The sequence below is a fragment of the Pleurodeles waltl genome, chromosome 7 (assembly GCF_031143425.1).
Source record: "Pleurodeles waltl isolate 20211129_DDA chromosome 7, aPleWal1.hap1.20221129, whole genome shotgun sequence".
Lineage (NCBI taxonomy): Eukaryota > Metazoa > Chordata > Amphibia > Caudata > Salamandridae > Pleurodeles > Pleurodeles waltl.
Window position 1 is genome coordinate 457,967,668 of NC_090446.1, and position 72,089 is coordinate 458,039,756.

The following is a 72,089-nucleotide window of genomic DNA, read 5'->3' on the forward strand; positions in this document are numbered from 1 at the left end:
CGTGTTCGAGGCCCTCCACCACCCGCAGGCATCCGCCTGCGCGTCATCCCTGGTGTCTAGTGGGCTTGGTAAGCGTCGCTAGACTTGTGTATTGTGCCGTTTCGTTATTGTGACATGTTTTTCTGTGCCTTGATTTATTGTGCTGCTTATTCATCTGTTTTCCTTTTGTGCCTTTTTCCTGTTTTTTCTGCCTGCTTTTGCCCCTTGTGCACTCCCCTTGCCGGCTCTCCCTGAGCCGATTTCCCCGCTGCTGCGTCCCTGCGGCCGTCCCCCACCCCCCTCACGCCCCCTTCGCTGCTCCCTCCCGCCTCCCAGCTGCTTCTCCCTCCCCCCTCCCTTCTTAATGGCGGTCGCTGGGCGTCGAGGGTGAGTGACCTCTGACCTGCCTTTGGTCAAGAGATCGTTCCCCCACGTGCGCAGCGCCACCAAGCTGTCCCCTTGTCCTTGACCCCACACAAGCAGCTGATCCCGTGTTCGAGGCCCTCCACCACCTGCAGGTATCCGCCTGCGCCTCATCCCTGGCTAGTGGGCTCTGGTAAGCGTAACTAGACTTGTGCATTTGTGCCTTTTTAACTTTTGACTCGTTTTTCTGTTCTTCTGTACCTTTTTAACTAAGTGATTCGTTTTCTGTGCCTTGAATTGATGTGCCGCTATAGTGACTGCTTTTCTGTGCTTTTGTGCCTTTTTTAACCTTATGACTCGTTTTCTGTGCCTTGAATTACTGTGCCGTTCTTTTTTCAGTTTCTTTCTGTGCCTTTTTTGCTGCTTTTGCCCCTTGTGCACTCCCCTTGCCGGCTCTCCCTGAGCTGCTTTCCCCCGCCGCTGCCTCCCTGTGGCCCGCCCCTCTCATGCCCCCATTCGCTGCTCCCTCCCGCCTCCCAGCTGCTCCTCCGTCCCCCCTCCCTTCTTAATGGCGGTCGCTGCGCGTCGAGGGTGAGTGACCTCTGACCTGATTTTGGTCAGGACATCGCTCCCCGCACGTCCGCAGCACCACCTAGCTGTGCCAGTGTCCTTGACACCCGCCCACGCGGCTGTTCGCGTGTTAGAGGCCCTCCTCCACTCGCAGGCATCCGCCTGCGCCTCATCCCTGTTGTCTAGTGGGCTTGGTAAGCGTCGCTAGACTTGTGCATTGTGCCGTTTCATTATTGTGACTTGTTTTTCTGTGCCTTGATTTATTGTGCCACTTATTCATCCGTTTTCCTTTTGTGCCTTTTTCCTGGTTTTTCTGCCTGCTTTTGCCCCTTGTGCGCTCCCCTTGCCGGCTCTCTCTGAGCCGCTTACCCGCCGCTGCCTCCCTGCGGCCCACCCCCTCGCGCCTCCATTAGCCGCTCCCTCCCGCCTCCCAGCTGCTCCTCCTTCCCCCCTGCCTTCTTAATGGCCGTCCCTGCGCGTCGAGGGTGAGTGACCTCTGACCTACCTTTGGTCAAGAGATCGCTCCCCCACGTCCGCAGCTCCACCAAGCTGTCCCCTTGTCCTTGACCCCACACACGCAGCCGATCGCGTGTTTGAGACCCTCCACCACCCGCAGGTATCCGCCTGTGACTCATCCCTGCTCTGGTAAGCGTCACTAGACTTGTGCTTTTGTGCCTTTCTAACTTGTAACTCGTTTTTCTGTGCTTCTGTACCTTTTTAACTTTGTGACTCGTTTTCTGTGCCTTGAATTATTGTGCCGCTATTGTGACTCCTTTTCTGTGCTTTTGTGCCTTTTTTAACCTTGTGACTCGTCTTCTGTGTCTTGAATTACTGTGCAGTTCTTTTTTCAGTTTCTTTCCGTGCCTTTTTTGCCGCTTTTGCCCCTTGTGCGCTCCCCTTGCCGGCTCTCCCTGAGTTGCTTCCCCCGCCCCCCTCACGCCCCCATTCGCCGCTCCCTCCTGCCTCCCAGCTGCTTCTCCCTCCCCCCTCCCCCTCCCTTCTTAATGGCGGTCGCTGTTCGTCGAGGGTGAGCGACATGTGACTTGATTTTGGTCAGGAGATCGCTCCTCCACGTCTGCAGCACCACCAAGCTGTCCCCTTGTCCTTGCCCCACACACGCAGCCGATAGCGTGTTCGAGGCCCTCCACCACCCGCAGGCATCCACCTGCGCCTCATCCCTGGTGTCTACTGGGCTCTGGTAAGCGTCACTAGACTTGTGCTTTTGTGCCTTTTTAACTTGTGACTCGTTTTCCTGTGCTTCTGTACCTTTTTAACTTTGTGACTCGTTTTTCAGTGCCTTGAATTATTGTGCCGCTATTGTGACTCGTTTTCTGTGCTTTTGTGCCTTTTTTAACCTTGTGACTCGTTTTCTGTGTCTTGAATTACTGTGCCGTTCTTTTTTCAGTTTCTTTCTGTGCCTTTTTTGCCACTTTTGCCCCTTGTGTGCTCCACTTGCCGGCTCTCCCTGAGCCGCTTTCCCCTGCCGTTGCCTCCCTGTGGCCCGCCCCTCTCATGCCCCCATTCGCTGCTCCCTCCCAGCTGCTCCTCCCTCCCCCCTCCCTTCTTAATGGCGGTCGCTGCGCGTCAAGGGTGAGTGACCTCTGACCTGCCTCTGGTCAAGAGATCGCTCCCCCACGTCCACAGCACCACCAAGCTGTCCCCTTGTCCTTCACCCCACACACGCAGCCGATCGCGTGTTCGAGGCCCTCCACCACCTGCAGGCATCCGCCTGCGCCTCATCCCTGGCTAGTGGGCTCTGGTAAGCGTCACTAGGCTTGTGCTTTTGTACCTTTTTAACTTGTGACTCGTTTTCTGTTCCTTGAATTATTGTGCCGCTATTTTGACTCGTTTTTTGTGCTTTTGTGCCTTTTTTAACCTTGTGACTCGTTTTCTGTGTCTTGAATTACTGTGCCGTTCTTTTTTCAGTTTGTTTCCGTGCCTTTTTTGCCGCTTTTGCCCCTTGTGCGCTCCCCTTGCCGGCTCTCCCTGAGCCGCTTTCCCTGCCCCCCTTACGCCCCCATTCGCCGCTCCCTCCCGCCTCCCAGCTGCTCCTCCCTCCCCCCTCCCTTCTTAATGGCGGTCGCTGCGCGTCGAGGGTGAGTGACGTCTGACCTGCCTTTGGTCAAGAGATCGCTCCCCCACGTCCGCAGCACCACCTAGCTGTGCCCTTGTCCTTGACCCCCGCCCACGCTGCTGTTCGCGTGTTTGAGGCCCTCCTCCACCTGCAGGCATCCGCTTGCGCCTCATCCCTGGTGTTTTGTGGGCTTGGTAAGCGTCGCTAGACTTGTGCATTGTGCCGTTTTGTTACTGTGACTTGTTTTTCTGTGCCTTGATTTATTGTGCCGCTTATTCATCCGTTTTCCTTTTGTGCCTTTTTCCTGGTTTTTCTGCCTGCTTTTGCCCCTTGTGCGCTCCCCTTGCCGGCTCTCCCTGAGCCGCTTTCCCCGCCGCTGCCTCCCTGTGGCCCTGCCCCTCTCACGCCCCCCCTTCGCCTCTCCCTCCCGCCTCCCAGTTGCTCCTCCCTCCCCCCTCCCTTCTTAATGGCGGTCGCTGAGCGTCGAGGGTGAGTGACCTCTGACCTGCCTTTGGTCAAGAGATCGTTCCCCCACGTCCGCAGCGCCACCAAGCTGTCCCCTTGTCCTTGACCCCACACATGCAGCGATCGCATTTTCGAGGCCCTCCACCACCCGCAGGCATCCGCCTGCGCCAAATCCCTGGCTAGTGGGCTCTGGTAAGCGTCACTGGACTTGTGCTTTTGTGCCTTTTTAACTTGTGACTCGTTTTTCTGTGCTTCTGTACCTTTTTAACTAAGTGACTCGTTTTCTGTGCCTTGAATTATTGTGCCGCTATACTGACTCCTTTTCTGTGCTTTTGTGCGTTTTTAAAACTTATGACTCGTTTTCTGTGCCTTGAATTACTGTGCCGTTCTTTTTTCAGTTTCTTTCTGTGCCTTTTTTGCCGCTGTTTCCCCTTGTGCGCTCCCCTTGCCGGCTCTCCTTGATCCGCTTTCCCTACCGCTGCCTCCCTGTGGCCCCCCCTCTCATGCCCCCATTCGCTGCTCCCTCCCGCCTCCCAGCTGCTCCTCCCTCCCCCCTCCCTTCTTAATGGCGGTCGCTGCGCGTCGATGGTGAGTGATCTCTGACCTGCCTCTGGTCAAGAGATCGCTCCCCCACGTCCACAGCACCACCAAGCTGTCCCCTTGTCCTTCACCCCACACACGCAGCCGATCGCGTGTTCGAGGCCCTCCACCACCTGCAGGCATCCGCCTGCGCCTCATCCCTGGCTAGTGGGCTCTGGTAAGCGTCACTAGACTTGTGCTTTTGTACCTTTTTAACTTGTGACTCGTTTTTCTGTGCTTCTGTACCTTTTTAAATTTGTGACTCGTTTTCTGTGCCTTGAATTATTGTGCCGTTATTTTGACTCGTTTTCTGTGCTTTTGTGCCTTTTTTAACCTTGTGACTCGTTTTCTGTGTCTTGAATTACTGTGCCGTTCTTTTTTCAGTTTCTTTCCGTGCCTTTTTTGCCGCTTTTGCCCCTTGTGCGCTCCCCTTGCTGGCTCTCCCTGAGCCGCTTTCCCCGCCCCCCTTACGCCCCCATTCGCCGCTCCCTCCCGCCTCCCAGCTGCTCCCCCCTCCCTTCTTAATGGCGGTCGCTGTGCGTTGAGGGTGAGCAACCTCTGACCTGATTTTGGTCAGGAGATCGCTCCCCCACATCCGCAGCACCACCAAGCTGTCCCCTTATCCTTGACCCCACACACGCAGCCGATCGCGTGTTCGAGGCCCTCCACCACCCGCAAGCATCCGCCTGCGCCTCATCCCTGGTGTCTACTGGGCTCTGGTAAGCGTCACTAGACTTGTGCTTTTGTGCCTTTTTAACTTGTTACTCGTTTCTCTGTGCTTCTGCACCTTTTTAACTTTGTGACTCGTTTTCTGTGCCTTGAATTATTGTGCCGCTATTGTCATTCGTTTTCTGTGCTTTTGTGCCTTTTTTAACCTTGTGACTCGTTTTCTGTCTTGAATTACTGTGCCGTTCTTTTTTCAGTTTCCTTCCATGCCTTTTTTTGCTGCTTTTGCCCCTTGTGCGCTCCCCTCGCACCCCCTTCGCCGCTTCCTCCCGCCTCCCAGCTGCTCCTCCCTCCCCCCTCCCTTCTTAATGGCGGTCGCTGCTCGTCGAGGGTGAGCGACCTCTGACCTGATTTTCGTCAGGACATCGCTCCTCCACGTCCGCAGCACCACCAAGCTATCCCATTGTCCTTGACCCCACACATGCAGCAGATAGCGTGTTCGAGGCCCTCCACCACCCACAGGCATCCACCTGCGCCTCATTCCTGGCTAGTGGGCTCCGGTAAGTGTCACTAGACTTGTGGTATTGTGCCTTTTTAACTTGTGACTCGTTTTTCTGTGCTTCTGTACCTTTTCAACTTTGTGACTCGTTTTCTGTGCCTTGAATTACTGTGCTGTTCCTTTTTCAGTTTCTTTCTGTGCTTTTTTTACTGCTTTTGCCCCTTGTGTGCTCCCCTTGCCGGCTCTCCCTGAGCCGCTTTCCCCACCCCCCTCGTGCCCCCATTCGCCGCTTCCTCCTGCCTCCCAGCTGCTCCTCCCTCCCCCCTCCCTTCTTAATGGCGGTCGCTGCGCGTCGAGGGTGAGTGACGTCTGACCTGCCTTTGGTCAAGAGATCGCTCCCCCACGTCCGCAGCACCACCTAGCTGTGCCCTTGTCCTTGCCCCCGCCCACGCTGCTGTTCGCGTGTTTGAGGCCCTCCTCCACCTGCAGGCATCCGCTTGCGCCTCATCCCTGGTGTTTAGTGGGCTTAGTAAGCGTCGCTAGACTTGTGCATTGTGCCGTTTCGTTACTGTGACTTGTTTTTCTGTGCCTTGATTTATTGTGCCGCTTATTCATCCGTTTTCCTTTTGTGCCTTTTTCCTGGTTTTTCTGCCTGCTTTTGCCCCTTGTGCGCTCCCCTTGCCGGCTCTCCCTGAGCCGCTTTCCCCGCCGCTGCCTCTATGCGGCCCGCCCCCCTCACGCCCCCATTCGCCTCTCCCTCCCGCCTCCCAGCTGCTCCTCCCTCCCCCCTCCCTTCTTAATGGCGGTCGCTGCGCGTCGAGGGTGAGTGACGTCTGACCTGCCTTTGGTCAAGAGATCGCTCCCCCACGTCCGCAGCACCACCTAGCTGTGCCCTTGTCCTTGCCCCCGCCCACGCTGCTGTTCGCGTGTTTGAGGCCCTCCTCCACCGGCAGGCATCCGCTTGCGCCTCATCCCTGGTGTCTAGTGGGCTTGGTAAGCGTCGCTAGACTTGTGCATTGTGCCGTTTCGTTATTGTGACATGTTTTTATGTGTCTTGATTTATTGTACTGCTTATTCATCCGTTTTCCTTTTGTGCCTTTTTCCTGGTTTTTCTGCCTACTTTTGCCCCTTGTGTGCTCCCCTTGCTGGCTCTCCCTGAGCCGCTTTCCTCGCCGTTGCGTCCCTGCAGGCCCGCCCGCCACCCTCGCGCCCCATTTCGCCGCTCCCTCCCGCCTCCCAGCTGCTCCTCCCTCCCCCCTCCCTTCTTAATGGCGGTCGCTGTGCGTTGAGGGTGAGCGACCTCTGACCTGATTTTGGTCAGGCGATCGCTCCTCCACGTCCGCAGCACCACCAAGCTGTCCCCTTGTCCTTGACCCCACACATGCAGCCGATCGCGTGTTCGAGGCCCTCCACCACCCGCAGGCATCCACCTGCGCCTCATCCCTGGTGTCTACTGGGTCTGGTAAGCGTCACTAGACTTGTGCTTTTGTGCCTTTTTAACTTGTGACTCGTTTTTCTGTGCTTCTGTACCTTTTCAACTTTGTGACTCGTTTTCTGTGCCTTGAATTATTGTGCCGCTATAGTGACTTGTTTTCTGTGCTTTTGTGCCTTTTTTAACCTTGTGACTCGTTTTCTGTGCCTTGAATTACTGTGCCGTTCTTTTTTCAGTTTCTTAATATGCCTTTTTTGCTGCTTTTGCCCCTTGTTCGCTCCCCTTGCCGGCTCTCCCTGAGCCGCTTTCCCCGACCCCCTCGCGCCCCCATTCGCCGCTCTCTTCCGCCTCCCAGCTGCTCCTCCCTCCCCCTCCCTACATAATGATGGTCCCTGCGCGTCGAGGGTGAGTGAACTCTGACCTGCCTTTGGTCAAGAGATCGCTCCCCCACGTCCACAGCACCTCCTAGCTGTGCCCTTGTCCTTTACCCCCGTCCACGCGGCTGTTCGCATGTTCGAGGCCCTCCTCCACCCGCAGGCATTCGCCTGCGCCTCATTCCTGGTGTCTAGTGGGCTTGGTAAGCGTCGCTAGACTTGTGCATTGTGCCGTTTCGTTATTGTGACTTGTTTTTCTGTGCCTTGATTTAGTGTGCCGCTTATTCATCCGTTTTCCTTTTGTGCCTTTTTCCTGGTTTTTCTGCCTGCTTTTGCCCCTTGTGCGCTCCCCTTGCCGGCTCTCTCTGAGCCGCTTCCCCGTCGCTGCCTCCCTGCGGCCCCGCCCCCCTCGCGCCCCCATTCGCCGCTCCCTCCCGCCTCCCAGCTGCTCCTCCCTCCCCCCTCCCTTCTTAATGGCCGTCGCTGCACGTTGAGGGTGAGTGACCTCTGACCTGCCTTTGGTCAATAGATCGCTACCCCACGTCTGCAGCACCACCAAGCTGTCCCCTTGTCCTTGACCCCACACATGCAGCCGATAGCGTGTTCGAGGCCCTCCACCACCCGCAGGCATCTGCCTGCGCCTCAATCCCGGTGTCAAGTGGACTCTGGTAAGCGTCACTAGACTTGTGCTTTTGTGCCTTTTTAACTTGTGACTCGTTTTTCTGTGCTTCTGTACCTTTTTAACTTTGTGACTCGTTTTCTGTGCCTTGAATTGATGTGCCGCTATAGTGACTCGTTTTCTGTGCTTTTGTGCCTTTTTTTAACCTTGTGACTCGTTTTCTGTGCCTTGAATTACTCTGCCGTTCTTTTTTCAGTTTCTTTCTGTGCCTTTTTTGCCAGTTTTGCCCCTTGTGCGCTCCCCTTGCCGGCTCTCCCTGAGCCACTTTTCCCGCCGCTACGTCCCTGTGGCCCCATACCCCTCACGCCCCCATTCGCCACTCCCTCCAGCCTCCCAGCTGCTCCTCCCTCCCTTCTTAATGGCCGTCGCTCCGCGTCGAGGGTGAGAGACCTCTGACCTGATTTTGGTCAGGAGATCGCTCCTCCATGTCTGCAGCACCACCAAGCTGTCCCCTTGTCCTTGACCCCAAACACGCAGCTGATCGCGTGTTCGAGGCCCTCCACCACCCGCAGACATCCACCTTCGCCTCGTCCCTGGTGTCTAGTGGGTCTGGTAAGCGTCACTAGACTTGTGCGCCTTTTTAACTTGTGACTCGTTTTTCTGTGCTTCTGTACCTTTTCAACTTTGTGACTCGTTTTCATTGCCTTGAATTATTGTGCCGCTATTGTGACTCGTTTTCTGTGCTTTTGTGCCTTTTTTAACCTTGTGACTCGTTTTCTGTGCCTTGAATCACTGTGCCGTTCCTTTTTCAGTTTCTTTCTGTGCCTTTTTTGCTGCTTTTGCCCCTTGTGCCCTCCCCTTGCCGGCTCTCCCTGCGCCGCTTTCCCCGCCGCTGCCTCCCTGCGGCCCCACCCCCTCACGCCCCCATTTGCCGCTCCCTCCCGCCTCCCAGCTGCTCCTCCCTCCCCTTCCCTACATAATGATGGTCGCTGCGCGTCGAGGGTGAGTGAACTCTGACCTGCCTTTGGTCAAGAGATCGCTCCCCCACGTCCACAGCACCTCCTAGCTGTGCCCTTGTCCTTAACCCCCGCCCACACGGCTGTTCGCGTGTTAGCGGCCCTCCTCCACACGCAGGCATCCGCCTGCGCCTCATCCCTGGTGTCTAGTGGGCTTGGTAAGCATCACTAGACTTGTGCATTGTGCCGTTTCGTTATTGTGACTTGTTTTTCTGTGCCTTGATTTATTGTGCCGCTTATTTATCTGTGTACGTTTTGTGCCTTTTTCCTGGTTTTTCTGCCTGCTTTTGCCCCTTGTGCGCTCCCCTTGCCGGCTCTCTCTGAGCCGCTTTCCCCGCTGCTGCGTCCCTGCGGCCCCGCCCCCCTCGCGCTCCCATTCGCCGCTCCCTCCCGCCTCCCAGCTGCTCCTCCCTCCCCCCTCCCTTCTTAATGGCGGTCGCTGCGCGTCGAGGGTGAGTGACCTCTGACCTGCCTTTGGTCAAGAGATCGTTCCCCCACGTCCGCAGCGCCACAAAGCTGTCCCCTTGTCCTTGACCCCGCCCACGCAGCCGATTGCGTGTTCGAGGCCCTCCACCACCCGCAGGCATCCGCCTGCGCCTCATCCCTGGCTAGTGGGCTCTGGTAAGCGTCACTAGACTTGTGCTTTTGTGCCTTTTTAACTTGTGACATGTTTTTCTGTGCTTCTGTACCTTTTTAACTTTGTGATTCGTTTTCTGTGCCTTGAATTATTGTGCCGCTATTGTGACTCGTTTTCTGTGCTTTTGTGCCTTTTTTAACCTTGTGACTCGTTTTCTGTGCCTTGAATTACTGTGCTGTTCTTTTTTCAGTTTATTTCTGTGCCTTTTTTACCGCTTTTGCCCCTTGTGCGCTCCCCTTGCCGGCTCTCCCTGAGCCGCTTTCCCCGCCGCTGCCTCCCTGCATCCCCGCCCCCCTTGCGCCCCCATTCGCCGCTCCCTCCCCCCTCCCAGCTGCTCCTCCCTCCCCCTCCCTACTTAATGGTGGTTGCTGCGCGACCGCACCGCTGGCGTGCCAGAGGTAAGCCTGTCTGCGCCTGGCCGCGCCCAGCGCCACTGTAGTGTGGTTAGTTTTACGTATCCTTTGCGCATTAGCTTCAGGCTTTAGGCCTTTGTGCACTTTGCCCTGGATGTATTTTATTCATTTGCTTGCAGCTTAGAGCTCTGTGCACATTGCTCCAAATGCTTTTATTAGGCTTCGTACTGTTATTTTTCAAATAGCCAGATCTACGGTCTTGTTTTATATTCATATCACACTGTTTAGCCTGCTTCAGCACTGGAGTTCTCCATAACACATTCCTGTTCACTCTGTGCTGCAGTCAAGGATACAGTCTGGTACTTTGCCGATAGACGTGGTAGGAGTTTAGTCTTTGGCATTCCTGCGTAGGGACATTTTGTGATCACGCTGACATGTTAGTTATAAAATCGCTTCCTTGTCCCAATACACGCAAGAGGGAGATTCCGACGAGGGAACCACAACTAGACGCTGAATGCCTCGTTGCAGATGCTGAACAAGATCACATGCCTTTGCTCAGGTATGAGGGCTGATGTCTCCCCAGTGTTTCAGAAAGGCAAGTTAGAAGCTTAACATGCTGTGCTCGAAATAGAATAAGCAGAGGGAGAGTAGAAACTATTAGACACCCTGATAGCTTTGTTCTTATGTTTTACTCTCCTGGTGACTATTTCAATCCTACTGTGTTGTATGGTTCTGGTTATTGCGGCTCACGCCTTATTATCTAAAATGCAGTCGTTTTATTAAAACATTATATAAAACTTATACTGCCTTTGTCATTTGTATATGAGATCATACTGTAAATGAGAGAGTTGGTTTGGATCTGAATGACCACGACTTCCCTGAGAAGTTCCAAAGATGTCATGCGCTCGGCTGCCCAATCATCTCTTCCCCGTGTGAGAAATGAGGCACTGCTAGCTAGCCAGAGCAAAAAACGGATTTAGGGTGACAGAGTTCTTTACACGTGGGTCAGACTCAGTCCCCCACACTGTTATCGATCCTGCTGCCTAGAACTCCAGTAGTCTCATTTAGGATAATGAGAGCCCACGCAACACCACCCCCCTGGTCTGCAGGACCCCCGCACCTCCAGACGCTGCTACTCGGCCGACCAGCTCAACGCCCTCAATCCTGGCCCCATCACAGCATGCTTCCAGTCCTCACCGAGGAACACCAACGGACCCTTCTCCTGCCGCGCCTGCATATTCACCTGCGACAGAACAAGGAAACCTACAAAGACCGGAACAAACCACCTCCACTGCATACTCCTCAACACCCACTCCGCACGCAAGCACGTCATCGAGCTCTGGGACCTACTCGACTCCACCGCCCCAGTAGCCTTCCTGACCGAGACCTGGTGGAACGACTCCTCAGCGCCCGACATCGCAATAGCCATCCCAGACGGCTACAAGATCATCCAAAGGGACCACACCAACTGAATCCGAGGAGGAATAGCCATTGCCCACAAATCCACCCTCAAGGTCCACACCCACACTGACGACACACTCAAGACCGCCGAACACCTACACTTCCGCATCCACACTGACCCTAACACCACTCTCAGAGGAACGCTGATCTACACACCTCCCGGACCACGAGCACCCTTCAGCGAATCCATCGCCGACCTCACCAGTGCCCACGCACTCAATTCAACGGATTACAACCTTCTCGGGGACCTAAATTTCCACCTGGAGAACAACGACGACACCAACTCCACTACTCTGATCGACAACCTCACAAACCACGGACTCAGACAATTCGTAAACACACCAACCCACATCGCTGGCCACACGCTTGATCCCATCTTCTCCTCAAGCGCCCACGTCACCTTCAACCACACCACCGTACTCCACTGGCCCGACCACCCCTGCATCCACTTCACCTACAAGAAACATACCGAGCACCATCGCACCCAACAACCACCCCGCCAATGCTGGAGCAAAATTACGGAAGACCAGCTTACCAACACCCTCACCCGGAATCCACCCTCCGATCCCACCGACCCAGACACCGCCACCCACAACCTCTCTCTGTGGATCAACGAATGCGCCAACATCCTCGCGCCACTCAAGAAACCCACCAACAACCAAGCCAGAAGAAAAACCGCCTGGTTCACTGACGAGCTCCTAAACTCCAAGCGCGACTGTCGAAAACTAAAAAAGGAATGGCAACTCAAACGCACACCTGACAGCCTCACAGCCCACAAGGACGCCACCCCCAGACACCACCAACTCAGACAAGCCAAACGATCCCACTTCAAAGACCGCCTGGACAACAACGCACATGGCAGAAAAGAGCTCTTCAGCATCGTAAAAGAACTCTCCAACCCCAGCGCCAACGTCAACGACATCCCTCCATCCCAAGAACTCTGCAACGCACTGCCCATCTTCTTCCACCGAAAGATCACCGACATCCACAACAGCTTCAATGCCACTCCGACGCCAGACCCCACCCCCGAAAGCTCCACCTGTGCAAACCGCCTGACCTCCTGGACCAACATCAATGACACAGAGACACGCAAGATCATGAACTCCATCCACTCAGGATCTCCGTCAGACCCCTTCCCCCACCACGTATACAAGGCCGACTCCACCATCGCCCCCCCAACTACGGAAGGTCATCAACATCTCCTTCGAAACAGCGACCTTTCCGGAAAGTTGGAAGCACGCCGAAATCCGCGCCCTCCTCAAGTAGCCCAAAGCAGACCCCAACGACCTGAAGAACTTCCGACCAATCTCCCTACTCCCCTTCCCAGCGAAGGTGATTGAAAAAATAGTCAACAAACAACTAACCAGTCACCTCGAAGACAGCAACATCCTGGCCCTTCTCGCAGCCACAGACAACATCAGACGTCAAATGGACAACGGCGAAACATCAGCCCTCATCCTCCTGGACCTATCTGCCGCCTTCCACAGTCTGCCACCGCACCCTAAAAACACGCCTCCACGAAATCGGAATCCAAGGAAAAGCCCTCAACTGGATCATCTCATTTCTCTCAGGCAGAACCCAGAGAGTCCGCCTCCCCCCCCTTCCACTCGGAAGCCACCGACATCATATGCGGCGTCCCCCAAGGCTCATCCCTCAGCCCGACGCTGTTCAACATCTACATGCCCCCCTTGCACAAGTAGCCCATCAACACAACCTCAACATTCTCACCTACGCCGACGACACCCAGCTCATCGTCTCGCTCACCAAAGACCCACTGTAGGAAGTTGGCTTTGTATGTACTCTTTCAAAGTAAGAAATAGCATGCACAGAGTCCAAGGGTTCCCCTTAGAGGTAAGATAGTGGCAAAAAGAGATAATTCTAATGCTCTATTTTGTGGTAGTGTGGTCGAGCAGTAGGCTTATCAGAGGGTAGTGTGAAGCATTTGTTGTACGCACACAGGCAATAAATGAGGAACACACACTCAGACAATTCCAGGCCAATAAGTTTTTATATAGAAAAATATATTTTCTTAGTTTATTTTAAGAACCACAGGTTCAAGATTTACAAACAATACTTTAAATGAAACGTATTTCACTTAGGAACTTTGAATTATCAAAATAGCATATACAGTTTTCACACAAAATGGCAAATAGCTATTTTAAAACTAGACACAGTGCAATTTTCAACAGTTCCTGGGGGATGTAAGTGTTTGTTAGTTTTGCAGATAAGTAAACCACCTACAGAGTTCAAAGTAGGGTCCAAGGTAGCCCACCATTGGGGGTTCAGAGCAACCCCAAAGTTACCACACCAACAGCTCTGGGCCGGTCAGGTGCAGAGGTAATAGTGGTGCCCAAAACGATAGGCTTCAATGGAGAAGGGGGTGCCCCGGTTCAAGTCTGCCAGCTGGTAAGTACCTGCGTCTTTGGAGGGCAGACCAGGGGGGGTTTGTAGGGCACCGGGGGGGACACAAGTCAGCACAGAAAATACACCCTCAGCGGCACGGGGGCAGCCGGGTGCAGTGTGCAAACAGGCGTCGGGTTCCCAATAGGATTCAATGGGAGACCAAGGGGTCTCTTCAGCGATGTAGGCAGGCAAGGGGGGGGCTCCTCGGGGTAGCCACCACCTGGGCAAGGGAGAGGGCCATCTGGGGGTCGCTCCTGCACTGGAGGTCAGATCCTTCAGGTCCTGGGGGCTGCGGGTGCAGTGTCTTTACCAGGCGTCGGGTCTTTGAAGCAGGCAGTCGCGGTCAGGGGGAGCCTCGGGATTCCCTCTGCAGGCGTCGCTGTGGGGGCTCAGGGGGGTCAACTCTGGCTACTCACGGTCTCGTAGTTGCCGGGGAGTCCTCCCTGTTGTGTTTGTTCTCCACAAGTCGAGCCGGGGGCATCGGGTGCAGAGTGCAAAGTCTCACGCTTCTGGCGGGAAACGTGTGTTCTTTCAAAGTTGCTTCTTTGTTGCATAGTTGCAGTCTTTGTGGAGCAGGGCCGCTGTCCTCAGGAGATCTTGGTCCTTTTAGATGCAGGGTAGTCCTCTGAGGCTTCAGAGGTCGCTGGACCCTGTGGAACGCGTTGCTGGAGCAGTTCTTCAGAAGTGGGGAGACAGGCCGGTAGAGCTGGGGCCAAAGCAGTTGGTGTCTCCGTCTTCTCTGCAGGTTTTTCAGCTCAGCAGTCCTTCTTCGTCTTAGGTTGCAGGAATCTAGTTTCCTAGGTTCTGGGGAGCCCCTAAATACTGAATTTAGGGGTGTGTTTAGGTCTGGGGGGTTAGTAGCCAATGTCTACTAGCCCTGAGGGTGGCTACACCCTCTTTGTGCCTCCTCCCTGAGGGGAGGGGGCACATTCCTATCTCTATAGTGGGAATTCTCCATCTACAAGATGGAGGATTTCTAAAGGCAGGGGTCACCTCATCTCAGGACACCTTAGGGGCTGTCCTGACTGGCCAGTGACTCCTCCTTGTTTTCCTCATTATCTCCTCCGCCCTTGCCGCCAAAAGTGGGGCCGTGGCCCAACACACGCAGCCGATTGCGTGTTCGAGGAACTCCACCACCCGCAGGCATCCACCTGCGCCTCATCCCTGGTGTCTAGTGGGTCTGGTAAGCGTCACTAGACTTGTGCTTTTGTGCCTTTTTAACTTGTGACTCGTTTTTCTGTGCTTCTGTACCTTTTCAACTTTGTGACTCGTTTTCTGTGCCTTGAATTATTGTACCGCTATTGTGACTCGTTTTCTGTGCTTTTGTGCCTTTTTTAACCTTGTGACTCGTTTTCTGTGCCTTGAATTACTGTGCCGTTCTTTTTTCAGTTTCTTTCCGTGCCTTTTTTGCCGCTTTTGCCCCTTGTTCGCTCCCCTTGCTGGCTCTCCCTGAGCCGCTTTCCCCGACCCCCTTGCGCCCCCATTCGCCGCTCTCTTCCGCCTCCCAGCTGCTCCTCCCTCCCCCCTCCCTTCTTAATGGCGGTCGTTGCGCGTCGAGGGTGAGCGACCTCTGACCTGATTTTGGTCAGGAGATCGCTCCCCCCACGTCCGCAGCACCACCTAGCTGTGCCCTTGTCCTTTACCCCCGTCCACGCGGCTGTTCGCGTGTTCGAGGCCCTCCTCCACCGGCAGGCATTCGCCTGCGACTCATTCCTGGTGTCTAGTGGGCTTGGTAAGCGTCGCTAGACTTGTGCATTGTGCCGTTTCGTTATTGTGACTTGTTTTTCTGTGCCTTGATTTAGTGTGCCGCTTATTCATCCGTTTTCCTTTTGTGCCTTTTTCCTGTTTTTTCTGCCTGCTTTTGCCCCTTGTGCGCTCCCCTTGCCGGCTCTCTCTGAGCCGCTTCCCCGTCGCTGCCTCCCTGCGGCCCCGCCCCCCTCGCGCCCCCGTTCGCCGCTCCCTCCCGCCTCCCAGCTGCTCCTCCCTCCCCCTTCCCTTCTTAATGGCCGTCGCTGCACGTCGAGGGTGAGTGACCTCTGACCTGCCTTTGGTCAATAGATCGCTACCCCACGTCTGCAGAACCACCAAGCTGTCTCCTTGTCCTTGACCCCACACATGCAGCCGATAGCGTGTTCGAGGCCCTCCACCACCCGCAGGCATCTGCCTGCGCCTCAATCCCGGTGTCAAGTGGACTCTGGTAAGCGTCACTAGACTTGTGCTTTTGTGCCTTTTTAACTTGTGACTCGTTTTTCTGTGCTTCTGTACCTTTTTAACTTTGTGACTCGTTTTCTGTGTCTTGAATTGATGTGCCGCTATAGTGACTCGTTTTCTGTGCTTTTGTGCCTTTTTTTAACCTTGTGACTCGTTTTCTGTGCCTTGAATTACTCTGCCGTTCTTTTTTCAGTTTCTTTCTGTGCCTTTTTTGCCAGTTTTGCCCCTTGTGCGCTCCCCTTGCCGGCTCTCCCTGAGCCACTTTTCCCGCCGCTACATCCCTGTGGCCCCATCCCCCTCACGCCCCCATTCGCCGCTCCCTCCAGCCTCCCAGCTGCTCCTCCCTCCCTTCTTAATGGCCGTCGCTCCGCGTCGAGGGTGAGAGACCTCTGACCTGATTTTGGTCAGGAGATCGCTCCTCCACGTCTGCAGCACCACCAAGCTGTCCCCTTGTCCTTGACCCCAAACACGCAGCTGATAGCGTGTTCGAGGCCCTCCACCACCCGCAGACATCCACCTTCGCCTCGTCCCTGGTGTCTAGTGGGTCTGGTAAGCGTCACTAGACTTGTGCTTTTGTGCCTTTTTAACTTGTGACTCGTTTTCTGTGCTTTTGTGCCTTTTTTAACCTTGTGACTCGTTTTCTGTGCCTTGAATCACTGTGCCGTTACTTTTTCAGTTTCTTTCCGTGCCTTTTTTGCTGCTTTTGCCCCTTGTGCCCTCCCCTTGCCGGCTCTCCCTGCGCCGCTTTCCCCGCCGCTGCCTCCCTGCGGCCCCACCCCCTCACGCCCCCATTTGCCGCTCCCTCCCGCCTCCCAGCTGCTCCTCCCTCCCCCCTCCCTACATAATGATGGTCGCTGCGCGTCGAGGGAGAGTGAACTCTGACCTGCCTTTGGTCAAGAGATCGCTCCCCCACGTCCACAGCACCTCCTAGCTGTGCCCTTGTCCTTAACCCCCGCCCACACGGCTGTTCGCGTGTTAGCGGCCCTCCTCCACACGCAGGCATCCGCCTGCGCCTCATCCCTGGTGTCTAGTGGGCTTGGTAAGCATCGCTAGACTTGTGCATTGTGGCGTTTCGTTATTGTGACTTGTTTTTCTGTGCCTTGATTTATTGTGCCGCTTATTTATCTGTGTACGTTTTGTGCCTTTTTCCTGGTTTTTCTGCCTGCTTTTGCCCCTTGTGCGCTCCCCTTGCCGGCTCTCTCTGAGCCGCTTTCCCCGCTGCTGCGTCCCTGCGGCCCCGCCCCCCTCGCGCTCCCATTCGCCGCTCCCTCCCGCCTCCCAGCTGCTCCTCCCTCCCTTCTTAATGGCAGTCGCTGCGCGTCGAGGGTGAGTGACCTCTGACCTGCCTTTGGTCAAGAGATCGTTCCCCCACGTCCGCAGCGCCACAAAGCTGTCCCCTTGTCCTTGACCCCGCCCACGCAGCCGATTGCATGTTCGAGGCTCTCCACCACCCGCAGGCATCCGCCTGCGCCTCATCCCTGGCTAGTGGGCTCTGGTAAGCGTCACTAGACTTGTGCTTTTGTGCCTTTTTAACTTGTGACATGTTTTTCTGTGCTTCTGTACCTTTTTAACTTTGTGATTCGTTTTCTGTGCCTTGAATTATTGTGCCGCTATTGTGACTCGTTTTCTGTGCTTTTGTGCCTTTTTTAACCTTGTGACTCGTTTTCTGTGCCTTGAATTACTGTGCTGTTCTTTTTTCAGTTTATTTCTGTGGCTTTTTTACCGCTTTTGCCCCTTGTGCGCTCCCCTTGCCGGCTCTCCCTGAGCCGCTTTCCCCGCCGCTGCCTCCCTGCATCCCCGCCCCCCTTGCGCCCCCATTCGCCGCTCCCTCCCCCCTCCCAGCTGCTCCTCCCTCCCACCTCCCTACTTAATGGTGGTTGCTGCGCGACCGCACCGCTGGCGTGTCAGAGGTAAGCCTGTCTGCGCCTGGCCGCGCCTGGGCCGCGCCCAGCGCCACTGTAGTGTGGTTAGTTTTACGTATCCTTTGCGCATTAGCTTCAGGCTTTAGGCCTTTGTGCACTTTGCCCTGGATGTATTTTATTCATTTGCTTGCAGCTTAGAGCTCTGTGCACATTGCTCCAAATGCTTTTATTAGGCTTCGTAATGTTATTTTTCAAATAGCCAGATCTACGGTCTTGTTTTATATTCATATCACACTGTTTAGCCTGCTTCAGCACTGGAGTTCTCCATAACACATTCCTGTTCACTCTGTGCTTCAGTCAAGGATACAGTCTGGTACTTTGCCGATAGACGTGGTAGGAGTTTAGTCTTTGGCATTCCTGCGTAGGGACATTTTGTGATCACGCTGACATGTTAGTTATAAAATCGCTTCCTTGTCCCAATACACGCAAGAGGGAGATTCCGACCAGGGAACCACAACTAGACGCTGAATGCCTCGTTGCAGATGCTGAACAAGATCACATGCCTTTGCTCAGGTATGAGGGCTGATGTCTCCCCAGTGTTTCAGAAAGGCAAGTTAGAAGCTTAACATGCTGTGCTCGAAATAGAATAAGCAGAGGGAGAGTAGAAACTATTAGACACCCTGATAGCTTTGTTCTTATGTTTTACTCTCCTGGTGACTATTTCAATCCTACTGTGTTGTATGGTTCTGGTTATTGCGGCTCACACCTTATTATCTAAAATGCAGTCGTTTTATTAAAACATTATATAAAACTTATACTGCCTTTGTCATTTGTATATGAGATCATACTGTAAATGAGAGAGTTGGTTTGGATCTGAATGACCACGACTTCCCTGAGAAGTTCCAAAGATGTCATGCGCTCGGCTGCCCAATCATCTCTTCCCCGTGTGAGAAATGAGGCACTGCTAGTTAGCCGGAGCAAAAAACTGATTTAGGGTGACAGAGTTCTTTACACGTGGGTCAGACTCAGTCCCCCACACCGTTATCGATCCTGCTGCCTAGAACTCCAGTAGTCTCATTTAGGATAATGAGAGCCCACGCGACACCACCCCCCTGGTCTGCAGGACCCCCGCACCTCCAGACGCTGCTACACGGCCGACCAGCTCAACGCCCTCAATCCTGGCCCCATCCCAGCATGCTTCCAGTCCTCACCGAGGAACACCAACGGACCCTTCTCCTGCCGCGCCTGCAAATTCACCTGCGACAGAACAAGGAAACCTACAAAGACCGGAACAAACCACCTCCACTGCATACTCCTCAACACCCACTCCGCACGCAAGCACGTCATCGAGCTCTGGGACCTACTCGACTCCACCGCCCCAGTAGCCTTCCTGACCGAGACCTGGTGGAACGACTCCTCGGCGCCCGACATCGCAATAGCCATCCCAGACGGCTACAAGATCATCCAAAGGGACCACACCAACTGAATCCGAGGAGGAATAGCCATTGCCCACAAATCCACCCTCAAGGTCCACACCCACACTGACGACACACTCAAGACCGCCGAACACCTACACTTCCGCATCCACACCGACCCTAACACCACTCTCAGAGGAACGCTGATCTACACACCTCCCGGACCACGAGCACCCTTCAGCGAATCCATCGCCGACCTCACCAGTGCCCACGCACTCAATTCAACGGATTACAACCTTCTCGGGGACCTAAATTTCCACCTGGAGAACAACGACGACACCAACTCCACTACTCTGATCGACAACCTCACAAACCACGGACTCAGACAATTCGTAAACACACCAACCCACATCGCTGGCCACACGCTTGATCCCATCTTCTCCTCAAGCGCCCACGTCACCTTCAACCACACCACCGTACTCCACTGGCCCGACCACCACTGCATCCACTTCACCTACAAGAAACATACCGAGCACCATCGCACCCAACAACCACCCCGCCAATGCTGGAGCAAAATTACGGAAGACCAGCTTACAAACACCCTCACCCGGAATCCACCCTCCGATCCCACCGACCCAGACACCGCCACCCACAACCTCTCTCTGTGGATCAATGAATGCGCCAACATCCTCGTGCCACTCAAGAAACCCACCAACAACCAAGCCAGAAGAAAAACCGCCTGGTTCACTGACGAGCTCCTAAACTCCAAGCGCGACTGTCGAAAACTAAAAAAGGAATGGCAACTCAAACGCACACCTGACAGCCTCACAGCCCACAAGGACGCCACCCCCAGACACCACCAACTCAGACAAGCCAAACGATCCCACTTCAAAGACCGCCTGGACAACAACGCACATGGCAGAAAAGAGCTCTTCAGCATCGTAAAAGAACTCTCCAACCCCAGCGCCAACATCAACGACATCCCTCCATCCCAAGAACTCTGCAACGCACTGTCCATCTTCTTCCACCGAAAGATCACCGACATCCACAACAGCTTCAATGCCACTCCGACGCCAGACCCCACCCCCGAAAGCTCCACCTGTGCAAACCGCCTGACCTCCTGGACCAACATCAATGACACAGAGACACGCAAGATCATGAACTCCATCCACTCAGGATCTCCGTCAGACCCCTTCCCCCACCACGTATACAAGGCCGACTCCACCATCGCCCCCCCAACTACGGAAGGTCATCAACATCTCCTTCGAAACAGCGACCTTTCCGGAAAGTTGGAAGCACGCCGAAATCCGCGCCCTCCTCAAGTAGCCCAAAGCAGACCCCAACGACCTGAAGAACTTCCGACCAATCACCCTACTCCCCTTCCCAGCGAAGGTGATTGAAAAAATAGTCAACAAACAACTAACCAGTCACCTCGAAGACAGCAACATCCTGGCCCTTCTCGCAGCCACAGACAACATCAGACGTCAAATGGACAACAGCGAAACATCAGCCCTCATCCTCCTGGACCTATCTGCCGCCTTCCACAGTCTGCCACCGCACCCTAAAAACACGCCTCCGCGAAATCGGAATCCAAGGAAAAGCCCTCAACTGGATCATCTCATTTCTCTCAGGCAGAACCCAGAGAGTCCGCCTCCCCCCCCGTCGCTCCTGCACTGGAGGTCAGATCCTTCAGGTCCTGGGGGCTGCGGGTGCAGTGTCTTTACCAGGCGTCGGGTCTTTGAAGCAGGCAGTCGCGGTCAGGGGGAGCCTCGGGATTCCCTCTGCAGGCGTCGCTGTGGGGGCTCAGGGGGGTCAACTCTGGCTACTCACGGTCTCGTAGTTGCCGGGGAGTCCTCCCTGTAGTGTTTGTTCTCCACAAGTCGAGCCGGGGGCGTCGGGTGCAGAGTGCAAAGTCTCACGCTTCTGGCGGGAAACGTGTGTTCTTTCAAAGTTGCTTCTTTGTTGCATAGTTGCAGTCTTTGTGGAGCAGGGCCGCTGTCCTCGGGAGATCTTGGTCCTTTTAGATGCAGGGTAGTCCTCTGAGGCTTCAGAGGTCGCTGGACCCTGTGGAACGCGTTGCTGGAGCAGTTCTTCAGAAGTGGGGAGACAGGCCGGTAGAGCTGGGGCCAAAGCAGTTGGTGTCTCCGTCTTCTCTGCAGGTTTTTCAGCTCAGCAGTCCTTCTTCGTCTTAGGTTGCAGGAATCTAGTTTCCTAGGTTCTGGGGAGCCCCTAAATACTGAATTTAGGGGTGTGTTTAGGTCTGGGGGGTTAGTAGCCAATGTCTACTAGCCCTGAGGCCTGAGGGTGGCTACACCCTCTTTGTGCCTCCTCCCTGAGGGGAGGGGGCACATTCCTATCCCTATAGTGGGAATTCTCCATCTACAAGATGGAGGATTTCTAAAGGCAGGGGTCACCTCAGCTCAGGACACCTTAGGGGCTGTCCTGACTGGCCAGTGACTCCTCCTTGTTTTCCTCATTGTCTCCTCCGCCCTTGCCGCCAAAAGTGGGGCCGTGGCTGGAGGGGGCGGGCAACTCCACTAGCTGGAGTGCCCTGGGGTGCTGTAACAAAGGGGGGTGAGCCTTTGAGGCTCACTGCCAGGTGTTACAGTTCCTGCAGGGGGAGGTGAGAAGCACCTCTACCCAGTACAGGCTTTGTTACTAGCCACAGAGTGACGAAGGCACTCTCCCCATGTGGCCAGCAATATGTCTGGTGTGTGGCAGGCTACTAAAACTAGTCAGCCTGCACGGGTAGTCGGTTAAGGTTTCAGGGGGCACCTCTAAGGTGCCCTCTGGGGTGTATGTTACAATAAAATGTACACTGGCATCAGTGTGCATTTGTTGTGCTGAGAAGTTTGATACCAAACTTCACAGTTTTCAGTGTAGCCATTATGGTGCTGTGGAGTTCGTGCATGACAGACTCCCAGGCCATATACTGTTATGGCTACCCTGCACTTACAATGTCTAAGGTTTTGCTTAGACACTGTAGGGGCACAGTGCTCATGCACTTATGCCCTCACCTATAGTACAGTGCACCCTGCCTTAGGGCTGTAAGGCCTGCTAGAGGGGTGACTTATCTATACCTATAGGCAGTGTGAGGTTGGCATGGCACCCTGAGGGGAGTGCCATGTCGACTTTGTCATTTTCTCCCCACCAGTACACACAAACTGGCAAGCAGTGTGTCTGTGCTGAGTGAGGGGTCTCCAGGGTAGCATAAGACATTCTGCAGCCCTTAGAGACCTTCCCTGGCATCATGGCCCTTGGTACCAGTTACAAGGGACTTACCTGGATGCCAGGGTGTGCCAATTGTGGAAACAAAGGTACAGGTTAGGGAAAGAACACTGGTGCTGGGGCCTGGTTAACAGGCCTCAGCACACTTTCAAATCATAACTTGGCATCATCAAAGGCAAAAAGTCAGGGGGTAACCATGCCAAGGAGGCATTTCCTTACAATAGTGAAATACTGCTAAATTCGTTTTTCACTATTGCAAGGCCTATCTCTCCAATAGAGTAACATGGGGATTGCCCTGAAATATCTTTTAAGTGTAATTTTCTACTGGGAGCAGATAGAGATAGAGGTTGTAGGAATCTAGTGTCCTAGGTTCTGGGGAGCCCCTAAATACTGAATTTAGGGGTGTGTTTAGGTTTGGGAGGGCAGTAGCCAATGGCTACTATCCTTGAGGGTGGGTACACCCTCTTTGTGCCTCCTCCCTGAGGGGAGGGGGGCACATCCCTATTCCTATTGGGGGAATCCTCCAAAATCAAGATGGAGCATTTCTAAAGGCATGGGTCACCTCAGCTCAGGACACCTTAGGGGCTGTCCTGACTGGTGGGTGACTCCTCCTTGTTTTTCTTATTATCTCCCCTGAACTTGCCGCCAAAAGTGTGGGCTGTGTCCAGGGGTCGGGCATCTCCACTAGCTGGAGTGCCCTGGGGCATTGTAACACGAAGCCTGAGCCTTTGAGGCTCACTGCTGGGTGTTACAGTTCCTGCAGGGGGGAGGTGTGAAGAACCTCCACCCAGAGCAGGCTTTTATTTCTGTCCTCAGAGAGCACAAAGGTCCTCACCACATGGGGTCAGAAACTCGTCTCTCAGCAGCAGGCTGGCCCAGACCAGTCAGTCCTGCACTGAACAATTGGGTAAAATACAGGGGGCATCTCTCAGATGCCCTCTATGTGCATTTTTTATTAAATCCAACACTGGCACCAGTGTAGGTTTATTATTCTGAGAAGTTTGATACCAAACTTCCCAGTATTCAGTGTAGCCATTATGGAGCTGTGGAGTTCGTTTTTGACAAACGCCCAGACCATATACTTAATATGGCCACAACTGTACTTACAATGTCTAAGAATAGACTTAGACACTGTAGGGGCAATATGCCCCTACAGTGTCTATGCCCTCACCTGTGATATAGTGCACCCTGCCTTAGGGCTGTAAGGCCTGCTAGAGGGGTGATTTACCGATGCCACAGGCAGCATTTTGTATGCATGGCATCTTGAGGGGGATGCCATGTTGACTTTGTCTTTTTCTCTCCACCAACACACACAATCTGCAATGGCAGTGTGCATGTGTTAGGTGAGGGGTCCCTTAGGGTGGCACAACATATGCTGCAGCCCTTAGGGACCCTCCCTGGTCACAGGGCCCTTGGTGCCACTGGTATCTTTTACAAGGGACTTATCTGTGTGCCAGGGGTGTGCCAATTGTGGAAAGAATGGTACTTTTTAAGTGAAAGAACACTGGTGCTGGGGCCTGGTTAGCAGGGTCCCAGCACACTTCTCAGTCAAGTCAGCATCAGTATCAGGCAAAACGTGGGGGGTAACTGCAACAGGGAGCCATTTCCTTACAGTTACCCATCCGAATGAGTCAGCAAACAGCGTCAGTCTTTGTCCTCAGGACATCAGTCGATTCGCCATCAGCCAGGATAGAACAGGTAAGTCTCAGTAGGGCATAGCAAGAAAAGACTCTTCCCTCATAAGGAGGAGAAGTGCATATCGGACAAGGGAGTAGGATGAGGATGGTTTAAATATAAGAAAACTAAAGACAAAGTCTCTCAGAATGGCAAGAGATGATGAAGACTGGCTCAATAATGGCGAGGTAGAATGGCTGATTTCTCTTCGGGTCATGCCGTTATATCAAAACTGTCGAACAAGTCTCTAATTTCCCATTGAGCAATATTTGGTGCATCGTTATCTCTGTCCAATAATCCGTCACACACCTTACTAGAATTTCCACCTAAGACAGTTCTCATGCAGTTGATTGGCTCCTGTGATTGCCGTCCTCAATGGGTGGAATGTCAGGTAAGAAAAGTTACACTTGTCGCTCCAGTCAGTAGTTCCATTGTCTTCTCCTAGTCCAGGCGACCTTGCACCTGTTGCGAATTACACTGTTGCATTCAGCAAGAATGCCTCCTTGAGCAAGTCGGGTCCCATGAGAAAGAATTTACTATGGCTACACACATATCTCTAGCTTCTGGAAAAGTACAGCTTCATGTCCTTCAGGAAAACAGCACATTGCATGTTAGAAAAACACAATTAATATGAGACCAGGCAGCCAGCCCCAGGCCCTTGCTAACTAAGGCCTAGTGATTAATTTAGCATAACCCTAATACATAATCCTTAATGCTAATACAAAATCATACATTAGTATATTAATTCATTATTAGTCAGTTTCATTAATCATCGTATACATTGGTGGCCACTCCCCGTGGGCACATTTCAAACGCGTTCAATATTTCTCTAGGTTAACATATCTTCTATGCGGCTTCCTTACACATTATATTCCAAACTTTTCATGTTAATATTAATTCTAAAAGTCACACTCCAACACATCCCATTAATGAATATGGTGCCCTCTGTTGTAAGAAAAACGGTCAAGTCCGGGAAAGAATTGCTAACATAAGAACAATAATTCTAACTCTTGTAAATTTTAAAGTTGTTCCATATTTCACTAGTCAACAATTAAATGCTGCATTTACTAGTACCTCTAGCAGGAGGCTTGCAAAACCGGTCACCTCTGCCCAAGCAACCCTTCTGCTCCACGGGGCAGTCCTTATCACTCTTACAGAAGCTATAATTGAATCCGTCTGGAGCATGGACTCTCTGTGGTGGACACACACACCAGGCTTCTCTATCAGAACATAGCAGAAACAACATACATGCATAAGTACATTCATTGTTCACATGTGGTTCCATCTACTCTTGCAGAAAGTGTTAGGCTGTTAGGCAGTATAAGGGAATGGCAGACTGTGTGGTTTCCCACCTTCATGCCTCTCATTCTTGTACCTTTCAATGGAGGTACACATTCAGTTGCACTCTCAAAGTGGCAACACTTTTCGTCATTTGAACACCTGCTGTCATTGGCACAAGTCAGGCATCCAACAATCAAGCAATGCATTGGATAAGGTTGGAAGTAGCCTTATTTCTCTGACAAATAGAAAATGGGGTCAATGATAATAGGGATCACATGTTGTAACAACCACCTGCAAAGCCAATAGATCTTGCCTTTGTATTCCTAGTGCTGATTTATTACCTTTGGCAGTGTTTGTCTGTAAATTATTGGTAAGAAGGTAAAACAAAAAAACGGTTCACAATGCTGCAGGAAAAGTAAACTGAACAATGAATTCACTATATTCAATTTTTATTAAATTATTATCTATTTTTCAATTGTCATGTAGGAAAAACTGAACAGAAAGCCTTTTACACATGAGCCCATCTTAGAAATGAAACCCAGGACTAGCTTCAAGTACTTAAATGACATAACAGCTATGTTACAACTGTTGTCATTTACTTTCCATACTACTACGAACTGGAATGAATGCTCCCGACTTCTGGTGCTTTAAGCCAGACAGACAAACATATTTATGGGCTTTTTGGAGAAGAGATGGATTTCCAGTCAGTGGTCTGTATAAAGCACAGACTGGGTGAGTGCAGCAGACTGTCTCTCCCCCATAATTGATGCTTTTGTGTGCCAAGGCTTGGGTTTTTGTGCAACACGTGGAAAGCAAGAGATAACAGAACACCAGTGTTCGACTTTTCATCCTTGACGTGGTCTCCCTTAACTATTTGCCTCTGTTTCCCAGGATGTTGATGTGTGCTGGACTCTGATTTTGCTGTTTTTGTTACTCTGGGCACTTTACGACTGCTAACCAGTGCTGAAGTGCAAGTGCTCCTTTACAAAATGTGTATGTCATTGGTTTATCCATGATTGGCATATTTGATTTATTAGTACGTCCCTGGTCGTGCACTAGAGGTGCCCAGAACCTGTAAATCAAATGATACTAGTGGCCCGCGGCACTGGTTGTGCCACCCACATAAGTAGCTCTGTAATGATGTCTCAGACCTGCCATTGCAGTGTCTCTGTGTGCAGTTTTAGCTGTAAATTCAACTTGGCAAGGGTACCCACTTGCCTGGCCTAAACCTTCTGTTTTTCTTACATGTAAGACACCCCTAAGGTAGGCCCTAGGTAGCCCCAAGGGCAGGGTGTGGTGTATAGTTAAGGTAGGCCATATAGTAATGTGTTTTGTATGTCCTGACAGTGAAATATTGCTAAATTCGCTTTTCACTGTTGCAAGGCCTGTCCCTCTCAAAGGTTAACATGGGGGCTACCTTTAAATCTGATTAAAGTGTAGATTCCCTTTGGGAGCGGATGGACGTGGAGTTTAGGGTCTCTGAGCTCACAATTTAAAAATGCATCTTTTAGTAAAGTTGATTTTAAGATTGTGTGTTTAAAAATGCCACTTTTAGAAAGTGAGCATTTTCTTGCTTATATCATTTCTGTGACTCTGCCTGTTTGTGGATTCCCTGTCTGGGTCAGTTTGACAGTTGGGCTGGTTGCACCTCACACTAGACAGTGACACAAAGTGAGCCGGGGTGTAGCCTGCATTTCCTGATGAGCCATCTGTGCTCGGAGGGAGGGGAGGAGTAGTCACTCACACCTGAAAGGGCTGTGCCTGCCCTCACTCATTGCAGTCTCCAAGCCCCTGTTGAGTGCCTGGGGCCTGGCCTGGGCAAGGCAGGATTTCACATTCAAAAGTAGGCCTACTTCAAAGGAGAAATTGGGTATAAGAAGGGCACCCAAAACCACAGACTTTAGAACACTTCTGGAAACCAAGAGGAACCTCTGCCTAGAGAACAGCTGACGAGCTGAGGAAGAAGAGCTGCCCTGCCTGTGACTATCCTGTAGTTGTTGCTTCTGCCACAGTAAGAGGGCAAAGACTGGACTTTGTGTGCCTTCCATTTTGTGAAGATCTCCAAGGGCTTGATCTAGAGCTTGCCTCCATTTGTTTGAAGTCTCAGGGACAGCAAAGACTTCTCTCTGCCAGCACCTGGAGTCTCTGGAGAGACTCCTACTCCGCCCTGTAGTGCCCATCCAGTTCCTGGGACCCTGAAAGGAGAAGCTGGCAGCCTAAGAGGAAGAAATCCACACACAGAACACTGTGCAGGGAAAAGATCAACGCAACTCCGATCTGCTGCTGGAAAATCGACATGCCGCCGGCTTCGTGGCTGAATATCGACGCTCGTCTGCAACGTGGCTGAAGGATCGACGCACGGAGCTGGAGAAATTACACGCAGCATCGCTGATGGAGGCTGGTGAGATTGCAACCCGTGCTGCGTGGTTTTCCGATCATCGTGCAGCTGGATTTCTGACACAACCACTGCTGGGCGTGTAAAAACAACGCAAGGCCTGCCTGGACCTGAGAGTGCTGACCGTATAGACCCATCGCTCTCCTGTGGAGAGAAGAAACGACGCACCCCGATCTGACAAAAGGAGAAACAACGCAAGGTCTTGCTCGTGAGTGAAATCGCTGCATCTCATGCCCTTTTTAAAGCACACTCACCCGTGCAGGGTTATTTTTGACGCACCCAAGGTACATTTTCATGCTAACAGTGTTAGTGTGTGTTTAAAACTACATGAAGACTCTTTTTGCTTTTTAATTGATAACTTGAGTTGTGTATTGTGGATTTTTGTCATTTTGGTCTTGTTTTGTGTTAGATAGATATTTTCTATTCTTCTAAACCTGTGTTGTGTAATTTTGTAGTGCTTTCATTGAGTTACTCTGTGTGTTGATACAAATATTTTACACCTAGCACTCTGAAGTTAAGCCTACTGCTTGTGCCAAGCTACCAAGGGGGTAAGCAGGGGTTAGCTGAGGGTGATTCTCTTTTACCCTGACTAGAGTGAGGGTCCTTGCTTGGACAGGGCGTAACCTGACTGCCAACCAAAGACCCCATTTCTAACAACCAGTCTGCTTGAATCTGCTCTTTATTCAAACCTAGCAGCATTCTTGTTGCTGTGCTTTTTACAGATTAGATTAGAAGCGTTGGGCACAACACATAGAATGCAGGGGTCAGAAATCAGTGGGGGAAGCATAGTAATGGGGGGAGAGCAAGAAAATACATGTGGTCACATGGAGTGCTCACAGAAAAAGGAAAAAGTAGGTTCCTGATGTGCGCTGTGCAACGATGCTAGTCATCCAATCAGAAGAAAGGTATGCTCCCGGGGAAGGACCACACACAAAAGGAAAGAGAGTCATCGATTAAAAAGCAAGCAAATGAGATTGACAAGAAAGTTAACAAATGATAAGCAATCATCTAATGCAAATCACACTATGCCCATATTTATAATTTTTTAGCGCTGCATTTGCATCGTTTTTTGACGCAAAATCGGTGCAAACTTACAAAATACAATTGTATTTTGTAAGTTTGTGCTGCTTTTGTGTAAAAAAAATGACACAAATGCGGCGCTAAAAAAGTATAAATATAGGCCTATAAATAATAGTATTGTATGCAGTGTCTCCACCAACAAACAGCTAACCACTGTCTGTAGAAGAAACCTAAAAAGGAGTACGAATCACAAGTCCTGAAATGGACAAGCTGGTCCTATGTAGTATATGTGTGACTCTGACGTATAAACCTTAGAGTTTCCTTGACAGGCTAGTGTTCTTCTGAAGGGTTGGAAAAAGATGTGACCATATAGATAGGCACACCAGAGAGTCCTCAGGAGCTACATGTTAAGTAGGGTGCCAAAGTAGTGCACAAAAATTAACATTCAAACTCAATCACTCCTTGTGATGACGGGATCCCTACTCCAAACAGCCCTGTCCGCTTTACACCACTCGTTCCAGATCCCTGTAACACTGTCTATAGGACCACTCAAACAATCAGATTCCTCTCTGATTGTTTGAGTGCTTATCGGCTGAATATGAGCCTAAGGAAAACACTCTTACTAAACGAGCATTGACAAAGTCAATAGGCCTAATCTTTTTATATACCTATCTTACATCTGTTACTCTAAACTTTAATAATGATGATCAAGTGGGTAGTGAGCCCACTGACAGCATATCGGCACCTTTTCTCCAATCTCATTCTGGTAGAGGGAGTTCATAGTGTTCCAATTAGTCACAAGTAGAAACGTGTTTGCCACCAGTATGGCTACAAGTAGAGCTTTCATTCTTTGACACGTTTCTGGGCACTTGCCCACCTTCAGCAAAAACTAGCAGGTATTTTTTAGAGCATATCAAGTAAAGTATCACTCAAAAACATATAGTTACCGCTCATAGCTTGTCAACAAAAATAATCTAGGAAGGAGAGCATATGCTGTCAGCAAGTCAACACCAGCTCTCCTATTGCATCATGGCAAATTCAGTGAATAATGTTTTTTAATTATTCATGAGTAGAAACATGTTTGTGACCAGTGTGGGCACAGCCACTGCTTACATTTTCGACATGGGCTTCTCTGTTTTACCCATCTTCAGAAGAAAGCAAGAGGTAGGCTTACAGGTGCTTGAAGTCATTTGGTTGAAGAGATGGAATCCATCTCCATGGTTTGAAGTACTTTACCTAATATACTGCAAAGCAGCATTTCAGCAACCCTGAATCCTGCCTGCTAATTTCCACTAAGAATTCAAAAACAGTAAACTGCATCATCTAGAATACAATGATGGGGCATGGCCAAGACGGCTAAGAAGGCGGACGAGTCTCTCTAATGCTCCATCTTCCTGTCTGCTAACTGTCATCTATCAGGGCCACAAGCCATCGGGGCTAGCAATCCAATGCCTCCATTCCTCTTCTAACATACCTGCTCGTTGTCTGTGAGTTCTCCCCCCCCCCACTGCCCCCATGGGGGCACTATCCTAACGCACCACCAGCTCCCGGACCTGCAGGCCCCTCTTCAACACCAGCAGGGGAGGTGGCTCACATCCTTGCTCTTCCCTGCTGGGTGCCAGGAACGGTGTTCTCAAGATAAGCAGGTAGACACTCCCTAGACTACCCGCCGGCTGGCCAGTGCCTGCTGCCCACACAGCATCCTCTCATTTCAGCATCAAGGCCGGGTGCGTGGAGGTTGCAGGCTCTCCTATGCATCTCTGGGTGACCCCAGAGCAGCAACTGCCGCGGGCCGAACACCTGCGACCCAGACCACACAGCTCTGACACCCCTCACTGGCATGCACTCACCTCAGGTGGCTCGGATCCCACGCAATCGCACCAGAGTGCGATCCTAACAGCCCAGGTGGGGTTGAGGGGGCCCATCAAGATGAGCAAGGCGTAGCCTCCTGCCCACATCCTGAAACCGGGGATGATATCCAGGGGGTTCTCTTCTCTCCAGCCACCCCCCTGGGCATTTCCCCAGAGGAAGGAATCCATGTGCTCCCCACCTCGGCTCTCAGATCGGGCAAGGGGTTAGAGTGACGGGATGCGATGAGACACCAGAGGCAGTGGCGGAGGGAACAGCCAGGGCCAAATGGAGCACGGGTGCTTCAGCCCCCTCCTGAGAGTGACAGGTGAGAGCCATTACTTTCGGCAGGCCTCCCCCACCCAGATGTGTCCCTTCTCTCTCTCTGGTGTTGCTTGTTGGATCCTCCACCCGGACTGTGCCCCAGAAAGCCCTGAATGAGGTACTTAGGTGTGTGGATGGAGAACACCACACTGTGACACCCGCACTGGCGCCACAATTGAGGCATGTGGCAGTGGACGAAGTGGCTGCACCTATCACATCAAGTTCAGACCATCAGAGCACGCCCCTCACCTTCGGCTGCCTGGACCAGCTCAACCAATCACTCCACTCTCCACCATTTCCAGCTGTAACGCACTGGCTTGAGGAGAACCCACGAAGGACCGTCCTGCCCTAAATCACCTGGACACCACATCCGACAAACCTTAAACATCACCCACCAGTTGTTGCCACCTGGCGGGCTTGGCGGATACTCGGCTCAATTCCTAATTGAAAATCACTGGTTACCCTGGTTGGATTATGCACAGTCAACAATGGGAAGGTTGCACTCTGATTCCACCCCACGGCCTACACCAGCAACGGGGCAGGCGTTAAAGGGCTCAAACAATCTCCCCCTCTCACACAGCACATCCCACCTGTCCACCTCTGACAAACTAGCAAGGTGCTAGAGGCCATTAAACAATCCTGATCCTCTATGGAGGCCAGATTTGTCTCACTGACAACGGAGCTAGACTTTTGCGGGACAATAACTGCAAACTAGCAAAGTAATGACCAGCGAAAAGACACTTGCCACTCTGCAGCCCCTGACAGCAGACCACCAGGTGGCAATCACTACCTAGAAGGCAGAGTTAAACAACTAGAGGATAGAACCGAAGACCTGGAAGGTCGGTCTCGCAGGAGCAACATATGCAACCTGAGGCTTACAGAAGGGACAGAGGGCACAGACCTACTCGTATACTTTGAAGCCTTGTTCAAATCTTCCATCACAATCACGGAACTCTTACTTTTACTCCTCGGAGCGGGCACACAGAGTGCTGACTCTATGTCCTCCACCTGGGGCATCCCCCCATCCAATGTTAGCCATACTCTCGCAGTTCAAGGACAGGAATGCCATTCTTTGACGGGCCAGACAGGTGGGATCTCTACGTGTGGACAGTGCAACCATCATGCTTTTCCCAGATTATACAGGCATGGTACAGCACCAGCGCTCCTCCTTTCTAGAAGTAAAAAAGCAACTGCACCAGCTGGGTGTGCAGTATTCCTTATTGTACCCAGCCAGACTCAAAATAATAAAATAAGGAATGTCTACCTTCTTTTCCAGCCCCCCTGAAGCTTAAGACTGGACAGAACTCCACCAGAACGCAATGCGGCCTAAACCCTCTCAGCCCTCCTCTGCCTGGTCCACTTCCAATGGGCGAAGCCAGGGAAAACCAAAGCCGCAACCCTCAGCTCACTCATCAATGGCCTCATCACCCAATCTCAAGCAGATTACAGACCGCAGAAGAGCCCTACAGGTGGAAGCTAATCTTGGATCTCTGCCGGACACCACTGATGATGATAAAGAGACGCAGATTTTCTCTTCAGATGAAGCACCGTACAGTCACAGGATTCCTTCAGGGCTTTATAATTCCCTCCCCTGGTGGCACCGCAAACAGCAGACACCATAATCTAGGTCCACCCTCTTAACAGGCATGCATTCCTGTTTATGTTTGCATTTTAACAGGCCATCACCTCCTTCTTTTACTCAGGGGACACTAGTGACACAATAAAGCACATCAATTACATTGCACGGCACAGACCAAACATGCATCTGCAGAGGCCTTCCCTCACCCTTCTCTTCTACTTTTCTCTTCCTCCTTCCTCCTGACACCTCATCTCTTTGCATCTGCTTTGCCCCCCACAACATCATCTATCTCCACCTTACCTCCTCTTCTCTTGGGCCTCTACTCCCATAGATCCGCCAGGTGGAATCCGAGGGGAAGACACTGGAGATCCCACCATTGCTGCCCTGGAGGCCTCAGCCAATCAATATAACATGAGATATAGGCAACTCAACGACAACCCAAAGCTTGCCCTTGGACACCCCCTCAGAACACTACGTAAATGCACACTTTTAGTTTGGACATGCCACCTGTTGTGGCAGATCCCCGAGTTGAGTTTGTTTCCCCCCCTGTTTGGTTGTTACTCCTTAACTTCTCCATAAATGTAGCCATGAGCTCAATCAAGCATATCTGCAGAGCAACTTAAATGGCTGCAACCTGGTGAACCCTATTTGTTGCATTTAGATGATACCGCTCAGCAGCCTCCACCCTTCCCCTTGGTGGAGCGTACCACCCCACGCGTGCCTCACACCTCCAGAACAGCAGATGTCTCATGTTAAACATCCGAGGGTTGCACACTGCCAGGAGGAGATATATGGTCTATTTCTACATCAAAAGGCAGCAAGCTCAAATAATCCTACTGTAAGAAATACACATAATGCACTTAGAGGAGGAGCGCTTGCGAAAACGATGGTGGGGAAGATCTATGCCACAATTTATTCTGCATATGCTAGAGGCATCATGATATGGGTCAGTCCTGGTGTCCCGTTTCAAGAACTAAGCTCTACCATTGATAAAGAAGGCCACTACATCTTATTGGATGACCGTCTAGACGGCCAACCTCTACTCATAGCTATCGTGTACACTCCCAACACCAACCAGGGCCCCTTCTGGGACTTACTCTCCACTGATGAACCCGCTCACAAAACCCATCTACCTTGGGTACTGGAAAGTGAGTTTAATTGTGTGCCACACCTTGCCTTGGATAGATAGCTCACCTCTGTATCCCAATCCCTCCTGCAAGCACAGAGACACCTTTCCCGTGCAAGGACGCAGCACTGTGTTGTGAGAGACATGTGGCGCATGCTGAACCCCACATATTGCCTCTATTCTTTCCACTCAGCAATGCATAATCTCTATGTGTGACTGGACAGGTTCCTCTGCTCCCGACATTCTTGCCTTGCCTCGCCTCCTGCTCTCCGACTACCTTGGACATGTCATATCCGATCACAATGCCCACATCCTAGACGTCCACTGTACTGCTCCACCCCCACTAGTCACCATGTGGAGGCTTCCCAGAGACTGCTGGAAGTCCCTGTCTTTCAGCAAGAACAAAAAAAGCACATTCAACATTACATTACAGAGAACTCGGGCACTACTTCTTCTAGGGCGCTCAGATGGGATGTTTTCAAGGCAGTAATCAGAGGGTTCTTTGTCCAAAAGGTAGTGGGAGTCTGCCCCGTTTTGGAACAAGACATAGGAAAAACAAAGCACAAAATAGCCGAACTTAGTAAAGAGGCGGACACACATCCAAAGCTTGCTCTCTGACTCACGGAGATAAAGATTGCCTATGCGACACTCATAGAAGACCTATGCCATTATAACTTCAAGCCCTATGCCTCTGGAGTACACAGGAAGGCTGATAAAAGAGGCAGACTTCTGGCTTGGCTAGCTCACAGGAATCTGCAGCCTCCCCCAATCGCCAAGATAGCGAACCCCAATGGTGTTATAGCACACACTAGAACAGACATCTTGCAGGTCTTAGCGGACTATTACTCTGCCCTAGATAAACCACCTACCACCCCCGCCTTACTACCAGCGGCATTTCTCACACATGTCTGTTTCCCAACTATTCAAGCCCCTAACAGAATCTCCATCAACGAGGCCAATACAGCAACGGATGTCTCGCAGGCGATTCGGGAACAAGGCACCGGGCAAGGACGACATACCAATACAGTACTACAGCACTTTCTCATCTTTATTTGCACCCGCCTTGTGAACTTATAGGAGGAGGCACAGTGAACTGGGAAGCTACAACAAGAATCCCTGCTGTTTTCAATCTCAAAAACAGATAGAAATCCCACCAGTTTGGCCTCGTACAGGCCTATAGCTATCCCTGGCTCTGATTATAAAATACTTGGCAAAATCCTAGCGGACTGGTACTCCCAAATCCTCCCAGGTCTTATCCAAGCAGTCCAAAATGGATTTGTACCAGGCGCAAAACCTCCCACAACATTCGCCACCTATTCCATATACAGGACATGGTCCAGGATCACTTAGATCTGGAAAAGGCCTTCGACACTTTGACATGGCCATATCTATTCGAGGTTCTGTACCACATAGGAGTCAGACCCAAGCTATTGGCATACACAAGACTCCTATATACCAACCCAACTGCCCAAGTTTGTCTGGGCTGCCTCAACTCAGCACCATTTCCTGTTGGCCAGGGCACTAGGCAGGGGTGCCCACTTTTCCAACTGTTATTTGTGCTCTATGTGGAGCCTTTGGCTCTAAGACTTTGTGCAAGTGGAGAGGACTGGGGCATATCACTGGCAGTTGGTGTCCACGCGGTGTCACCTCTATGCAGATGATTTACTTTTATACATCACAATGGACCTCATCCCGATACGAAGTATCCTGGAGGACTTTGCCTCCACCTCTGGACTTTGAGTCAACTGGGCGAAGTCAGCAGTCTACCCTCAATGTCCAGGCATTCACGAAACATTGTGGCAAGAATGTGCATCCTGGTGCATGGCTGGCATTATTCAGGCATAGGCAACAGTATGCTAAGAGTATTGATCATAGTACCGATGCAAGCATCAGACCAAAGGTGGGTATGATTACGACAAGAATATTATATACTACTATAATTCCTTTAATCGTTGTTTTGTGGTGTATTACTCATTTTATGAGGGATCTGATGTCAGTACTGGAAAGGTTCTCCCAGAGACTTAAACACAAGGATGACTTAAGCAAAGGGATGATATAAACACAGAGGTAAAAGCCAGCAAACACAGTGACCCTCATCATCATCAGCAGGTTTTTTATAAAGCGCATGTCTGTCCTTAGGCATCCCAGTGTTAAAGTATGCTGGCAGCACCCGTCAGAAAGGAGGCAAACCACTCTTTAAAGGATCATAGCAGAATGAACAACCAGGTTTTTAGTTGCTTACAGAACTGAAGTTCTGTATTCGGGGCACTTAAAGATGGGGGCAAGGAGTTCCACAACTTGGCTACATTAAACTGAAAAAAACGGCCTCCACTCCTAGCTCTTTGATGCGAGGGGCAACAGCCAGAGAGGCCTTTGATGACTGCAAAGACCTGCTTGGCACATAAGAAGTCAAAAAGAGAATTACACTAAATTGGTCCGCTATTTGTAAAAGCCCTGCAGGCGATACAGAGAGATTTACATTTAACCCTCCATAAGGAGGAATGAAGAGATTTAAGGGCAGACTGAGCAGACAAATGTTTGGGAACATTTTGGGAACATTACAGAGTAAATGGGCAGCGGTGTGCTGTACTACTTGGAGTTTCATCATTGTGGATATGGGGGCTCCTAGATAAAGAGAGCTTTCATAATCCAGTTGAGATAACACAAGCGTCTGGACGGCTATTCTTTTAGATGGAAAAGGAAGTAGATGGAGAACTTCCTCAATGATAACCCATAACATGTTGCTGTTAATTTTGTAACTTGAAGATCCATGGTGAGGGCCTTGCCCATCCAGAAGCCTAAACCTTTTACAGAGGGCTTGGGGACAGGTGGAACACCCAAGATCTTGGGCCATGCCAGGTTGAGCTGAGGTGGTGGAGGATTGCCAACGAGCAAAAGCTCAGTCTTTTTCCCGTTCAGTGTTAGAGAAGATAGTTTCATACAATTGGTCACGATGTATGACATGGTCCTAGTGTTAATGAGCAGGGGACCTGGGTGTGACCAAGCGGTAAAACCAATTGGGTGTCATCAGCATACGAAATCATCGAAATGCCGTAGGCTGTCACCACGTCTGCTAGCAGTACCATGTACAAATTAAACAGTGTAGGTCTTAAGGAAGATCCTTGTGGCACACCACAGTTCACCTGGAAAGATCCAGGATGTGCAGTTACCCTCAAACACCTGGAAGGATCTGTTACTCAGAAAAGACTGAAACAAGGATAGAGCTTGGCCAGAAACACCAACCTATGAATGTCTATCCAGGAGGATTCTGTGGCTAATGGTGTCAAAGGCTAAGCTAAGGTCAAGGAGGAAGACCCCAACTGTAACTCCTTGATCAAGTCGCCTTTTAGCCTCCTTCACTGCCACCAGTAGAGCAGTCTCCGTACTATGCTGGGTTCTGAAACCCATCTGCATTGGATGGAGGATATTATGTTTCTCAAAAAATTCAGACAGCTGGTTATTTTCCATGGTTTTCAAGTATTTTGTTTTTGCCGGCAACAAGGTGTAGGAAGTTGGCTCTGTATGTACTATTTCAAAGTAAGAAATAGCATGCACAGAGTCCAAGGGTTCCCCTTAGAGGTAAGATAGTGGCAAAAAGAGATCATTCTGATGCTCTATTTTGTGGTAGTGTGGTCGAGCAGTAGGCTTATCAGAGGGTAGTGTTAAGCATTTGTTGTGCACACACAGGCATTAAATGAGGAACACACACTCAAAGACAATTCCAGGCCAATAGGTTATAGGTCTGTATTGAAAAATATATTTTCTTAGTTTATTTTAAGAACCACAGGGTCAAGATTTACAAGTAATACTTTAAATGAAAGGTATTTTACTTAGGAACTTTGAATTAGCAAAATAGCATATACAGTTTTCACACAAATGGCAATAAGCTATTTTAAAACTGGACACAGTGCAATTTTCAACAGTTCCTGGGGGAGGTAAGTGTTTGTTAGTTTTGCAGGTAAGTAAACCACCTACAGGGTTCAAAGTTGGGTCCAAGGTAGCCCACCGTTGGGGGTTCAGGGCAAACCCAAAGTTACCACACCAGCAGCTCGGGGCCGGTCAGGTGCAGAGGTCAAAGTGGTGCCCAAAACGCATAGGCTTCAATGGAGAAGGGGGGGACCCTGGTTCCAGTCTGCCAGCAGGTAAGTACCTACGTCTTCGGAGGGCAGACCAGGGGGTTTTGTAGGGCACCGGGGGGGACACAAGTCAGCACAAAAAGTACACCCTCAGTGACACATGGGTGGCCGGGTGCAGTGTGCAAACAGGCGTCGGGTTTGCAATAGGTTTCAATGGGAGACCCAGGGGTCTCTTCAGCGGAGCAGGCAGGCAAGTGGGGGGCTCTTCGGGGTAGCCACCACCTGGGCAAGGGAGAGGGCCACCTGGGGGTCGCTTCTGCACAAAAGGTCGGATCCTTCAGGTCCTGGGGGCTGCGGGTGCAGTGTCTTTACCAGGCGTCGGGTTCTTTGAAGCAGGCAGTCGCGGTCATGGGAGCCTCTGGATTCCCTCTGCAGGCGTCTCTGTGGGGGCTCACGGGGGTCAACTCTGGCTACTCACAGGGTCGCAGTCGCCGGGGAGTCCTTCCTGTAGTGTTGTTTCTCCGCAGGTCGAGCCAGGGGCGTCGGGTGCAGAGTGCAAAGTCTCACGCTTCCAGTGGGAAACGTGTGTTCTTTAAAAGTTGCTTCTTTGTTGCAAAGATGTTTCTTCTTTTGAGCAGAGCTGCTGTCCTCAGGAGTTCTTGGTCCTTTTAGATGCAGGGTAGTCCTCTGAGGCTTCAGAGGTCGCTGGACCCTGTGGAACGCGTTGCTGGAGCAGTTCTTCAGAAGTGGGGAGACAGGCCGGTAGAGCTGGGGCCAAAGCAGTTGGTGTCTCCGTCTTCTCTGCAGGTTTTTCAGCTCAGCAGTCCTTCTTCGTCTTAGGTTGCAGGAATCCATCTTGCTATGTTCTGGAGCCCCTAAATACTCAATTTAGGGGTGTGTTTAGGTCTGGGGGGTTAGTAGCCAATGGCTACTAGCCCTGAGGGTGACTACACCCTCTTTGTGCCTCCTCCCTGAGGGGAAGAGGGCACATTCCTAATCCTATTGGGGGACTCCTCCATCTGCAAGATGGAGGATTTCTAAAAGTCAGAGTCGCCTCAGCTCAGGAAACCTTAGGGGCTGTCTTGACTGGCCAGTGACTCCTCTTTGTTTTTCTCATTATCTCCTCTGGCCTTGCCGCCAAAAGTGGGGCCGTGGCCGGAGGGGGCCAGCAACTCCACTAGCTGGAGTGCCCTGGGGTGCTGTAACAAAGCTGAGGCTCACCACCAGGTGTTACAGTGCCTGCAGGGGGAGGTGAGAGGCACCTCCACCCAGTACAGGCTTTGTTACTAGCCACAGAGTGACAAAGGCACTCTCCCCATGTGGCCAGCAACATGTCTGGTGTGTGGCAGGTTGCTAAAACTAGTCAGCCCACACTGGGTATGGTTTCAGGGGGCATCTCTAAGATGCCCTCTGGGGTGTTTTTACAATAGAATGTACACTGGCATCAGTGTGCATTTATTGTGCTGAGAAGTTTGATACCAAACTTCCCAGTTTTCAGTGTGGCCATTATTGTGCTGTGGAGTTCGTGTATGACAGACTCCCAGACCATATACTCTTATGGCTACCCTGCACTTACAATGTCTAAGGTTTTGCTTAGACACTGTAGGGGCATAGTGCTCATGCACTTACGCCCTCACCTATGGTATAGTGCACCCTGCCTTAGGGCTGTAAGGCCTGCTAGAGGGGTGACTTATCTATGCCATTGGCAGTGTGAGGTTGGCATGGCACCCTTAGGGGAGTGCCATGTCGACTTAGTCATTTTCTCCCCACCAGCACACACCACAGCCGGTAGGGCTGGGGCCAAAGCAGTTGGTGTCTCCATCTTCTCTGCAGGGCTTTCAGGTCAGCAGTCCTTCTTCGTCTTCAGGTTGTAGGAATCTGTTTTCCTAGGTTCTGGGAGACCCTAAATCCTCAATTTAGGGGTGTGTTTAGGTCTGGGGGGTTAGTAGCCAATGGCTACTAGCCCTGAGGGTGGCTACACCCTCTTTGTGCCGCCTCCCTGAGTGGAGGGGGGCACATCCCTAATCCTATTGGGGGAATCCTCCATCTGCAAGATGGAGGATTTCTAAAAGTCAGAGTCACCTCAGCTCAGGACACCTTAGGGTTTGTCCTGACTGGCCAGTGACTCCTCCTTGTTTTTCTCATTATCTCCTCTGGCCTTGCCGCCAAAAGTGGGGCCGTGGCCGGAGGGGGCGGGCATCTCCACTAGCTGGAGTGCCCTTTGGCGCTGTAACAAAGGGGGTGAGCCTTTGAGGCTCACTGCCAGGTGTTACAGTTCCTGCAGGGGGAGGTGAGAAGCACCTCCACCCAGTACAGGCTTTGTTACTAGCCACAGAGTGACAAAGGCACTCTCCCCATGTGGCCAGCAACATGTCTGGTGTGTGGCAGGCTGGCAAAACTAGTCAGCCCACACTGGAAGTCGGGTATGTTTTCAATGTTTTTAGGGGGCATCTCTAAGATGCCCTCTGGGGTGTATTTCACAATAAAATGTACACTGGCATCAGTGTGCATTTATTGTGCTGAGAAGTTTGATACCAAACTTCCCAGTTTTCAATGTAGCCATTATGGTGCTGTGGAATTCGTGTTTGACAGACTCCCAGACCATATACTCTTATGGCTACCCTGCACTTACAATGTCTAAGGTTTTGCTTAGACACTGTAGGGGCATAGTGCTCATGCACCTATGCCCTCACCTATGGTATAGTGCACCCTGCCTTATGGCTGTAAGGCCTGCTAGAGGGGTGACTTATCTATGCCATAGATAGTGTGAGGTTGGCATGGCACCCTAAGGGGAGTGCCATGTCGACTTAGTCGTTTTATCCCCACCAGCACACACAAGCTGGCAAGCAGTGTGTCTGTGCTGAGTGAGGGGTCCCCAGGGTGGCATAAGACATGCTGCAGCCCTTAGAGACCTTCCCTGGCATCAGGGCCCTTGGTACCAGAGGTACCAATTCCAAGGGACTTACCTGGATGCCAGGGTGTGCCAATTGTGGAAACAAAAGTACAGGTTTAGGGAAAGAACACTGGTGCTGGGGCCTGGTTAGCAGGCCTCAGCACACTTTCAAATCATAACTTGGCATCAGCAAAGGCAAAAAGTCAGGGGGTAACCATGCCAAGGAGGCATTTCCTTACACAAGGACATAGTCCTATAATTTCCTGGGTGTGCAGGTTTTGTTTTTTCAGGCGTGTTTTTGCCTTTGCGTTCTTCCAAGGTGTAGTAACCACTCATTGAGTCAAAGAAAGGTTAAAAATCTTAAAGAGATCTGGACCAATCTGTTCTTGAACTTTGGCTAAAATGAACAGAGGGGCAGGATCAAGTGGAGAACCTGGTCTAAGTTAATTTAAATACTTAAAAAAGCCTTGTATGTGATCTTAGAAAGTTTGTGAGATCAGCGTTAAAGCATAGGTGTAGAGAGTTCCAGGTTTATGACTGCGGATCAAGATTAATAGGATGAAAGGAGAGATAAATGTCTTTGATTTTTTTCATGAAAGCCTTCGGCATGTCATTGCAATGGATTGATGATGGTTGAGAAAATAGAATAACTAGAGATGGGATTTAAAGGTGTTTTAGCAATCTGAAATATCTCTCTCAAGGTATTAGATGCAGTTTTCATTTCATAGAAATTCCTTTTCGCAGTTTTGATTTTTAAATGATATTTCCTAATATTCTTCCTATTATTAGCTTTGAATATTCGGAGAATAGTCTTTTCTCCTAAGTCTTTCTGCCTTCTTGCATTGTTCTTTTAGCAGTCTGAGCTCAGGTGTGTACCGGGGGTGATTTTAATACCCCGTTTTCTGGTCTACTTCGTCATGGGGGCAAGTGAGTCAAGAGATTTATTCATCCAATATGCGAATTTGCTGTAAGCCGAAGTAGGGTCTTGCTGAGACTCTGGTCTTGAGTCTACAAGCAACTGTTTGAAAGTATCAATGTTACGTTTCAATCATCTGCGCTCTCTGCATAAGGGCAGGTGAGAGAGTCGAGACATATAAAGGGACTCTATAATAAAAGAGATAATAAATTGATTGGACTAGGTCACAGGGGGTGGATCCTGGGTTTTTAACTGACTCACTAGCGAAAGTAGTGTCAAGTTAGTGTTCTTTCTCATGAGTGGGGCCAGATGCTAATTGGGTCAGACCTACTACAGAAAGATCCTGCATGAGCATGCTGCTTGCGAGTCTGTAGGATCCTCAAAGTTAAGATTGAGATCACCCAAAAGAGTGAAGCTGCTTTAGAAAGGGTCAAATTTGCTATTGTGTCAGGAAGAGAGTGTAAGAGGTCCTTACAAAAAATGAGTGGGCGATCCACTAAAATTCCGACAAAAGTATATATGGTAGTAAATGGAATAGCAAAGATCATGCTTTCACTTTCAGAAATCTGGAAAGGGTTGATCTGGCAGTGAAACACTGTCTTAAGTATAATAGCAATCCCTCCTCTCTTCCTGGTAACACAATCTAGTTTATAGATATAGTATCCCAGCTGTAAAGCATGGGCCAGGTCTGGACCAGAGTATTCCTGTAACCATGCTCCCATTAGGAAGCCTGCATCAAGAGTTTATCTCTTGAAAACCAGAAGATACCTAATTTATGGGCAGGGAGGTACCTGCAGTTAATTAAAAACTGTTTAAAAGTGGGTGATCTCTTGAGGGTGAGGTTATCTTTGGGTCCTAAGGTAAAATCATGACAATTTATGTACATTTAACATGCCCTTTCCCTGGATCAATTGAGATCAAACTTCTATCATCATAATACCCCCTCAGGTTAAGAAACTTTGGGGCTGAATATATTTGCCTACCTGTCATTAACCAGCAGGTGCGTCCCCAGCCCTGTTCGGGCATATCCGAGAGCAGACGGGCTTGCCTTATGCGCACTGTTAAACCTGGCATCCTTGCCGTAGTTTCCCCTGTCTTTTTGCCTCTGCTTCCTGTATTTATGACTGTGTCTTGGACCTTATTTTCTGCTGGTTTTTGGTACACTTGGCACTTTACCACTGCTGACCAGTGCTAAAGTGTAAGTGCTCCTTGTGTAAAGTGTGATTATGATTGGTTATCCCTGATTGACATATTTGATTTACTGGTAAGTCCCTGGTAAAGTGCACTAGCGGTGCCTAGGGCCTGTAAATCAAATGCTACTAGGGGGCCTGAAGCACTGATTGTGCCACCCACATGAGTAGCCCTGTAAACATGTCTCCACCTGCCACTTGCCAGGTCTAAACCTTCCTTTTACTGCATGTAAGTCACCCCCAAGGTATGCACTAGGTAGCTCCATAGGCAGGGTGCAGTGTATTTAAGAGGTAGAACATGTAATGGTGTGTTTTACATGTTCTGATAGTGAAATACAGCCAAATTCAGTTTTCACTATTGCAAGGCCTATCCCTCCCATAGGTTAACATGTGGACTGCCTTTAAATATCTTTTTAAGTGCAGTTTTCCACTGGAAGCAGATAGAGGTGCGGAGTTTGGGGTCTCTGGACTTACAATTTTAAAATACATCTTTCGGTAGAGTTGGTTTTTAGATTGTCAGTTTGAAAATGACACTTTTAGAAAGTGGCCATTTTCTTGCTTAACCATTCTGTGCCTCTCCCTGACTATGGAATCCACGTCTGGGTCAGACTGACAGTTGGTCTGTTTGTGAATTCCATCTATACAGTGACACAAAGGGACCTGAGGTGTGTCCTGCATATCCTGATAAGTCTCCTGGGCTAGAGTGGGGAGGGAGGAGCTAATACTTGTGCCTGAGGGCTGTGTCGGTCTTCAAACAATGCAGTCTCCAACCCCCTGGTGTGTGTCTGGGGCCAGGCCTGGGAAAGGCAAGATCTTGTAAACAACAGAGACTTTCCTTTGAAGTTTGCCTACTTCAAAGGCAGAAATGAGTATAAGTAGTGGACCCAAAACCGCAGACTTTTAGAATACTTCTGGATCAAGAGGAACATTTGCCATGGAGAAGAGCTGAAGAGCTGGAGGTGGAGCACTGCCCCTTTGGTGTGTGTGCTTTTCTGGGTTGGCCTGCAGTTGCTGCTTCTTCCTCAAAGAGAACAAATACTGGACTTTGCTGTGTAACCTGCTTGTGAAGTTCTCCAAAGGCTTTGACTGAGCTTGCCCCCTGTTCTGAAGACTCAGGGCCATCGAAGACTTCTTCTGCCAGGTGCTGGGCTCTCGTGCCGATACCCCTATCCTGCCAACTGGTTGCCACATCCAGTCCGTGGGCCTTGAAATGAGGAGCTGGTGAACCCTGGGTGAAAATCTACGCACCGGATCAGAGTGCAGGAAAAATCGACGCAGCGCCTGCACCACAGCTGAAAAATCGATGCAGGACCAGGGAAATCGATGTATTTCCACGCATCGTCTCTGGGCGTCAAAACCTCCAACATCACAGCACACACCTGAGGCTGCGTGTCTAGAAATCGATGCATCTCTTCGTTGCGAGGAAAGAATCGACGCATCGCTTGCCCGGCGAAGAAAGAATTGGCGCACGGCCTCACTTGAGATTGAGGAATCAAGGCATTGCTCGCTTTTCCGATGCACACTCACCAGTGTGGCTTTATTTTTTGACAAATACCAGGTACTTTGTGCTAAAACAATGCATCCAATGATTTATATGGATTGAGACTCTTTTTTCTTTAAAAATGCATATCTTTCCTTGTGTATGTTGGATTTTTGTTGTTTTGGTCTTGTTTGATTTCGATAAACATTGGCTATTTTCCTAAACTGGTGTGGATTCTTTTTGTGGTGTTTTTACTGTATTACTGTGTATGTTGGTACAAATATTTTACACATTGCCTCTGAGATAAGCCTGACTGCTTGAGCCAAGCTACCAAGCGGGTGAGCAGGGATTATCTGAGCTTTGTATCTCCCTTACCCTGACTAGAGTGAGGGTCCTTATTTGGACAGAGTGTAAACTGACTACCAACTAAAGACCGAATTTCTAACACGCCTTGAGCGACCCCCTGCACACATCTGCTGAGCGTCTACTCCACAACCCTCATTATATGGCCTGGCAGGTGATAGACTGGAGTTCTAACAAAAACTGCTCCTCTTTATGTCCTGCAGCTATCCACTCAAACAATTCCCAAGTAAAACAACCATAAGAACATTTTTTAAAATATGTGCAACATAAAAGCAAAAAATAATTTCCCTGCAAGTTTTCCAGCAGATTTTACAAGTAAACACAGTAAAAAAACAGTCAAGTAGAAAACAGTCAACCAGTCAAGTAGCTCCCCACTCATTCTGAGCGGGTTGAACAGCACACTAATGTAATGTTTGTGTTTATTTTACTCTAGGATCTTGCCAATGAACCAATGCTGATGACTATGTACATGCCACTATCTGATTTCCAGATATAGGCTTCCCTGAAAGATACTTGGAGCTTTGTAGTGAATTTGCTGGTAACCTTTTCTAAAGTAATGTGTAATAGCTTCTTTAGAAACTGGACACAAAATTAGCACAATCACCATCAATGTACACATGGTAATTCGCACAGAAGTATGCCATTTACATTCTCAATGTGTTACATATCACTTTGAGTCCCCTCGTAGTGTGATAGTTGTTTGAGAAACAATAAGTAATACTAAAAATAATCGCTACTTGGCAAATCCCCAACATGCCTACAGTCAGTGGTGTAGGTGTGTGCCATGGGCCCTAAAAACACAAACAGGAATGATGGAGCTCCTGCCCACCTGCTGAACATTAAAAGACAGACAGAGATGGTAATGAGCTACACAAACCATTGATCCATGGATAGCTATGACCGTTCCTAAAGGTGTGCTCTCATAGTGTTCTGAATTTATATTGAACATTCATCTGAAGAGATTCAATGATAAGCTTTCCAATGGAATGTGGTCTGTTTTGTATCATTCCCGGATGGATGGAAGACTAATTTGTCTGTTAAAAGCTCATATAGTGTGACCTTGACATTCATGCTGTAATGAACAGACATCTTTGCTATTAACAAAAATGTCACATCTCCAACGGTGAGTGCCAGAACCCACCATGCTGCTGCTGAGTGGTGTGAACAACTGCCATGTATTTCCAGATGAAAATTATGAATATTCAAAGCAGTCTGTCTAGTGGTTCCAAGGCAGATATTGCATTTATTGATAAACTGCAGGCTTATTGGATCCATTTAGAGTTTGGCTACATTAATCAATCTCTAAGCACCTTAAAATCTGGGCCACCTGCAGGCCTTGGTAACCTCAAGTTACTAGCAGAGGGAGAAATCATAATTAATCAGCTGGTCAATAGGATATACATGTCCTTAACTATTGCAATAGTACCCTCTTCCTGGAAATAAGTTAATAATCTTCAAAGGTTCAGAATACTCACTCTCTCCTTTACACACAATTCACCCTTTTTCTTTTACCGGATCCCCCACTTTAAGGTTCACTTTTTTTTGTCCCATGTGAAACATTATGGCCCTCATAATTAACATGGCGATAATCATTGCCAACCGATGTGGCGACGGTGAACAGAATTCCAAATGTGGTAACAAATTACCTACCTCATTAATATTCATGAGTTAAGTCGCAATTTGTGACCCCATTGGGAATGGCTGCACTCACAGGGATGGTGACCTGCTGTGCACAGCAGACCACCATGTCTGTGACTGCTTTTTAAATAAAGCAGTTTCTTTTTTTAAATGCAGCCCTGTTCCCCTAAAGGAAAACGAGCTGCATTTCAAAATTAAAAATTAAAAGTTTCTTTTCAGTTTTTCAGAGCAGGCAGTTGTCTGTGGACCCCTGCCCGCTCTGAAAAAATATTTTCACATCCATTCACAAAGGCGAAGGGGTCCCTGTACCCCTTCCCGTTTGCGAATGGGTTGCCACCAATTTGAAATTGGTGGTAACTGTGATTGTATTGCGGTTAAAAAACAATCATAAAACCCACTGCGACTTGCAATTAAGAAGTAACACCCTTGGAATGCTCCTTCTTAATTGCGAGTCATACTCCGTATTTTGCAAGTCGGTATCTGCATGCCGGCTCGCAAAATAGAGATAATACATTGAGGAAAGCCATTCTGAGGTCACAAAAGGTGAAATTTACCTTTTGGGACCACATAATTGTGTCGTTCATTGGGCCCTAGGTGTTTCTTAGCCACCCCATGTTATCCTTAGTATAGAGAGATCTCCCTCTCAACAACTCAAAAGGACTATAATTGGTCGCTTCACATTGTGTAATTCTGTAGGCACATATAGTTTTCCTCAGTTTACCTTCCCAATCCAGCTGTTGGAAAGTTCAATTACTCCTGTATTCACTCTATTAAAGCATTCCACATTTCCATTCCCCTCAGGATGATAAAATGATGTGGTTTTGTGTATTATCCCAGCCTTCTTCACAAAGGTCTCGAAAACATCTGAAATTAACTGTCCCCCATTTTCACATGGCTACTTTATTTCTTGCACCAGGAACACATGATCCAGTAGTTGCATAGATAATCGTTATTCTAGTGGATAACTTGCACCCAAGATCCAGGCACCCTCTGGCAGCTTGTGCATGGTAGAGTATACCCTAATGGTAACTTCCTCGCAGCTCATAATTGCAGTGATAGCAGTCTGAAGACTGCGCCAGTAATCAGACTTTGCCCATGCTAAAATTAGCGGAAGTGTGCTCCTAGCTCCTGATACAATGTGCAGTAATATAAAGAGTCTTACTTTGCAAATAGTTGTCCGGCACGTAGTCAACTTGTTACCAAACTTGTTATGTTGATTTCCATCTGAGACAAAGTCGAGTTGAATACTTTTATTAAACAACTCAAAACCCCTGGCATCAGCGGGAGCGACAAGCAACAGGAACAACAGCCTTCACACTAACCATCTTCCATCTCCCTCCTCGCATTCTATCTTGCCCACTACATTCCAATACTATTTTTTACATTCTAATATTGACCTCATGACAATCTATCAGCTAGATACTGACCTCATAACATTCTAAGTGTGAAATCCCAACACAACACCTTTAATACCATTAACACGCAAAGTCTCCAGCCTCACAATTCCTGTCATTCAGCCACAAAATTCACTCTAGATGAACACCCTTTTTAGGTATGTTAGTTGCTGAGAAACCACCAGATTTATGCCCCCAGATCTCACTCACCTTGCTATACCACTAAGCATACAGTACAGTAGTGTCCATTACAAAGAGTAACAGCAGATTAGGGATGACAGTCCTGCACTACCAGGATAACTGTACAACCTTTTCTCGCCTGACCTGCATATTTTCTAGTGAACTTGACAATCTGTAAGTCTGCTCGAGGGCACTCTATGTAAATTGAGTGCTGTGTGGGTGGGAAATTGTTTGCAGGGTGAATGAGTTACCCTGAGAGTTGCAATGATCAAGCCCAGTTCCTCCAGGTCAACAAATGGTCATGTTCTGTGTTTAAAATGGTCCTTTCTGCCGACTCAGCCCCAAACGTTTTTGCCATCATCCACCTCTTTTCTGACATTGTTCTTGCTGGCTTTAGTACATGGGCACTTTAACAATGCTAAACAGTGTGAAAGTGCTTGTCCGGTCTCCTTAATACATGGTTTGATTGACATATACCCAATTGGCATATGTAATTTACTTATAAATCCTTAGTAAAGTGCACTACATGTGCAAAGGGTCTGTAAATTGAATGCTACTATGGACCTGCAGCACTGACTGTGCCACCCCCTTACATAGCTCTATAAACATGTCTCAAGACTGCCATTGCAGAGGCTGTGGGTGCAGTTTACATTGCCAAGTCGGTCTGACAAAATACCCCTTTTGCTAGAGCCAAACCTTCCCTTTTTATACATATAATACACCCTAATGTAGGCCCTGGACAACCCAGAGGGCAGGTAGGAAAATTTAGGGCATGTGACTTTAAGTTTTACATGTCCTGGTAGAGAAAAACTCCCAAAGTCATTTTTCACAACAGCAATGCCTATCTCTCCTATAGGATAACATTGGGGTTACCTTATTTCATCTTATATTTGTAAATCACAATCTAAAAGAGATAAACTTTTCGAGTTTGGTGTCTCTGGAATCACAATTTCAAATCAAAATTTGTGGTGAAGTTGGATTTTAAATTGTGATTCTGAAAACACCACTTTTAGAAAGTTGGCCTTTTCTTACTTTACCCATTTGGTGCCTGCTGCCTGTCTCTGATGACTTGTCTGGGGAGGGTGTCAGCTGGCCATTGTATATTTCTATAGACAGCCACACACAAAGGGAGCTTAGGAGTGACTTGATTGGCCTTGATGGGCCATCCTTACAGGATGGGAGAGAGGAGCTAGCCACAGCCTCACTTAAACCTGACCTGAATAGGCAGTGTCCTGTCTCCACACAAAGGTTTGCATAACCCCCTGTAGTGAGCCTGAAGCCAGGGCAGGAAGGACAGGACCACTGTGCACTTCAAAGACCCGTCTTTGAAGTCTTCCCCCATTTCAATGGCCCAACTGTGTATAAGTACAGTACTTCTGACACCATCAACTTATTACATGTCTGGACCTGTGACTACTCTGCCAGATAGAAGGACTGCTGTGCTGAGGGACTGTCACACTGTTGGACTATTGCTTTGCTGGATTCCTGCTGTGCTGTACTCCTGCCTTGCTGTGCTGCCCTGCTGCCTGCTGTTCCCCTGCCTGGATGAGAAGGTCTGGACCTGCATCACTTGAACCCAGAGTGACTCCAATGGCCAGATGACTGGTCTTCTGATAAAAGACTCCCAAACAACTGATTTCTGCACCTGGACTCTTCTGGCTAAGAGTCTGCCTTGCCAAGTGGTGCCACCCCCATCCTGGATTCTTGGAAGTGGGCCTAATGTGCTTGCTGCAGCAGAACCAACACTTTTGCTGTCAATCAGAAGCATCGCCGCCGCTGCTGTGTGGATCAGAACTGGTGAATTGCTCCTGTTGCTGGGATAGGAACCGGCACATTGCTCCTGTTGTGTGGATTGGAACTGGCACATTGCATCTGCTGTGAGGCTCAACTTTGACACATCACTGCTGTTGCAGGAACAGACTCGGCACATTGCCTCTGGACCTTCCACATCTCGGATCGGATTCATTTCCTTTACTGCATGGGGAAAATAGACACATCTCATCTGCTGCGTGGATCGACACCAGCTCATCGCTTCTGCTGCACCCCAACATTTTCGATGTCAACACAACAAGGATTATGGTAATTTTGTTCAGCAGGCCTTGCTTGGACCCTGTATCGTGCCTATGCTCCACATTGGTCAGCCTGTACATACGATTTTATCCCAGTCCAGCGTGACCAGATATCCCCAGTTGTCACTTCTTGCTCGTGAACGATAATTTACAGTTTATTCTTTAAAAAGTCACATCTTGAGTTCTAGGTATTAGATTTTTTGCCTTTATGGTCTTGTTTTATTTATTCAATTAAGTTTTATTTTTCTAACCTGGTGTGGAATCTTTTTGTGCGCTGTTTTCACTGTTTTATTGTTTGAAGTTTGCACAAATCCTTTACGCATTGCCTCTTAATGTAAGCCTGACTGCTATGTGCCAAGCTACCAGAAGTTAAGCAGAGGTTAATTTAGGGTATGTTTGTGACTTACCCTGGCTAGGACTGTGGTTCCTGCTTGATCAGGTTGCATACCTCACCAATTTCTAACAGTCTGCATCTACGACTGCAGCTGAAACTTTTGCAGTGCCAAACTAACTAAATACAATTTAATTCAAATGTGGATGTGTCAACTGAGAGCCATTGAAGGCTATGAGACAAAGATCATCCTTCTGATCAATGGAGCACAAGTTAAGAAATAAGCACAACTTCAATAAGCCACTTTTAATTTTAAAAATTCCATCCTAGCTGGTCTCATGGAAATGAAGACAAGAATAAAATTGGCCAAAAGCACAGCAATGCAGGCAATGGCGAATTTAGTGTTCTATCTGACCTCTGTGGCCACTAATTTGATATTATGCATGAAGAGCCTAATGAGCTGGGCCTATGACATAGGATTTAGGATATCAATTTCCCAAAGGCTCACTTCATACAATCACTGAGATCACCCGTAAAGCACTGGAGAATCAAGAACAATAAAATCAACTAAATTAATGAATGAAAGTCTTTGGTAATTACATCAAAGCTATTTGAAATTAAGAAATAAGGTGGGAATTCATGACATTTAGTTTTGGCCAACTGATTTTGCTTGAGATAAACACATTTGCAGATTATGTGAAGATACCTTACAAAGGGGCATGTAAGTTTCAAATGCAAGAGACAGAAATCATTCAAATAAAATGTAAAAGTCCCTCACATGAAGAATGAAGTGAGACGAAATAGAAAGCTCTACAAAAATTCACTTCAAAATGAGCAACTAAAATCAAAACGAAGTGTGACTAAAATGAGATTTGGCTGTCAGACTGATGGGGTGGATCTTTAGACAATAGTGTCCAATTCATAAAGCTTTATTTCTATAGGTGTGATTTACTTTTGGAAATTAATGGGTACTTCTTAGTGGTCTCCAACCACTGTGAAGCTTTAATATCAACCTGGATTCTACAATATTGACTTCCAATATACTGCCAAAGTAAGTAGATGTGGAATTAAGAATAGTAACTCTACACTTTCCTATGTGCTTGCCTTCATGTTATGTTGGATGTCAATGATGTGGAGTTGATGTATGTCTAGGTCGATATTATTGACCTTGATATTGTAAGACACAAACATATTTCACACCTTCATTAAAGATGAACTTTTGACTATCTAACTGTAAGGAAATGCCTCCTTGGCATGGTTACCTCCTGACTTTTTGCCTTTGCTGATGCTAAGTTTTGATTTGAAAGTGTGCTGAGGCCTGCTAACCAGGCCCCAGCACCAGTGTTCTTTCCCTAACCTGTACTTTTGATTCCACAATTGGCACACCCTGGCATCCAGGTAAGTCCCTTGTAACTGGTACCCTTGGTACCAAGGGCCCTGATGCCAGGGAAGGTCTCTAAGGGTTGCAGCATGTCTTATGCCACCCTGGGGACCCCTCACTCAGCACAGACACACTGCTTGCCACCTTGTGTGTGCTAGTGAGGACAAAACGAGTAAGTTGACATGGCACTCCCCTCAGGGTGCCATGCCAACCTCACACTGCTTATGCAGTATAAATAAGTCACCCCTCTAGCAGTCCTTACAGCCCTAAGGCAGGGTGCACTATACCATAGGTGAGGGCGTACGTGCATGAGCACTATGCCCCTACAGTGTCTAAGCAAAACCTTAGACATTGTAAGTGCAGGGTAGCCATAAGAGTATATGGTCTGGGAGTCTGTCATGCATGAACTCCACAGCACCATAATGGCTACACTGAAAATGCACCATAATGGCTACACTGAAAACTGGGAAGTTTGGTATCAAACTTCTGAGCACAATAAATGCACACTGATGCCAGTGTACATTTTATTGTAACATACACCCCAGAGGGCACCTTAGAGGTGCCCCCTGAAACCTTAACCAACTACCCGTGTAGGCTGACTAGTTCTAGCAGCCTGCCACACACCAGACATGTTGCTGGCCACATGGGGAGAGTGCCTTTGTCACTCTGTGGCTAGTAACAAAGCCTTTACTGGGTGGAGGTGCTTCACACCTCCCCCTGCAGGAACTGTAACACCTGGTGGTGAGCCTCAAAGGCTCACCCCTTTGTTACAGCACCCCAGGACACTCTAGCTAGTGGAGTGGCCCGCCCCCTCCGGCCACGGCCCCACTTTTGGCGGCAAGGCCGGAGGAGATAATGAGAAAAACAAGGAGGAGTCACTGGCCAGTCAGGACAGCCCCTAAGGTGTCCTGAGCTGAGGTGACTCTGACTTTTAGAAATCCTCCATCTTGCAGATGGAGGATTCCCCCAATAGGGATAGGAATGTGCCCCCCTCCCCTCGGGAGGAGGCACAAAGAGGGTGTACCCACCCTCATGGCTAGTAGCCATTGGCTACTAACCCCCCAGACCTAAACACACCCTTAAATTTAGTATTTAAGGGCTCCCCAGAACCTAGGAACTCAGATTCCTGCAACCTAAGAAGAAGAGGACTGCTAAGCTGAAAACCCCTGCAGAGAAGACAGAGACACCAACTGCTTTGGCCTCTGCTCTACCTGCCTGTCTCCCCACTTCTAAACAAAATGCTCCAGCGACGTTTTTCCCAGGGACCAGCGACCTCTGAATCCCCAGAGGACTGCCCTGCATCTAGAAGGACCAAGAACTCCTGAGGACAGCGGCTCTGTTCACCAAAGACTGCAACTTTGTAACAAAGGAGCAACTTTAAAACAACTTGTGATTTCCGCCGGAAGCGTGAGACTTGGCACTCTGCACCCGACGCCCCCGGCTCGACTTGTGGAGAAAAAACACTTCAGGGAGGACTCCCCGGCGACTGCGAGACCGTGAGTAGCCAGAGTTGCCCCCCCTTAGCCTCCACAGCGACGCCTGCAGAGGGAATCCAGAGGCTCCCCCTGACCGCGACTGCCTTCTTCTCAGATCCCGACGCCTGGTAAATACTCTGCACCCGCAGCCCCCAGGACCTGAAGGATCCGAACTCCAGTGCAGGAGTGACCCCCAGGAGGCCCTCTCCCTTGCCCAGGTGGTGGCTACCCCGAGGAGCCCCCCCCCCTTGCCTGCCTGCATCGCTGAAGAGACCCCTTGGTCTCCCTTTGAAACCTATTGAAAACCCGATGCGTGTTTGCACACTGCACCTGGCCGCCCCCGTGCTGCTGAGGGTGTACTTTCTGTGTGGACTTGTGTCTGCCCTCTGAAGACACGGGTACTTACCAGCTGGCAGACTGGAACCGGGGCACCCCCTTCTCCATTGAAGCCTATGCGTTTTGGGCACCACTTTGACCTCTGCACCTGACCGGCCCTGAGCTGCTGGTGTGGTAACTTTGGAGTTGCTCTGAACCCCCAACGGTGGGCTACCTTGGACCCAAACTTGAACCCCGTAGGTGGTTTACTTACCTGCAAAAACTAACAAACTCTTACCCCCCCAGGAACGGTTGAAAATTGCACTGTCTACTTTTAAAATAGCTATATGTGATTTATGTGAAAACTGTATATGCTATATTGCTAATTCAAAGTTCCTAAAGTACCTACCTGCAATACCTTTCATTTGAAGTATTACATGTAAATCTTGAACCTGTGGTTCTTAAAATAAACTAAGAAAATATATTTTTCTATACAAAAACCTATTGGCCTGGAATTGTCTCTGAGTGTGTGTTCCTCATTTATTGCTGGTGTATGTACAACAAATGCTTAACACTACTCTTTTGATAAGCCTACTGCTCGACCACACTACCACAAAATAGAGCATCAGTATTATCTCTTTTTGCCACTATCTTACCTCTAAGGGGAACCCTTGCACTCTGTGCATAGTATTCCTTACTTTGAAATAGTGCATACAAAGCCAACTTCCTACACTAACTCTCCGGAGTAATGGAGATCGGGACAGGACTACTTTCTATAATGAGTGACTTCACATGAAGCTCAAAACCACTGTCATCTGTTGGCGACCACCACACTAAGGGATTGATTTAAGTAAAGTGGCGCTGCACCTTCTCTTGCTCCCCTTAGCGCCCCTCTAACTAACCCATGAGTGCACCGTATCTAGAGTATGTTGCACCATGGTGTTAGTTAGGCAACTAGTGTCAAAATCTTTGATGCTAATTTGGAGCTTTGCAGGATTACTGTCAACAATGTTGATGTTAATCTTGCAAAGCCCTTTGAGGCCCACTGTAAACAATGGTGTGCCTCCTTTTAATGCCTGCTCTGAGCAGACGTTAAAAGTGTGGAAAAAACAACTCAAAGAAATCTCTTCGATTTCTTTGTGCCATTTTTCCAGGTCCCTTAACGAGGGAACGCCCCCTTTGCATACATTATGCCTGGCACAGACATAATGTACTGCAAAGGGTTACAAAGTGGCACAATGCATGAATTGCGCCACTTTGTAAATTTGGCACAGCGATTTTGGCTTCGTTGGACTACAATAGCGTGAAACACAATGATGCTAATGTGGCTTGAATTTGCCCCTAAGGATCTACAAAATCAGGATGCACTTCCACCAACAAAAAGACTTTTGGTGTCATTCAGTGTTTGGCGGACCTCCCTCCAAAGAGCCCAGGTGACATAACTACTCTCGCCATGAACCCCTGCTAAACATAGAGTGGCCACCAATCGTGGTCTTTTTCCCTAAAAGCAGAGCCCACCACCTAGGTTTCAGTTGCCTTGGGGGGAAAAAGACCAATAGCAGCAGGTCAGCCATCCCATAGTAAACACAGAAGGCAGACCTGTTAACTCTTATGTCATATCTGAAAACAGACCCACAAAGTGAGGGTTCATCCTTGGAAATGACATCAGCAATGTTCTTTGCATGCAATGAGTTGCATACCAGCCTGCGGGGGACATTTAAGACATTTTCCTGTCCGGACGTACACAAATTTACATTGCAATCAGAATTAGTGAGAATGCCTGTGACTTTGCACTGGAGAAGATGCCCTAAATATGGCAGCTCCTCAGATGTCATGGCCATCAGTACTAAGTCTACCAACGGTTTTCTTACAGCAGATGATGGTGGATCCCGTGTCATGAAAACAATATTCTCCTGACTCTAAAATAAAGCTGGGGAATCAAGAAATAGGTGAACACACAACTGCCAATTTGTGAATGCCCTGTTACATATCACTTCTAAATGAGACATTTATGTATTCCATTTCATGTAAACGGATGCACTTTTGGTAAAGAAATCTCTGCAAGCCAGGAATCTCTCAATGTGGTGGGTGGTCTGCACCCGGTGAGCGGAGGTGAAGGTCTTCACCTATCTAGCAAGCCTTGCCTGGTCTAAATGCCCCCTCTGTTCATTACATGCCTTCTTCATTGGACACATCCATACATGTGTGGAGCAACATTTTAAAATGCCTCATCACCAGGAGCATTGACAGCTCCTCCCTCCCTGGCCACTCATCACTGAGAAGTGCCTTATGTCTACTCAGGCTCAGAAGCACAAAATATGGATAATTGGTAACCAGAAATGGTTACGAAGTGTGATCTCAGCTCCCAAACCCTCATAAAAAGCATAATGGGTTGTGCCAAAATTCCTTTCTGAAGGCACCAGTATTTGGTCATGTCATCGGGTCAATGGCCAGAAAGAGGTCGCCCAGTGCTCTAAACTCATCGACCTAGGTTGGTAACCCTTGAGTAGTGACTCACGTAACTCAGATACTGTTAAAATGCTTATTGCATGGCCGATTTAGGAAACAGTGTCAGATCTTTCAGTCATTTCTGTGATGCAATTAATGATTTTCTTTTTGTTAATAAACATTTTAAGACTTTCGTTGGCCCAAGCCCAGAGTTTTGTTAGATATTGTTCGAAATTCGAAAATGTAATCTTTTTTATCGTACTAAGGTCTCTGCGACCAGGTACACTGCTGAGGGAAACATTATGGTCCCACTGACTCTAAATAGAGCAAGAAGACTGTAATTTTGGTGGATAGAGTATAGTTGTGTATACTGCTCTGGGGTAGAGAGCAGTGGACAAGAGTGGTGCAGAGTAGAGTGTTATAGTGTGGTGTAGAGTAGAGTGGCGTAGAGGTAAGTGGCATAGAGTAGAGTTGTGTATAGTGCAGTGGCGTTTAGTACAGTGGTATGGAGTGTAGTGACATAGAGTAGAGTGGTGCAAAATAGAGTAAAGTGGTATAACATGCAGTGGCATGGAATAGAGTGCAACGGAGTAGACTGCAATGTGGAAACTGTAGTGATGTAGAGTGCAGTGGCGAAGATTGCAGTGGTGCAGCGTAGAGTGGCATAGAGTGCAGTACTATAGAATGCAGTGTGTAGAGTGCAGTGATGCAGAGTAGAGTGGCATAGAGTGCAGTAGAGTAGAGTGGTGCAGAGGAAAGTAGAGTGTTGTATAGTTCAGTGGCATAAAGTGCTTTGGCAATATTGCAGTGATGTAGAGTAGAATGGCATTGAGTGCAGTGGTGCAAACTAGAATGCAGTGGCATAGAGTTCAGTGGAGTAGAGTGGTGCATAGTAGAGTGCAGTGGTGTAGAGTGCAGTAGTGCAGAGTAGAGTGGCATAGAGTAGATGGTAATGGTGTAGACCACACTAGCATAAGGTGCATAGAGTACAGTGGTGCAGACTAGAGTGGCATAGAGCAAAATGGCATAGAGTGCAGTGGCATAGAGTAGAGTAGTGGATTTGAGTGGTATAGAGTGCAGTGCTGTAGTGTGTTTTCTTGTAGAGTGTAGTGGGGCAGAGTAGATTAGAGTGGTGTAGAGTGCAGCAGCATAAAGTGCAGTGGTGCAGACAAGTGGTAGAGTGGCATAGAGTACACTGGTGCAGAGAGCATTAGTGTAATATAGAGTGGCGCACAGTGCAGTGGGGCAGAGTAGAGTGCAATGGGGTAGAGTGCAGTCGCATGAAGTAGAGGGCAGTGGTGTATAGTAGAGTGGTGCAGAGTAGCGTGACATAGAATGCAGTGGCATAGAGGGAAGTGGACTAGAAACAAGTGTTGTGGCATAAAGTAGAGTGGTGTAGAGTGCAGCGGCATAAAGTGCAGTGGTGCAGACAAGTGGTAGAGTGGCATAGAGTACATTGGTGCAGAGATCATTGGTGTAAAACAGAGTGGCACACAGTGCAGTGGGGCAGAGTAGAGTGCAATGGGGTAGAGTGCAGTCGCATGAAGTAGAGGGCAGTAGTGTATAGTAGAGTGGTGCAGAGTAGCGTGACATAGAATGCAGTGGCATAGAGTGGAGTGGTGCAGAGTAGAGTTGTCTAAAGTGCAGTGGCATAGAGTGAAGTGGACTAGAAAAAAGTGCTGTGGCATAAAGTGGAGTAGTGTAGAAGGCAGTGGTATACAGTGCAGTGGCATAAAGTGCAGTGGAATAAAGTGCAGTGGTGCAGAGTAGTGACATAGAGTGCAGTGACCTAGAGTAGAGTGGAGCACAGTAATGTGCAGTGGCATAGAGTGGCGCAATGTGGAATGTTGTACAGAGATGTGGCATATGGTGTGCTTGAACACAAAGAAGAAAGTTGCTCACAAAACGAGAGCACTGGGCGGGCATGAGTACTTGGTCCATGCTCCAAGAGAGGACTAAACACAAGAAAAGGACATGACACCTGCATACCATGACAAAAGGGACGAAGGAAATGAGAACAACTCAAAAGCTAACGTATGATAAGCTGTGGGCAGGATGTAAGCTCATTGTCTGTAAACAACGTGTCTCACAGAAACAGCACATACTGTCCAGGTGAAACCTAAAAAGGGGGAGCCTCTGGAACCAGCAAGCTTGGCCACAGGTGCAGTGAATGAGATGTTCTGTACTTACCAGTGGTATGTTGTGTTGTCACCTGGCCACATGCTGTGTGCAGTCCCCAGAAGGCAAGGACTTCCGGCAGTAGAAGGAAGGATTTGCTGCCCCCTCTCTGCATGGTGACCCTGTGACCGGCTTAACTGCAGGCCTAGCCTCATCTGGGCTTTTAGCCCTCTCACAGGTTCCACTGGAATGAGCCTTGCATCGTAAACACCCTCCAGGATGACTTTGTTTGGAATATCCCAGCTGGGTATTTCACAATTCATCTATGTGCTCTTGCCAGACCCAGGAGCAGTTCCTATTTAACTGCATCCAGCTTAGAATTTGCCAGTGAGTCACAGATAATTATCTCTGTTTGGTCTCTTCTGTTTCTCACTTGCCTCGTAATGCTGAAAAGTAGCCAAAGGGTGCAAAATCTGGTTTGCCCAGCAAAAACTGGAAAAGTGTATGTTTGAAAGTGCTTTCTTGGCCATCCTGGCCAAATCACAGAAATGGTGGTACAATAGACATCCCATGTGGTACTGGGGGCAAGAAAGGAAAACCAAAATCAAGTTTGGTGCTATATTAAGGTGATAGGGCAAAGGGTATGTCACCTTGAGACACCAACACAAGGAAGCAACAACTAAAGGCAGAACAAAAACACAAAATAACTTTTACCTGCGCTTGGAAAATTCTGGCGCTGGAGCTTGCCAGAGCAGCACATCGTCCACGTGTTGAGGTGGGTAGATCAGTCAAGTTCCTAGCCTTATGAAATACATTTTGGCCCAAGTCTTAAATGTAACATATCATAGAGGTGGGCACACTATCAGATTCATAGGGATAGTGAAGAGAGAGCAGAGTCAGCATTCTGGTTTGATCCTAAATTCCAAAGCATGTGTCGAGCCATTCCAAATATTATCATGCGAACGGTGTTCCAGAGGACATTTCATAATTATGAAAAGGATTTAAGAGAGCGATCACTAATGCTTCCCTAGTGGTGGAAGGGAGTACACTTTCTTTCATGGAAGAGTTAAGAGTCACCCAATGCAAAAACAAAGTTCATTGCACTAAAATAAAAACTCAGATATTAAAATCTTTAACATTCACACTGCAACCATTTTCATAATTATGAAATGTCCTCTGGAACACCCTTTACATGATAATTTTTGGAATGGCTCGACACATGCCTTGCAACACAGGCAACACCATCTTGAGGAAGAGTTTAGTAATTCTGTGATGTACACTGACTTGCTTTTCAAGTCTGTCAGAGGTCAGAAAAAGGTGTGCTAATATTACACCATCAGCATGAGTGAGAATCATGTACATCACAAATGATGTAAAATGTACTATTCATGGCACCTTCACATGCTACCCTATTTGAAAATTACACCTTAAGCGCCACAGTATTCACACCAAGAGCTCTTTGGTATAAGTACAGCAAGTGCACAATGGCCTTTTGCACACACTTTGTGGTCCCAGGAAATGCATGAAGGTGCTGCACATGATTATGCCAACATTCATGACAAAGCTGTGGGATAAGGACACTTAGGCCCTCATTCTGACCTTGGCGGTCGGCGGAGAGGCGGCGGTCGGACCGCGAACAGACCGGCGGTCCAAAAAATGGCATTCTGACCGCGGCGGTCACCGCCGCGATCGACCGCCACTTTCCCACTCCGACCGCCACGGCGGTCATGACCGAAGGGCTGGAGTTTGCGCACTCCGGCCCGGCGGTCGACCCAAGACCGCCAACCGTATCATGACCCTGCTTACCGCCGCGGTTTTTGGCGGTCGGGAACCGCCATGCGAACCATGGCGGTAGGCACTATCGGGGCCAGGGAATTCCTTCCCTGGCACTGATAGGGGTCTCCCCCACCCCCCACTACCCCCCACGAGTCCTCCCCCCACACCCTCCACCCCCCCAGAGGTGGTACGAACCCCCTGCCCCCCCCACCCCGACATGCACATACACGCACCCCGACATGCACGCACCCCCAACATGCACATATGCACACCCCCTACACACACACATACCCAACGGGGGCACATACCCGCACACATACATGACAACATGCGCACCCGCCGAACTACACACATTGCCCATAGGCACAGCAGCACCCCCCGCCCGCATGCACGCACTCACACACCCCCTCTACACACCCCCATGCACGCACACATCACACAACACCCCCCCACCCCCTCCCCTCACAGACGATCAACTTACCTTGTGCGTTGGTCCTCCGGGAGGCGACGGGAGCCATAGGGACGTGACCGCCAACAGAAGACCGCCAACAGAAGACCGCCACACAGAAATGTGGGTCGTAATTCTGGGGGCGGTGTTCTGCTGGCGTGGCGGTGGAGGTTGACCAGTCTCCACTTTCCCGCCGACCGCCAGTGTGGCTGCTGGCGGTTTTCCGGCAGAACGCTCCCAGCGGTCGGAATACGCGCAGCGGCATACCGCCGCGGTCGGCGGTCTTTACCGCGGCGGTAACTCGGCGGTCTTGCGAAAAGACCGCCAAGGTCAGAATGAGGGCCTTATTCTGGCTGTGGCATCAACTGAGGGTGCACTCTCTTGTGCAGGAGTATGTGGGCCCATTCTAATGTGATTATCACTCTAATTTGGACTGTACACTGTATGTAAGATGTTGGGCTACAGGCAAAGTCAATATCTGGAGGTTCACTAGCAGTGCGTCCCCTGATGGGAGCCCCCTGGAGGGGGAAACATAGGCATGTGATCCCATCCATGCATTCATTTCCAGATGTGTCCAGTCAATCACAGCACTTGCCTGAAAGGGAGTCTGTAACCCCTGCCCACCCAAGTTGCCTGACAGCCTGCTGCCTACACCTTGGTACATGGCACAGATTGGTAGAATGCTGTGTTGTGTTAGTCGTGGGTGTTCTGACTCCATGCCAGGACAAGTATGCAGGTTCCTTGGGGGTATCTCAAGCAATGTAATCAGGCGCTGATACATAGTTCGCACATGGGGCAACTCTTGTAAAGTGTGCTGTTGCACTAACTGAGAGATTGCCCCTATGCATAGTATGATCCTAGTAATGCATGCACTGTCACATATGTACACTGTCAACATTCACTACACACATGCAAAGACAAAAAGCATGTAACCCCAACTACTCACAGTCAACACAGCAATCCCTGTAACAGTTTGTACACATTGCACATCACACTATACATAGGAACACATTTGCACCATTGCATTAAAAAAAACACACGAGCCCAATCTATGTTATTACAGGCATCACTTCAACCAAAAATGAAGCATCCCATCCGACGCATATGAATTACCACATTGTGCTTTGATAGGCCTTGTTTGAAATCCACGCTTTGGTTTGAAGCATCAAAAAAGTCGACGCATCAGTTTAAAATGTGAAGCATTCGCCCAGGAAGTGATACAATGAATGAGCCATGCTGCAAACCAGGAACTGTGAAGTTACTTTCATTTTTTCTTTAACTCAAAGTCCATTTGTCTGTGCTTGAAAGAAGTTGTCTTGTGGTGTTGCTGGAGAGAGGGGTGGTGTTCTTGGACTTTGTTGTGCTGTCTACTGTCCCTGTAGTTTCCCTAACATCTACATCATCCTTTGTATTTGTATGTTGTATTGTTTTGTGCTGTGTTTTGTTGGGTGTACATTTTAGGAGTATTATTGTTGTTAAGGGTAGTTTTTAGTATTTGGAGTTTTTGGTTGTGCAGAGTGTATTTGGGGAGGGACATGTCAAGGAAGGGAAGGGCGAAAACAATAAATCAAGGTAGGTGGGTTTCTGTGGCTGATAACCCACTAGCTGCCCAATATTGTGGCCATGGAAGGCAAAGCCGTCCAGGGTTACAGGTCTAAGCCACATAAGCTATGGTGAGAGAAAGTCAATTTTAATATGCAGAGTTGTCAAGGTGGAGCAGACAACCCACCAACTAAAGCATCACTGGGCGGTTGCAATAATACAGGAACATGACCTTTTGGAATACCTCAGAATTTAAGTTGGTGTAACTGTTTTGTATGTGCACATGGTTTTTGATTTATTCTTCGGACCTCATTTGCCTATAGATGTTTTTTGCTCCTAGTGTCAGTGGGTTTTATACGTCAGCACACAAATGCCATGCCCCCACAAAACATTTTTTTAAAGATGAAACATGCCACAGAACCTCTCAAATAAAATGCTGCCATGCGCCCACCCTGAGCAGTGGCCCTATCATACCTACTTAAAACTCTTTCCGTTTGTACCATGGTGCACATGTGAACAGATGTGCTGTGCACAAGCTGACTAAGTATGCACCTTTCCACTTGATGGCCTGCCGCAAGGACATTTGCTAACTTGTGCTCCCTGGGGTATGTGCTTTTTCAGGAGCTGTCCTATTTTGTGTCACTTCAGTTGTTCATAACCCATGTAAAAAAAGGCCTGATATATGTAACTCTATATAGAGATCTTACAGGCAGAATGCCATACATCTGAACATATTTCAAAGATGTTTGTGTCAGAATTGTCCAAATTTAGCTTTGGGGATGCACAAGTCATGTATGGTCAATGTCTACAACTATGCAGCACTGACAGATACTGATCTCTGTTACATGAAGGAACAAGGATGGCAAATGTGTGATGTATACAGCATACTCATGTACATGTGAAGAAAAGAGTAAGGCACAGGTATTGCTATACCTGGCTGAGTGTGGTGTGTGAGTTATTTAGGTGCAGAGGGCCATGAAAGTCTGCTACCCTTGTGACATATTTAAGTAGTGAGTCACCTCAAATGGTTCTACAATATGCCCACCTGATGTATGTATTGTTCCATCATATGTGTGTACATGCCAGCCTGCCTCACCAATGTGTCTTATGAGGCATTTCAAATGAGTAATTTTAATTGTTAGAACCAGAAGGCTCACATAGCCAATTGCAATTCATTATAATGTGCAATATTTCACCACAGTGTATGTGTCCTACAATCACAGTGCAGTGTATCATGTTATGTCTTGTAGGTGGACCAGAGCATTACACTGCTGGAGAGGTGGAGAGCTCCAGTGATCTGGATGTTACCAGTAAGGGTCATCCTTAATGCTTATTGGGTAGTACAAGGCTTGTGTGTGATGTTGGATGCTTCATGCAATACCATGTTCAATGTACATCTAGTCCAATTCATAAAGCATAAGTCACATAAAATCTGGACAGAAATGTAGAGGTTATGTTTTGGATGTACAATCACCTGCGACTAATGTTAAGGATGATATGATTGCTATCACTGAGGAACCACATGATTGCTGGTGTGACCAAAGAGCAATGAACACAGTGCCAGAATCTGTGAACATATGTGATAGTGGATTCCTGGGTGAACATGGCAGGGGATGGTAAACCTAATAAGTGTATTTAAAATGCACAGATATGCTGTTGTTGCGCACAGTGCAGTCTATGTCCAATGTGTATGGCTAGCTCACACAGGTGGGGGGATATGCATAACACAGTAATGACAATACGGCTATGGGCCACTTTACTAGGAAATGACACATGGTGGCGCTGCAGGCCAGCTTGCTGTGCCATGCTGTATCATTTTAAAACTGCAGGGATGCATTGTATTTACAGAAATATGAAGCATCCATGTACTTTCCTTTGCGTTGGCGCCCAAAATGCTGCCTAGTGGCAAAGCATGCACACTTGCGCCATAGTGCAAGGGTGCCTGCGTTGCAGGGATGATTGTTTATGTGCAGAAAGAAACACCTTCCTGCACATAAACAATTATTAATGGCGTTTTTCTCTTTCTATGTGTGCTGTGGAATGCTGCACACATAGAAATTGAAACAAACGGGGAGAAATCATGTTATTTCTCCCGGCTGCACCACTTGAATGCTACCCCTTGAGGTGGCATAGTAATCTGACACATTCCCAGCCTTGTAAATCTGGGAATGTGACAGATTCCTTGAGGTTCCATGGGTGTTGTGTGGGAACACCAACAGTAACACCCATTGAATGCCTCTTTCACATAGAGTTATGCGTGAAAGGGAACCATATTTACAAGGCCTTGAAAAGTGACGAAAGTTAGCTTTGGGTGGCCTTGTAAGTATGGACCACCACACTGCTCCACCGGAGCATTAAAAAAAATGACACTCCAGTGACACAGTATGCCACTAGGGCCTTGTACACGAGGCCCCATGTGCCTTAATTACAGGGTCACAACAAGCCATGCAGGGTGGCATCATGTAGTTTGCTAAATATGTCCAAACTATGTGTACCACATGACCATCCCAAAAATTGATGTTCTTCTGGGACTGAGGGACTTGTGAATAAGTGTAGCAGCACAGATGTTAACATTTCACACTTGGTAATGCAGCTGAAGGGCCCACTCATGTTGTGTGATACCTCATACTCTATGTTGGATTGATCAACATTACTATCCCCTGTCATCTTCAAAGATATGGCAATGTGTGTTAGACTGAAAGAATGTGTGCACAGCATAGTCATACGACATGCCAATAGCCAATCCATCTTCAGCAAGTGATGGCCATGATAGTCTCTAAAATGTACCTCAAAAAGGATCATATTTTAAACAGCATTAGGCACTGACATCACAAGATCCCTGTGCTTATGATATATAGTGCATGCACGCACACACCCATCAAATGGTTGTGCTGAATGCTGGTGTGCAGCAAGGTGACAAGAATATCTGACATGTATTGCCAGACACAATAGGCTGTGTAGTGGGACACACGTAGTTCCATTGAGAGTATGTAAAGAGTTGTGGCACGGCCCACCATGGAATTACATGAGTTCATATAGGAGATGTTTCATACATCTTTGTGTGATGTGCGTGTGCTATCCTCCCTATATTCTTACATAGGATACACAGCACATGTTAATTATATGTAGTAATGTGTCTAGATATGTGTTCTTGCCATATCAGGCCTGCAGTGTTGTGACACAATACATGTAAATTGCAGATCTTGCTCACCTCACTTTGGCTAATGCCAGTGGGATCAAGGGCATTGCAGGATGCAGAAGGGTCATTGATGATCATTTCAACATGAAGTGTGTTCTATAACATAGTCACAAAGCAGCATTGTTCCTAAGCTTACTCAGTGCTGACATGGTCATGCCTAAATGTTTCAAGACGGTGCATTCATATGTTATGCAACATTTGCTTTGCAGTGGTAACTCGAGCATAGTGATATAGGAGATGATAAATATTAGGAAGATGTATGATCACTTCGACCCTGGAAATATGTTTTGGATATGGAAAGTGCAACATGTGATGTTTGAAGCTAGAAATAACGTAACATGGTTGATGTACATTTTACAAGTTACCTTTTGTAATTTGTAAAATGGTTAAACAGAGGTACGACTCCAGAGCAGAAAAGGCAGCACCAGATCCGGGAGGAGAGAAACAAGCACATCCGGAAGGTCCACAAGGCTTATTGCAAAGTAGCCAAAACAGACAAGAAGGAGAAGGCATCCGGGAAATGGGGAGCATTCCCACAGGGAGTACCAGCTCTGGACAGGCCTATCACCAGCAAGGTTTCAGGAGCAATCAAGGGTGGGTCTGCAGGCACAGGACCATCTACCTTTTCATGAAGCCACACAGGACCACATGTCTTCCAAGCTCCAACACCAGGACACACTGCAAACTTTGAACAGGACAAGCGTAAGGTGATCTCAGACCTCAAATTTCATGCGGTGGACCCGGACCACAAAATGGTCAATGTGCTCATTCTGCTAAACAAGATCAAGGAGGCAGTGCAGAGAGCCTAGGAGGCAGGATGAGCCACAGGGACCCTTACTTCCCTTCCCCTTGTACATAGTTGTTTTTAGTGTAGAAGTTTTTATATAGCTTAGTTTATGTTAGTTAGTGTAATATGGGATAGGTTTTGTAGTTTGTAGTTTTTAGTAGGAGTGGGTACATTTTGTGTAATTTATATGTTTCTACAAAATATAAGCATACAAAAAAATATAAAATTTTCCAAAAAATACAAAAAAATATATATTTGTTTAGGCCTAAATGTAGTTTCTGTTGTCTTTGTCTGAGGATGTGTTTTAAGTTGGGTGGGGGTAGGTTGGTGTTTATCATGTGCCGTTAAATGTATAGCGTAAGGTAGGTTAAGTTAAAGTAGTTGTAGTTATTATTTAGTATAAGGCAGTGTATGTTAGGTTAGGATAGTTAGGTTTTGTAGGTTAGGTAGTGTTAGTTACAGATATTTAAGGTTTCATTAAATTTTGTTGTTTGCTACATACAAGTCTCCATCCCAAGTTACTATATAGGGGTTACCATGTCTGCTCAGGTAATATTAGGTACATGCCTTTGTCTTTGCTAGTAGTGTTTGGCAACATGTGTGACTAGGTGATTTCCCTAAGGACAGGTGCCTGTTAGGTTGGCCATGGAATCACATCTATCAATAAACATCATTGAGCAGTGTACAGAACACTCTGGATGTGAATGCATACACAGCCCAACACAGGTATTCACATTCAGTACTCTGTAATGGTAAGTCATGGAACATGCATTGGTGGGATGTTGTAGTTATTCTACTCAACCTAATCAAAGGATTTGTGACACCTGTTACACTTCATGCTTAAGAGCTTCATTGACTGCTTGCTAGTCAACATACAGAAAATGTCAACCAAAAATGTTTTACTCTGTCTGTGTGGCCTTGTCTCTGGCTCCAATTCACACTTATCTCTTTGGCAAGTAGTCATTGTACATTGCAACATGTTCAAATTAGTCCTGCTTCTGACACACATTCAACACACAGGTTGTTCTTAGTGTTGTTTTACAAGAAAAAAATAATTGTTTACAGCAGATGATAAATTTAACCATCAATACCATTGTTTCATGTATGGTATATGAGTGTATTACATTTTTCTTCTTTGTTTTTTGAAATATGAAAGGTTTATATTGTAGACTGTTGTGAATTGTGTTATTTGCCTTGTATAAGTCTGAAGTCTTGAGATTTGTCTGTATGTGACTTTTGTCTTTTTTGTTTTTCCATGTCCGGTGCTAATTCAATTGTATGTGTTGTATATTATTAGGAATAAATATTGGGTAATTATGTATTTGGATTTGTTTATATGTTAGTCAATTGTTTGGATTATTTGATGTTCTGAGCAATACATAAGGCAGCACAGGAACAAGGAGGATGTGCTGGTTTTGCAACACACCAGCAATGTATCGGTAGTAGGCACCCATAGTGGCAATGAGGGAGTCCTGCTTCTGCTCCTTTGGCTCCAAGATGTTTCTGATTCTCCAGTGCTGGTTGGCAGCCTCACTGGTGCCATTTCGGCAGGGCATTTTCTCATGCATTTTCTCATGCGTCTGCCTCTAGACACCAGCGATGTCAGTGAGGGATGGCTGGAGGCCAAGTAGAGGAGGTGCCTTTTATGGTCAAGGAGTTGTCCTTATGTAGACTGGGGCACCTATGGACTGTTTTTAGAGTGCCCACCATGGTCTCCATCCCTGCCCACACCTGATCTGCCAGAGCCTGTTAGTCTCCTACCGTAGTATGTTGAAATGTTAGCTGTAGGTCCTGGGAGTCTAGGGCTCCGGATGGGCTGGCAGGTTGTGTCTGATGAATGTTATGTGGATCATCTGGAGACCTTGCAATGCTGTCATGCCTCCCCGCAACCACAGATAGTGTCTGGATGGCACCCTGGATTTACTGAAGGGTGTCTGGGTTGGTGGTTTGCAGCTCGTCATCCACATCATTGGCAAAGCTCAGGAAAGTCTGCTGGCCTGGAGGTATGGGATCATCCTCTGCAAAGAGATAGAGATATGTGAATGGTTATCTCAGTTGGATGGAAACATGGGAAATCAGGTTGTACACCTGTTTAGCATGGGTATTGCTAGAAAATGTCACTGTACCTCCGTTACAGATGACAGTATCTCTGTATTGTTCTCACATACTCTGTATGCCTACTCTGAGAGGATGGGCCCTGTCCTACTGGGCAGATGACAATCACTGACATTCACCCCTTTCCATTATGATCATAGTTGTTTATCTGCAGTGTCACACATCATTTGACTCAGGCCCACACCATTGTAGGTGTACATGCCTCCTTTGATTACCCACTTTTGAGTCCTGGGACATGTGTTAGTGCTACCCAGTGGTGCTACCCAGATCATGCATTCATTCTTGCATGCCTGCGACACACGGGTGACCATATCCAATGGCGCTACATGCTGTTTTTTTATTAAAAGCTATGTGTCAGCCATCAATCCACATGATAGTAGTGCTGGTAATAGTGCCAGGTACCTACATATGGCTCCCACATCACTGGGCCCACCCACGTCAGCCTGGGAGCTTCCATTACTCCTGTCATTTGTGGTGGATAAGTAGTTCATAGTATCCCTTGACAGGTCCCTGTTTAACATCCTCCAACTTGTACATGTGGCACCATGAGACAATGTTGCATCAGACTCCCTACTGGCACATGCAACATCTGCCCCCAAGTCCACAAGACCTGTAGGTCATGGTACCCCAATGGCTGTTCTCTGCCGTCCCTCTCCAGGTATGACACAAGTGTGGCACAGTCAGACTTAGCAGTGCATGTGTATTTGTGAGGCTACATTGCAATACACATGTCCATTCTCACCCCCTCATTACATGTAGTCTCCCCATTTGGACCAGATGACAGTTAGTTTTACATGCACAGTCAACACCTACAATGCACAGAAATAGCAGTGGCTTTCATGCCCACACATCATCATTCAGTTGCACACACATGGTACTCTGCTATGTATCTCTTGCATTCCTCCCAACCCAGTCCGATTTATTAGATGAGAAGAGTCCATGTGGCCCCTTCCATGGCAATGGACACCTGTGTGCTCTCACTCTGCATGCAAGGTCAGCCCAGCTGGGTGCAATGTAGCTTCATGCAGAGTACTATAGAATGTCTCTTGCCATGTCCCTATGCGTAGATACTTCCCATGGCCCACACCTGACCCCCCCAGATGCATTGTTTCTCTGGTGGCACGACCATTCCATTCCAAGGATTTCCAATCTAGATTGGTATGCATGGGCTCATGTGAGACCGAATAGCTACACTGTGCAAGGTGGCCTGCATTGTTACAGTCTAGTTGTGCAGGCTAGCAGTGTGCATGCTTGATATTTTTTCCAGTCCATGTTTTTTGCTGTGTATTCTGGGAGTTGTAGTTGTGGTGAGTGATGTTGTAAAGTGAACTGCAAGTACTAGAATACAAAGAAAGGTAAACGTGGACTGATGCTGCACTTCACACATTGAAGGGACTTAGGTGACAGAGCAGGACTGAGCAGTTGTGACTGGTCAGTGTGAATTACATTTATTTGATGTTAAACCATAGATGAGCCAGCATACTACCCTTGGGCCTGCAGACAGTGAGTTAGAGGGATGAGACATAGCTGCCTGCACTGTACGACATAACCTAGTTGCTGCATTGCCTCTTGCTGCAACTTACCATGTGGCTCTTATTGTTCATCATAGGCCGCACTGTCCTGTCCCAGGACTCCTGTCACCAACTCCTCATGGATGACGGCTGCCACCGTCTCCTCCAAATCATCCAGCTGCTCCTGAGGTGCCAGACTCCCACTTCTAGCCTGCAATGCTGCCTTTTGGTTGCTGGCCAATTTTTCCTTTGTCTGCACTTGCAATCATGCCAGCACTTCTTTCAATCTATCCCTTTCCTCTTGACTTCTGCCACATTGTTGACCTTGTCCACAATGGACTGCCATACGGCCTCTTTCCTTACTAATGGCAATTTTGAGGTGACAAAAACTGGTGTTTGTGTTCTGTCACCTCAATGATCAAAATGTTATTCTCCTCCTCACTAAACTTGAACTTCCTCTTCCTCTTCTCATTCTCCTAGAAGTCTGTCTGGACATCCTGGTTGGTGCTGGGACTGTTGGGGTTGTCCTGGGAGTCTGTGGACTCCTCTGGCTTCCATATCTGCTTTTGGAATACTATTTTTTTTGTGTCAATGCAGCATTTTTAACTCTTTTTTTTGTTTACGATTTCGGCACACAAAAGTGACGGTAGGACAGCATTACTTTACATGACACTATTTCCTAGCGTCACTTTTGCAGCAGTAGCATTAGTTTTCCTGTCGATGCGGCGCACAGGTTAATGTCACTTTTTTTGACGCAGCTAGGATCCTAATGCCCTGGTGTTCCATATTGTGAACACGTCGCAAACATAGTATTAGAATCTGTTGTACCACAGTGTTAACATTTTTGAGGCATCGCTACGTTGCAGCAGCGATGCATCATTTCCTGTAAATGAGGCCTTGTGTTTAGTAAAGCTCAATTAAAACATACAAAAAGTATTAAATAAATCAGCAAGACACAGAATAATAAATACGCCTTGAAACTAATTAGGCAAATCAAGTAGATTTCAATCTTAAAAGATTAAATGACAAAAAAGAGATATAGGTCCTGATTTAGACTCCAGAGTCTGTTGTTTTCTTTTTCAGAGCTAAAGAGTAAATACTCCGTCACTCTGACTGAGTAACCATACTCAGAAACTCAGAGAACTCCACTGGCCCACCCGTCAATGTATTGAAAGCTAATATAACAAAGCAGATCCGTGTCAAATAAAGCAGAAAAAGGCTTTGCATGTATGGCCCTATGACAAATACAGCAAGAAAGTGATTATACTGTGTGACTATATGACAAATTAAATATGAATGAGTTTACATTGGGAGCTCTAACAAGTGCCAAAGGTAAGGATCTTACATTGTATACTCTATGACAAACACCAAACACTAAAGTTGGATGCTTTACATTGTTTAAAACCAAGATACCTTATTAAACAGATCTCTAGGTCAGGAAGGGCTAAAGGAGTCAGGATTTCATTGTAGGTATATGGAATTTGATATATAGCATTTACTTGAAAGAGAATGATAATATATTTTCTTTCAAATGTAAAGTCACAGGCTGGAGATTTATTTATTAAATGTTATTGAGTGTTTTGCAGAGTGTAACTCTCATCACCTTTTTGAATAAGGCTTCGACTACTCTGCCTAGCCTACCTGAAATTCAGGTGGTAAAGGGGTGTACTTAGCCCCAGGGCTTTAACTGTACTCTGTTTTGACTTTCTTTCAGGTGTTTGAGCTGCAGCTTTGTTAATGTACTCAGAATGTGGATCTATTGCTTCTACCTGCTAGAGACATGGTTCATACAGTAGGACAGATGTTCGTATGATGTAACTTTGAGAAAAACACAGAAGGAAGGGGTTTCAAATTGTGAACTCTTTGAGAAATAAAAATGGAAAGTATTCTTACATTGTGAACCCAGTAAGAAACACCATAGAAAATGGGGGTTACATTGTTTAACAATGAGAGAACGTTTTGCAGATCTTTAGTTCACCAGGGGCCATGTAGGTCAGGATTTCATTGTGTACAATTGTAATTTCATGTTTAGTATCAAGATGTGTGTGAAATAAAGCACTGTTTAGCTCAGTTAGAGAAAAAGTAGAGCTGAAGTAATCACCAAAATATATTTTTAAAAGCAGTTTTCAGAGAAGGTCTTTGGAGCTGCCCTTATGTTGATCTTCTATTCTACATGCAATAGATTAGTCAGATTAGTCAGTGTTTGTGTTTTTCTATTTCTGGAGTAGTTACGTTGCAAAGGATGGCTGGTGAAGAGTCCATGTCTATGTTTTACAATGGAGCAATGAAGTTCTATTGACCATATACTAAAAAAAGAGATGAAACTCAAAAGATTTCACAAGAGGGTGTATGACACCAGCAACTTGTCTTCTGCAGTTAAAAAGAATGAAATCATTACATTCAATGTAAGAATTTACTCACTGCCCCAGAAAGAATGTAAATGAAGGCAGGAAATCCAGGTTTATCACCACATTCAAAAGCCAAGCCAACAAGGTGAGAAATATCCTTCAGAAACACTGGCATGTCCTCCATACTAAGGACACTATATCCACATATCTATCAACTGAACCTAGCATTAGTTTCAGAAGAAACAGCAATTTGAAGGATATACTGTGTATGAATATGATCACCAACAAGCTGGAATCAGAGTCTATAATAAGAACACCTGGCTTTACACCATGCAGGAATTGTAAAACTTGCAGATCTCGCTGTAAGGTACAATCCTTCAATATACTTGAGACAAATCAAGAATTTAAGATAATGAAAAGACTGACTTACAAATCAGGTTTTTGTGTATATGCGCTACAATGCCCATGTAATCTGTTATACACTAGCAGTGCAATTCACAGGGCAGAAGATTGGCCCTGGAACACATGCAGGCCATTAACCACCAAAAGAAGCAATATCCAGTGGCCAGAGCTTATGTAGAGTACCATTCCAGTCACAGAACTCTGATTAGATTTTTTGTACTGGATCAAATTCTTCCCAAGA